At 41.5% G+C, this 67196-nt stretch overlaps 1 protein-coding gene across 1 annotated transcript; it reads right to left on the bottom strand.

Moving 5' to 3' along the window:
* Positions 1–7405: 7405 nt before the first annotated feature.
* On the bottom strand, positions 7406–53018 carry LOC142747421 (phospholipid-transporting ATPase IC-like). The gene is made up of 28 exons (XM_075854978.1): positions 52941–53018; positions 47595–47785; positions 39373–39470; positions 37855–37968; positions 36809–36907; positions 36471–36532; positions 35933–36005; positions 35771–35841; positions 34422–34504; positions 33408–33566; positions 33150–33238; positions 30623–30819; positions 26846–27054; positions 26423–26466; positions 24284–24440; positions 24012–24203; positions 23100–23212; positions 20720–20884; positions 20528–20639; positions 19798–19873; positions 18256–18388; positions 17286–17574; positions 16508–16731; positions 16091–16174; positions 15469–15714; positions 9729–9867; positions 8927–9057; positions 7406–8074 (listed from the first exon to the last, which is right to left on the bottom strand). The coding sequence occupies exons 2-28, from the start codon at positions 47767–47769 to the stop codon at positions 7844–7846; spliced, it is 3765 nt and encodes a 1254-aa protein (XP_075711093.1). The 5' UTR covers positions 47770–47785; positions 52941–53018; the 3' UTR covers positions 7406–7843.
* Positions 53019–67196: the final 14178 nt, after the last annotated feature.

The following is a 67196-nucleotide window of genomic DNA, read 5'->3' as shown; positions in this document are numbered from 1 at the left end:
ATGTATTTCTCCCTAGCCAAATTGAGGTATCAGTGGTATGCACACAGTCTGACAGACCCTCAGGCTTATTGGCCGTTAGGACTATGACTGTGGGCAAGGAAGGGGTTAACATGGGTACAGCAGGGCTAGGGGAAGTTTAGTTCCTCCCCCCTCCTTCTTATTGATGGCAGGGTAGCTTATAGGGCTATAAGGTCCCCTCCTATAGGGTGTCATTAGAGGGATCAAGGGTGGGTTTACCCCTCCTCCTTGCCTTGGGTTTATAAGGCAAGGGTGGGAGGGCATCTTCCTCTTTTGGCCGTTAATTGTCCCACCCTCCCTCCCTGTTGACTGTTTATATGTGTGTTTTCAAAAAATAAAAAAAATTAAATATATATATGGAAAGAACACAGATAAAAAAATAAATAAGAAAAGAAAATATAAACCGTATGTGTGGAGCTATCTTCGGGGGGTCTGTGCGGCTCTATCTATTACTGCAGTTTAAAGAGGGATTCTTTCATTGATGCCTATAATTGGTGTTTATAATGGTCTATTTTACTGCTGTACTTACAATATTATAGTATTTAAAACTAATTAAAAATAAGTTTTCTTATTTAGTCGCTATATTAGTGTTTACTGGTGGTATTACTTTTGGTCATCATATCGCCCACGGAGAGGAGAGGAGATTCTTAGCGCACATTTTGATCAAATTGTGTGAGTGCACCTGCCACGACAAGGCGTCCTCTATGAGGTTGGTCCCTACACTGCACATACACCCAGAACTGGGACTAAGCCTACATATACTTGGGGATGGTAGGCACAGCATTAAACTAATTAAAATCACGCAGAATGGGAGGAGTGTAAGATCAAAAATGGAGGCAGTCACAAAAGTTTGTACAGCACATTGCAATAAAAGGATACAAAACGTGTATACGGGTGCAACAACACCAGTGACTGCAAATTTATACAGTAAACAAGAAAATGGCGATAGCACACCACGAACACTTATACCACCTAAGCCGCTACATATAAATAAATATGCATTACTGCTAAATCTACTTACAATAGGGAGGTTCTTATCGCGTAGAGGTCATCTTGTTGGGGCAGGTGGGCTCACACAATTTGATCAAAATGTGTACTAAGAACCTCCCTATTGTAAGTAGATTTAGCAGTAATGCATATTTATTTATATTTAGCTGCTTAGGTGGCATTAATGTTCATGGTGTGCTGTCGCCATTTTCCTGTGTGCTGTATAAATTTGCAGTCCCTATATATATATATATATATTTATTTGAGCGAGGGGGGAACAAATTTGGTTGAGCTCTAGTTGTGTGTGTAAAGGGTAGGGGGGTGCCAATTAATCTTTGCCCCAGGTGGAGGAAAACCTAGCTACAGCGCAGACAATTTCTTGCTCTTCATAAAGTCGAAACGAGAATTACAAGAAACTGGAGTAAAGTAATAAAACTGGGTACATCGAGACAATAAACTAATAAAAAATGCCGTCAAATCCATTCACTTCTGTTTTTAGAAATTGCTTTTGTCCTTGATGGGAGTAGTCTGATAATAGAGGTATACTGTATTAGGAAATAGACATTTATGCAATTCTCTAACACAAATTGAGGCAGATTTACAAAGACTTAGGCAGAATAAACTAAGACCAGGCAGTCAGAAGATGCATTAAATCTATCACAGAGGTGCATGCTGCATGACACATTTGGTGTATATAGCTAGACCTGCTAGACACTCTTCTCCTCCTTATATTTGTGACAGAATTTTAAGCCAGATCTTTCGTGCATTTTTACGCATATTAAGCCATACCCACCCATTCCTGTAAGCCACACCCCTTTTCAGTTTATTTTGCGTTTAGAGAGGTGCAAACATCCGCTCTAAAATAAAATGCCAAATTGTATTGCATTTTCAACACATTCTAGGCGCAGAAACAGTAAATTTGCCCCGATGTTTAGGTGCACTTTTGCCTCCATAAGTTCAGCAGCACACCATATTACAGTCACCTATTATAGACAATGGCCACCAATGCGGACGCCCATAAAAAACAGAGGAGCCAACAGGAGACAAAGTAGCAAGTTGCTTTCCTAGCACTACTGCCAATTCGTTTCAGTGATCGGCGGTGATTACAGTGGTCGGACCCCAGACAAATGCCACCAATGTCCCTTTAATAGAGAAACCACAGTCTACGTCTATATCATTGTACACCTTTATTAACCATCAAGGCTTGTTTTCCTCTCCTGACAAGGTCTCCAATATGTTTTAGTGCGCCATCTGATTTATAGATAACAGTATAAAAATGAGAGCATATATACATTTATATATATGACTGTAGCAGAGCTTAATTTGTAATTTCTCTCTATGGGCTTTATTGTTTGAATGCTGTGAAATCTACTTGAGTTAAGATACTGGAGAAGGTTTACCTGCAGTGCTTTATAAAACCACAGATAACACCTCATGTAATTTTACCATGAGACGTGCCAAATAACAAACTCCGCTCTACTGCATCTGTAATACATATTGACATTTCTTCCTCAAAATAAAATATTAAGAACTCTCATTCATATACCTGTGATATGGTCACTGAACAAGATACGTCTGCCATAGGTCCCCACCACAATAAGGATCGAAGTCCAACAAGTCTTACCTTGAGTGTCTTCACCCATGCGAAGTCCTGGAATAAATAACACATAGGTCTATAGACACTGGAAGGTGTGTCCATGAAGTCCGATTGCTGGTTGTCAGAGATTGGATGGACGATAGTGGTTACACGGATACAAACAAGTTCTGCAGAGTCATTCCTTGTTCCTCGAGGTGAAGACAAGACGTCAACAGGTAGGAGACCATAAGATTATAAGAATTGGATTCTAGTAAAGCTAAATAGTCACACTTTCAGATAGGTGATATGAAAAAATGTCATAAGTGGTTTCCAATTTATTAAAAATACATTAAACGTCTGTTAATTTGGTCCTTAATGGTCCGTGACAGGGACGGAGAAGTGGTAATGTCTACATAGCCTGCAACCATAAAAGTTGTAAAATCCTATAATTTCATGACATCCAAAATCAATTACAGTAATCTAAAAACTTGTTAATCCGGCACTTTGCTGGTGTTCCGGATTGCTTTTTAAATTTGCAGTATTACATTACTTTAGGAATATTACAGAAGGTAGTAGTATAAGAATGGTTGAGGGTATGTTCACACGGAGTGTTTTCAGCCGTTTTTCGTGCTGTAAACGTCCCAAAAAAATGGCTGGAAAATCGGAAGCAGAACGCTTCCAAACATCTGCCCATTATTTTTAATGGGAAATACGGCGTTCTGCTCCGACGGGGCGTTTTTTTACTCCTCGTTTTCCAAAAACGGCACGTAAAACAACGGCCGCGAAAAAGAAGTGCCTGTCACATCAGCTGTTTTTCATTGACTCTATAGAAAAACAGCTCCAGAAATGGCCGTAAAAAATGCAGCGAAAATCGTGAGTGGCTTAAAAAACGTCTGAAAATCAGGTGCTGTTTTCCCTTGAAAACAGCTCCGTATTTTGAGGTGTTTTTTGCTAAGCGTGTGAACATTCCCTGAAGAGTATATACTACCATAAAAGTATAGTATTCTTATATAGTAAATTCCAGAGTAATGGTTATTTTTGCTTACTATAATAAACATATATACGTGAGCTGTAGACAATGCAGGGCTCGGAAATTCTCAGTGTTAAATATTTTCTTCGTAAAGAACAATTCAATATCAAAAGGCAGAGATGCAGGCAACAAGTGGAAGAACATGAATAAATGTTTAAAGAGACCCTATCAACAGTAATTAAGACGTATGGTAAATCATGTTTGTAGTATATATAAAAAAAAAAAGTTGTTGTGACATTGTAGTTTTCATATTGGCCTCCAGAGGTCACCACAACAGCTAGTATCAAGCATCTCAATTTACAACCTGCTGCGATTGCCATCACCACATTAAGACTAGTAGGTGGAGGGATATTTAACAGAATGACCGCTCTCGAGACACAATACCCTCTTACTATAGACGTAGAACATGTGACTACTATGAGGACCTTGGAGAGAGGGGGTGCAGCCCTGGTTGGGCCTAATCCCTTTGCTACTGGGTGGTGAGAACCTATGCAGGACTTCTTTATCCGGATTAACTACATTGTTAGCATACAAGGGGTCTGGGTAATTGGCCCAAGAATCATGAAAAGGTGGGTTTGAGAGGGCAACAAACACAAGGTCCTTCTATCCTGGGTGGCAAAACCTTGACCATAATTGGGGTCTCCTCTCTTCGATGTATGCTACTGTCCCTTATAGTTTCCTAGACAAGAAGATTATGAGCAAATGGAGTATGGCGGGCATTGGGAAAAACAGTGCAAACAATTCATCACTGATGCACCATTAATTTTGCCTGTATGCCATCTTACGGGCACCTGAAACAATAATTTATATGTCCATGGTAATAAAAGGATCTTTTTTGGAGCAATAGCTTTAGCAATATTAATAGTAACATAGAAAGAACAGTAGTCTGTGACACAGAAGGAGTGGTAGTAGTAATGCAGAAGTGCTGACGCAGGAGTAGTAGGAGATATAGTTAAATTAGTGGTGTAAAAAATGGTGATGCAGGATGAAAAAGGGGAAATTAAAAATAAAAAAATAAAAATCGATAGATGTCCTTCTATTTGGATTTTTAGACTTCTTAAAGGGGGTTTTCATTATTTTTTTTTATATCTAGCCCTCTTATTTATGAAGAATAAAAGGCTTTCCCATTGTAGCTTTAAAAAAATATATACTTCCTCCTTCCCTTCAGCACCTGCTGACCTGAACGCCCCTGCATGTAAGCATAGCAGCGGCGCTCAGGTCCGTACATTGCCCCACTCACTAACTTTCTGTGCAATGTACATTGAAAAGGTGTCCCTGCTGCACTACACTGTCAGTATGTAACCTGACTGCAGCAGGGACACAATGGGTATGCCCTCTTCATGAAAAGGGACAAAAACTGGAATACCCCTTCCGCATCTACTCATTTATGGATGAAGTGAAAAGTCTTGTGTCTATTATCCAAGTTTTTTTCACAAGTCAGGAAATATTATAAATTAGATTCTAATTTATAACATTTCCATGTGCTGGCCACTAGAGGGAGCAGTTCCCAAAATTGCAGCATGGTCAATGTGGTAAAGCAACCTCATTGCTTTATGCTGCAAATTTGGGGTAGACACACTCTCTCTAGTGTCCTCACACAATCCCCCCTCCCTTATTCTGGCTAGTGCCAGGAGAAGGAGGGGTTTGAATCTTCAAACCTCCTACACTGTGTGCTGCCATTTTCTGAGCGACTGCACAGTGTAGGAGGATTAGATACAGGGCTCAGCAGACGTACATAAATTACCTGCTCCTGCCGCCGCCTCCGCTCCTATTCCTTGCGCCTTCGCTTCCTTGAACATATGGCCGGAAGCCGCGGCCGTAAGTCGTCATCTTACTATCCGGCAGCGGCTTCCGGTCCACATGAAAATGGCGCCGGATTTTGCTCTGCGAACGAGCTTAGTTTTGGTCTGTGTGGGAGCGGCGCATGCGCCGTTCCCACACAGACGGCAGACGCTGCAGAGAATGGAATGGCTCCCGTTCGCATTCTCTATGGGGTTGTATGTGCCGTATTCCATCTCTGTATGTGTCGTTAATCGATACATACAGAGATGAAAAAAAATTGCAGCCCCCATAGAGAAGTAAAAGTAAGAACAAAGTAAAAAGTAGAACACGAGAACACATATAAATAAAATTTATGTTAATATCATACTAAAATCAATATGATAAAAAAAAAAATAATTCATGACACCTTCCCTTTAACATTATACCAATGGGATTCTCAGACGTCTTCACCAAAGCACAGCTTAAAATTGCCAACATTTTTACAGTCTTCATACTATTATCTGTCCTCCGCATTGACAATTCAGGTTTTGGTTGCATACTCTAATTTAAAGAGATTGTAATTTACATCCAATAATCTCCATCGCACTGGCCGGTAGCATACAGTATATAACAAACTCGGTGTTAACATCTAGGCGGCAGATGCAGCAGTCACATCCGAGCCCTGGTGCTTGAGGGGGCCCAAAGGCCTCATAACAAGACGCCTTTATTATAAATGGCACATGGAAGGTGGGGGCTCAGTTTCAGGTTTTTCATTGGGGCCCAGGAGCTTCAAGTTACATCTCTGTAAGTTTGTATTTAAAGCAAATTATTTAGATTTCACGTCAGGTTGAAGAGAACGTAACATTTATTTTAGATTAATCACATTTAAAAGGAGTAGTCTCATAAAAAATAAATTGTCTTCATAAGAATTGGGCACAATGATCAGCTGATCTGATCTCCATGGGTCCGGTTGTTCTACATCCCGGCGATGAGATTATATTGATGGGGAAGAAACCACAATTGCAGGGGAAATGCAGTGTTACATGGCACCATTTAAAATGTATTGCCGCATCGGGTCTGCCAGAGTGGGGGACCCTCTTTATGATGTCCATATGCCCCATGTTTAGCTAAGGTGAATGGTGGGCTCCAAATGACATAAGAGCATTTTGCAACATTTGCAGCAGAAAGGAAAGCAGAAAGGAAAGAAAGAACCGGCAGGATTGAAATTTCCTTCCTGCCATTGCTTTCCTTTCATTTAGAGTAAAATTAGTACATATTTAGAGCATCATCATGGCATCTGTAAGCCACATAACATTCCACTTGGGAATGTCCCCAAACTATTAGAACCGCCCCTATTAAATGCATATATTCTGCACAGTCCTGCGGAAAACGGGATTGTTGGCAGGTAGGACGGCGGCTGCTGCTTGTGAAATTGACAGTATTAAAGAATAACTCCACTGCGTATCCATATTTGAACTTCTTCTCGATAGCTGTGCAGAATTTGCTTTAATCTCTCGTTGACATGCCACCTTAGTTTATTCTGCAGGGTGTTGGCCGTCATAGCCTAGAAACTACTTGACTTCCTGTCTGGGTGACCACCATTTAAATACATGTATCTACTAGCATTGAAGTGGTCACAGGAAGTTCTATTCACTGAACAAAGCAAAATGTGCAATAACTGCACAAAAGTCTCAAAGTTTCAAGAATTAAAAAAAAAAAAAAAACAAGCCTGACCTAGGAAAAAATGTGCAGGAATTATAGATCTTAAAACATCCATAATGATAAAAATATACACCCCACCCTATTTTTTTAAAAAAACAGCTTGCTTGTCTATGGTGCAGCTCATCATTTACTTGAATGGTGATAAGCTGCAATACCAGACACAGCCATGGACAAGGGTGGCGCTGTTTCTGGAAAATTCTAATCCTGGACAACTCCTACCTTTTTTTTTTTATTCTTATTTTTTTTTTTAGTCAACATGAACACTGGTTTAAGTAAACAATTTATTAAAGACAAAAATAAAACTTTGACTACAATTTATTAACAATATTAAATAATGCAAAGGCTAAAACGTAAACAATATTTTCACAGATTTCTGTGCACATAGTAAAAGTGTCCCCTGGATAAGAGATACAAAGCTAGTCCGGTCCATATATGTGCAGTTAAGAGCTGCCATTTGTGCATGTTGTCTAATGGCCCACCGATTCTTCCACGCCCTCTATAAGAGAAAACGTGCTTTTCTGCAAGTCAATTATTGGCTATTCCTAAATGCCCATGGGGGCCGACTTAAGTGTAGAAAACGGACATCGAAAAACAATTGGTCTTGTTCACAAAGTGAATAGTCTCTAGGTTACATGTACAGTCTGTATTTAAAAAAAAAAAAAGTCCTGAGCGATGGGAACGTTTTATAAAAATATATACAAAACTTCCATGTGCAAGAGTCTGCAATAAAAAGCACCTTCAAGGATTTATCATATCGTTCCTGCCGACTGGATATTTTCTGCTGCATTGGCGCCAAATACGGCATCAAGTGGAGCCCGTTTTTTATGGATACTACGTCCTGTGGCAATAAGGTCTGCATAACCTCGCTGGTGAGAGAAAGCGTAAGCCGAGCGTCTACCAGATACACCACGTCTGATTGTGCTGACCCGCGGCCTCCACTGAGCTTCCTCAGTTTTATATTTCTTACGATTCTTTTGAATCTAAGTAAGGAAGAAAAAAAAAAAGTGGTTTTTTTTTGCAAGTTAAATTTATATAATTTGTCATTTTTCTATTAAATGCTTTAGACAGACTTCTTGATCTTTGGAACCTGCAGCAAGTAAGGACGTGTGGGCAGGTCACTTCCTCCCACAAGATCAATACCCTCCTCTTACGCTGATGTCTCCTAATGTCATCACTGCCACTAAGTTATGGGCCAAGGTTTTTCCATTTCCATCCACTTCATGACTCTTCCCTGTGATATGCAGCCTGGTCTATACTAGCTTAATGATAGGAGTAGACCGGTGACTGCATGCTACAAAATCAACACACTTCTGTCTTGTTGCGGTCGTCATCATTCATGTACTGTATCAATGGCTACAGGGTATCGCCACGCAATTTATTATACTGCCCCGATCATATAAAGCCCTATCCTCACTACAATCATCATGAGTGGACAAGTCACTGACTCCTGCCAGATCAGCCAAGTCAATTTCTTCTGGTGTAATTTTTATCTCAATATCTAGTGTTCTATCAATATCTACTTCATTACATTGCGACTATCAAATGCAGCCCTAACATAATTATGAGTGGACCGGTCAGTATCTCATACAAGATGAAGACATTCCTATCCTGCTGCGGTCATCATTCCCATGATCTGCTGGGCCAAGGAAATTTGGTCCCAACCACTTCATAAAACTTCCATGTGGCAGGCCTTATCCTTGCTAGCATTATTATATGACTGGACAAGTCACTGCCTCCTGCAAGGTCAGCCCACTCCTACCCATCTGTTGTCATTATTGCCCACTAAATTTAAGCATGTAATATCCCCACCCATTATGCATAAAAATACTTACTTTATCACTTTCTGAAGGCCACATGATCTTGCTTAAGAACCTTAATGCAACAACAGGAAGCAAGCATATTGCCACTGTAAGGATTATGGTCAGCCAAAGATATGGCTGTCTTAGAGCATTTGGTGCTGCTCCTGAAATGCAAGGACAAGAGTCAATAAAACACATTAAAATAATCCTCAGTAACCAGCACTACAGGAGGAGAAACCAGAATTCAGATGAATAATGAATATAGTGTTTAATAATGTATTATAACTGGACATTCTCGTGGAGTAGGAGCTAGAGATGCACCTACCATATAGGCAAGGCACATGACTACTATACGACCCAGCAAAGAACAGCTTTCCTGCGACACTCATAGCGGCTACCTGCACTAGCCACTAGGGGGAGAATACAGAATACCAATTTAAACAGCTCTTATTGAATGCAATATTAGCTGTATAAATCCATAAGTACTTGGCACCACCTAGTGGTGGCTGCATGTTGCCCAAAATTATTTTATTTATCATGTCAGAAAAACCCCAAAGCTCACCTATACAGATACATTATGAAATTAATCGGCACATAATTATGGACATTAGCTTTAATAAAGGCGTAGAACATTTGGCAGAACGTTCAGTGGGGGACCCTTCTGCCTTTTATTTTATACCACTTCCACAAAACTCAGGCTGTGGGGCCATCTACCAGTTATTTTCTAATATAGATTTCTATGTGACTATGAGCGCCGAACAGAGCAGAGCTCTACACATGAGAAGGGCTCCGTATTATGTGCATAAAGATGTATTATATAATGTGAGGTATTCACCTGTGAATATGAACTTGGATGGGAACAGAACATGGATTCCGGCACTGTGCAAGTCAAACATTATTCCAAAATAGATGGCAATGCTTCCAAACACGGAGAAGGCGTTCACAAAGGTCCAGTATGAGGTGTCCAGACCGATCTGTAAAAACAGAACATATATATACACACACAACAATGACGTTTTACTTACTATACAATGTGTACACAGTTATGACAGTGGAGTTCAATTTTAGGTTTTACCATATTTGCAGACTGAACTGACCTATTGGTTGCTCGTAGGAGGAACATTTACTTCAGACACTTCCTGTTTGTAGAATTCAAACAGCAGTCTGAAAAAGTTGATGGGAAAATTAAAAAAAAAGGTAAATAGGTCCGCACCCAGGGATGGGATCCGGCCAGTTCACCCCAGTTCTTCCAAACAGATTGTTAAAATCACAGCCAGTTGGCAGAACCGGGGTGAAGCGGGAAACCGGAACCGGTCCCCTGCACTCAATTGTATCCGCGTCCTTTGGATTATAATTTGGATACAATTGAGTTGCCTAGTGCTGCCCTGACGAGGCACAGGATGCCTCGCCATTCTGTGCTTTAGCGATGATGCAGCCGGCGCGATTACATCATCACGCCACTGCATTGTTCCGCTGGTGGAGGCCTGGTGTCGCTGGAGGACGGCACGGAAACAGGTAAACATATGTTTTCACTTATCCACATGAACGTGTTAAACATCCTTGTGACGGCCGTTTGAAAATAGGACATGTCCTATTTTTTCACTCATCACGCATCCCTCCATAGACTCTAGTCTATGGGGGATGCGTGATATTGCGTCCCGCAGCGCAAAGCACGGATGCGCAACGCCTGTCTGAGTCTAGCCTTACTGTGGGCACTACAGGGGGCTAAAGAGGTGCCCCTATCTGTAGGGAACGCCACGGGGAATGGTACAAGGGGCCCTAGCTACAGGGGACGGTACAAGGGGCCCTAGCTACAGGGGATGGTACAAGGGGTGCTACAGAGAGCTCGATGGGGAGCACTATCTACAGGGGGCTCTATGGGGAGCACTATCTACAGGGGGCTCTATGGGCAGCACTATCTACAGGGGGCTCTATGGGCAGCACTATCTACAGGGGGCTCTATAAGGGGCACTATCTACAGGGGGCACGGTGTGTGGTGCATTACTTTACAGTGTTTGACAATTTTATTCATGGGCACAGTGTATGTTATGATTATATTTAGAGGCACAGTGTAGGATACGATTATATTTAGGGGCATAGAGTGTGAGCATGAGAATTTTATCTTCGTTTATAGGTGCGGAAATGTTGGAAAAGTGAGCTGCCAAAGACATCTGAGCGGCAAACTCTGCAGAAATGGGTCATGGCCAGGAGGCGTCATCATATAGATCTGGACCAGATGGAAAGAGAAAAAGAACGACTCCAATCTGAGAAGACGTCCCCGGTGAGTCATTAAATGTAAATGTTTATTCTCCCTGTGACTGATCAGTACTGTAGTCACTGTATGATCTGCAGCGAGATGATGGGTTTATCGTTCTTTATTGTGAAACAGCAACTCCCAGCATATCCTTACTATCGTTCTGGCTATACTGGAAGCTTAAGTTTTATGCCGTACAAAGTTATATGGCAGGGGTTAAACTGAATTTGCAAATGATCTCTGTACCGAGCTGTATTTGTGCTCCATTTATGTACGGAGCTCGGTTCTGGTGCTGTATGTATGTACAAAGCTCGTTTCTGGAGTTATATAAATCATAACAACCAAGCTCAATACACGCACGCAGACGCGCAGACACACACGCAGACGCGCAGGCACACACGCAGACGCGCAGACACACACAAGCTCAAAACATATATACATGTACTGAGCTTTGTTTTGGTGCTGTATATATGTACCTAGATTGGTTCTGGTGCTGTATATACTAGTCCTTCTCAATGAATTAGAATATCAAAAAGTTACATTTATTTCAGTAATTCAATTAAAAAATTGAAACTCATATTATATAGATTCATTACACACAGTGACCTATTTCCAGCATTTTTTTCTTTTAATGTTGACGATTATGGGTAACCGTTAATGAAAACCAAAAATGTTGTGTCTCAGAAAGTTTGATTATTATATAAGCCCAACTTCAAAAATGATTTTTAATACCGAAATGTTGGCCTACTGAAAAGTATGTACAGTATATGCACTTAATACTTGGTCGGGGCTCCTTTTGCATGAATTACTGCATCAATGCGGCGTGGCATGGGGCGATCAGCCTGTGGCACTGCTGAGGTGTTATGGAAGCCCAGGTTGCTTTGTTAGCGGCCTTCAGCTCGTCTGCATTGTTGGGTCTGGGGTCTCATCTTCCTCTTGACAATACCGCATAGATTCTCTATGGGGTTTAGGTCAGGCGAGTTTCCTGGCCAATCAAGCACAGTGATACTGTGGTTATTAAACCAGGCATTGGTACTTTTGGCAGTAATTCATGCAAAAGGAGCCCCGACCAAGTATTGAGTGCAAATACTGTACACTCTTCAGTAGGCCAACATTTCAGTATTAAAAATCATTTTTGAAATTGGGCTCATATAATATTCTAATTTTCGGAGACACTAAATTTTGGGTTTTCATGAACGGTTAAAATAATCATCAAAATTAAAAGAAAAAAAATGCAGGAAATAGGTTACTCTGTGTGTAGTGAATACATATAAAATAGCAGTTTCATTTTTTGATTTGAATTACTGAAATAAAATTAACTTTTTGATGATATTCTAATTCATTGTACTGAACATGGTTCTGGTGCTGTATATATGTACGGAGATTTGTTCTGGTGCTGTATATATGCACCGAGCTTGGTTCTGGTGCAGTATATATGCACCGAGCTTGGTTCTGGTGCAGTATATATGCACCGAGCTTGGTTCTGGTGCAGTATATATGCACCGAGCTTGGTTCTGGTGCAGTATATATGCACCGAGCTTGGTTCTGGTGCAGTATATATGCACCGAGCTTGGTTCTGGTGCAGTATATATGCACCGAGCTTGGTTCTGGTGCAGTATATATGCACCGAGCTTGGTTCTGGTGCAGTATATATGCACCGAGCTTGGTTCTGGTGCAGTATATATGCACCGAGCTTGGTTCTGGTGCAGTATATATGCACCGAACTTGGTTCTGGTGCAGTATATATGCACCGAGCTTGGTTCTGGTGCAGTAGATATGCACGGAGCTTGGTTCTGGGGCAGTATATATGCACTGAGCTTGGTTCTGGTGCAGTATATATGCACCGAGCTTGGTTCTGGTGCAGTATATATGCACCAAGCTTGGTTCTGGTGCAGTATATATGCACCAAGCTTGGTTCTGGTGCAGTATATATGCACCAAGCTTGGTTCTGGTGCAGTATATATGCACCAAGCTTGGTTCTGGTGCAGTATATATGCACCAAGCTTGCTTCTGGTGCAGTATATATGCACCGAGCTTGGTTCTGGTGCAGTATATATGCACCGAGCTTGGTTCTGGTGCAGTATATATGCACCGAGCTTGGTTCTGGTGCAGTATATATGCACCGAGCTTGGTTCTGGTGCAGTATATATGCACCGAGCTTGGTTCTGGTACAGTATATATGCACCGAGCTTGGTTCTGGTGCAGTATATATGCACCGAGCTTGGTTCTGGTGCTGTATTTATGTACGGAACTTGGTTCTGGTGCTGTATATATGTACTGAGCTTTGTTCTGGTGCTGTATATATGTACTGAGCTTGGTTCTGGTGCTGTATATATGTACTGAGCTTTGTTCTGGTGCTGTATATATGTACTGAGCTTTGTTCTGGTGCTGTATATATGTACTGAGCTTTGTTCTGGTGCTGTATATATGTACTGAGCTTTGTTCTGGTGCTGTATATATGTACTGAGCTTTGTTCTGGTGCTGTATATATGTACTGAGCTTTGTTCTGGTGCTGTATATATGTACTGAGCTTTGTTCTGGTGCTGTATATATGTACTGAGCTTTGTACTGGTGCTGTATATATGTACGGAGCTTTGTACTGGTGCAGTATATATGTACGGAGCTTGGTTCTGGCGCAGTATCTGTGCATTAGCTGGTAGAGTTGACGAGGTTACTGCACACGCTGCACTGTCGTTCACCCTTCTCACAGTTCACAGCCTAACTAAACAGGCGGAGTACGCTTTGGATTTTTAACGTGCACATATAGGTCTATACGTAATGGGTGAGTTTAATATAATGCGTAGGCAAGTATGTACGCTTATGTAATTATATACATAGTGTGGAAATCCAGTTAAACATTCTGGACGGGGAATTACTTTAGAGTTGACTTTAATATAGGGTGTATTTGGGAAATCGTAACGGTTTTATTTTATTATTAGAATACATTTTCCATGGCGCAATACACCAAAACTCTGCGACACCCCCGGCACGTATGTATTTGTCCGCAAAACATGGAACCTGTTAAAAATTTGAACCCCACCCCTGGCAGCACCTACCATGTGCCATTTATAATACTGGTGTCTTCTTATTTAGCACGGAGCCATTTGGGCCCCCTAAGACAACCGGACCCAGGTATGACTGCTACCTCTGCACCCCCTTTAGCTATGCCCATGCACCCAATGCTCAAGAAGTATAAATGATAACGACCATTCTCCGAATAATACCTGATAAAGATACAACAATCCATTTCTTTAGTACACAACCCGCTTCACTCTCTCAATGCAAAATAGCTCTCCATCAGAAGGAAGAATGCAGTCCCTCTAGTGCCACCTATAGGTGACTACCCTAAGTCAATGTCAGACCCTTTATAGAACCTGGAAACAGGACTCAAACCAGAAACACTCATCTGTAGACAGAATTGTTTCGAAGTTGTTGCTCCTTGTTTATTCTGTACTGATGAGAAGCAACAACTCCGAAACAGTGATGTCTATAGACAGGTGTGTTGGGTGTTCCTGGGTCTTAACATGTTTTAAAGCACTATAAAAAGGTTTCCACATTGACTTACAGGGTAGTCACCTATAGGTGGCAGAAGACAGACCCTTTGCTTCCTTCTGGATGGGAGCTAATTTGCATACTTTTTCCCAGGGAGCATAAGACACCCTATCAGCTGGATCTCCACAAGGAGAATAATTTTCTTTTGAAATGTAATAACATGCACACTTAAACATCTCAGCACGCTTTTGCTACCACTAGGGGGCCATATTTATACAGCTGTAAATGAGTCCTATTTTCTTTAAGAGTCTCTTCACTTTCAAAAAGTTTTGAAAAGGTCATAGAGACATATCAGAAGTTTTGATTGGTGGAGTCCATGTACTGAGACCATTACTCAAACCAAGGTGCAGAAGAGCTCAACTGTTGGCACTCCATTTTAGTCTGTGATCGGCGCTCCTTGTAATGCTGAAGACGTTCTACGTGAGCCTGTTTTCAATCTAACAAAGAGCACCAATCACAGACGAAGGTGAAGGGCACCCAGCTAAGTGCTTCTGCGACGGTGGGGGTTTCAGCACTCAGACCCTCGCCGATAAAAACTCCTGATATGTATGGGAAATTTTTGGAAAGTGCAGATAATCTGTAAAAAAAAAAAAAAGGGCTATATACAGATCGCCCCCTAGTTGTGAAGATATGCAGTGCAGATTTTTACAAGCATGTGGGTGGGGAAAACAGACATATAGTCTTGTGTAGTACGGAAGTGAATGACAGACCATCATATACATCTGCGAATCTTTATTAGTTACAGTCTCTTTACACTGACTTGACTTACCTGAAAATTGACCGTGATGATAAGTGCAGTGGCCGTCGTGACAGCAAATGACTGGTAATCTGACGGAGCTTCCCCATCCTGCCCCATGGTTAACAAGAACGCTCCATACGGTATGAAGAAGATGATGAGTGAGGTCACTACACCATGGAACAGGCTCAGGAAGAATTTCTTGTAGTTAAACAACAGATCCTTTTGGCCGGGGATGTACAAACGTGGGAAGCGCAGACTCAGCTTGTCACTGACATCCTGCAAAAAAGAATGAATCTTTAAAACCAGAGAACCACATGCCTGGTAGCAGGTGATAAGAGGTTGCTGGGTACATCTGGCGCCACTTATCTTGTAGGAAATAACATGGACAGATGTGGATCAACGTTGGGTATTTAAGAAACCATAAGGTGTGAAAGATAGATCCAGCACTCAGCCCTCCCTACATTACTGACATGTCCTTATACCGGATTAGGAAATATAGACTGCTGTAGAGCGTCAATCAACTCCCGGCTGATGCTAATTTCCAGTATAACTCCTATCATTTCTTTGCTAAAAATGATAAAGGTCAGACTACTACATTAGGTTCTCTAGAATTAGATTATAAAAGGCAACAATATAAACCATTGTGACGTACCTGATCCATCAAGCCAACAAGGAGAACAGGGAGACTGGTGTACAGGACGTTGTAAAGTGCGATAAACCAATCTTCATACACGGTCTAAAGGAACAGAGCAATGATTACATGAGCAGCTTTATATTTTATTATGTGAGATGTGATAGATAACACCATTAAAGAGGACCTAAGAATAGAAAAACATGTCTGCTTTCTTCCAAAAATAGCACCACACAAGTCCACAGGTTGTGTGTGGTATTGCAGCTTAGCCTTATTAACTTCAAAATGAGCTGAGCCGCAATACCAGACAACCCATGGACAGGTTGTGGCCCTGTTTTGGGAAAAAGGCTGCCATGTTTTTTTAATCCTGGATAATCTCTTTAAATTCTACCAGTCCATCTAGCAATAGCTATGCACATAGAATTGAATTGAATTTACCTGAGCAGAAAATCCATTGAAGAAAGAGTACCAGAAATGTACTAATGTAAACGCAAAGTTTTTATAAAAGAAAAAGCCTAGAAACTTGCACATGCGGATGTACGACCAGCGACCATGAACCAGAATGAGTCTTTGGAGGTATCTGAACTGAGCAAAGGAGTAGTCACTGGACATCACCGCCTGCATTCCCTCCTGTCCACTTATACCAACTCCTATATGGGCAGCTGTGAGACACAAACACATATGGATTATGATGGGAAAGTCCAATTCTGTACAGATCAGCCATATATCCTGACTGGCCTCTCCGAGTAACCCTTAACAGCTCAATCCCAAATCTTCTCATGCACATAAGCATGACTTTTGTTTATAATACTATTAGATAATAGAAAATCCCCACCCCAAAAAGAAAAAGAACAAGCCCGATCCTAAACTTCCCCACAGCAACAATGGCCCGACATAGTCTACTCGCGTATATAGACATAATAATGTTGGCACATGTAACCAAAAACAGCGCTAAAATTCTGGCTGCCTGCAGCCACCACTAGGGGGAGATTTATGCATACAATATATACTGTACATTGATCTCAATAATAAAGCTATAAGCTCCCTCTAGTGGCGGCTGCAATCCTAAGATCTAAGCAGGGGAATTGAAGGTCTATGAAGATATCCTTCCCGATCATTGGAGGCGGTTATCATACATGTACCATTTGCATTACATGTAGCTGTTCACACAGTAAAATATCCCATAATCTTTTCACTACCTCCATACACATCTTACTTTTAATCATGTTGACATCGTTTGCACCGTCTCCAATAGCCAAGGTGATGGCCTTCTTGTACTTCTTCACCAAGTCAACAACCATGGCTTTTTGCTTCGGAGTCACTCTACAGCAGATGACAGAACTGCACTCGCAGGCTAGATCCACAAAGTTCTTCTGTCGCTGTTCCTTTAAGGCATAGGTTTTTCTTTTCTCCTGCAAATCCTTTTGTTTCTCTTCTGCGGTTCTGGGAAATTTGAGCTTTAGGCGTTTCTTCCTCTTTTTCTTCTTTTCTAGAAGAATTTCATTCTGTTTGAAAAAAGGGACTGTAATGTATTAATGTTCACATTTCAACATCTTGTTACATCTAGATATAATATACGTGTAAAGAGGAGTAGCTTTTTTTAATACTTCGCTTTACTGATCTTCAGTTACTATCAGAGCTTATGGCCCAATCACTGTCAATGATGCACTTGGGATTCTTCTGGTTGCTACTGGAAATCAGTCGACACTGTGCTGACAGACACGCCCCTATCAGCTTCGCTGAATTCCTTTAATGGGATGCTCTCTGCAGCATGCATTCTTTGAGCAGAGTACATTTCTGTCATGAACTCTAAAGAACTAGTCACTAACTTCAGGTAGACTAACAAAAACCAATGCCTTGATCCTAGTTGGCCGAAAAAACAGCGCCAAACCGGTCCATAGGTTGTGTCTGGTATTGCAGCTGCTCAGCTACATTCACTTTAATGGAACGGAGCAGCAATACCAGACTTATCCCCCTTACATATGTGATGCTTTTTTTGGAAGAAAGCAGCCATGTTTTTTTGGTCCTGGACAAACCATTCAATAGGTCATATAAACAGGGGTTGTTTTCACGAGATAACCCCTTTAACCAGCACCAGAAAGGGGCCCCTTTACCTCTATGTACACCAATCATTAGATTTCTATTTTAAGCTTTTCATAAACACATAGATGAATTAGACGACGTACCAGCCAAGAACCGGTTAGGATTAGGGAACGTTTCTCATCAGTTTGGAAGAAGGGATGGGGGTTATTCGCACATGTTTCGGGATTGCCTCCAGCTCGGTTCTTCTGATTTTCCATTCTTGTCTGCAGCAGAGCACTGGGGAGAAACATTTGTAGAAGGGAAATCATAATATGAACAGGAAGGAGTATAACCCCTACTATAACACATGGACGTGGGAATTCCTCGAGACTTTTCAACCCAATATCGGGATTTGTACTCCGTAGTATCATTTATTACAATATTGCACATTATTATGATTATATAAAAGATTTTCTTTAACTTTAGCAACCTGTTCATGGACCACGTCATTTATTAAAGGGGGACTCCAATAAAGACGCTAAAGGGCTTTATAGAGAGAGATCAAACCCCTTTGGCATGGCTCAGAACTTATGGTAATGGAAATCTGATATAATATTCGGAGTACAATTCAAATCCATTGCCCCTAGCCAGATTTCCAGTAGCAGAAGTCTCAGAACCGCACCAAAGGTGTCAGAGTTTGTCTGGAAATCACGTTGGTGAAGTCTATGACCCCTTGGACCACCACGGATCATCTTTATATTTCTTAAGTTTCTTTTAAATGTAATGGTTGGTCATTATTGACAATATTGCTCAAAATTCCTAAATACCCATGTAATAGTAATAATTTGAAATAATAATAAAAAACCACCAGTAAATAGAGAGGTGCCCAAAGACATCATAGCGTCCCATAGCAAAACTCAGGATGGGCCCCATTGGTACGGTCTAAAAAAAAAAAAATATGCATGCAACGATCTTCCTCTAGTGGCAGCGAAGGGAAATGCAAGGACTATGGGATAGCAGGTAGATAGGTGCGGAACCCTATAGCAGTTATGGGATTGGCCTCTATGGTAGATATGACAGTGAGTAAACATCAATTTTTGAGTCGTCCTCTTCTCTTTTATATCTCTATCTGGGAAAGCTGGGTGACAAGTAATATGAAAGAGTCCTCAACAGCAAATCTACATGAATGTTTCACTGTACAACTAACTGATTTGAAAGGTAAAATAGGGTTTTTCTTCTCAGCGCTACAGCGACGTAATACGTATAACAATTTACACATATTTGACATCGCTATGTGCAGGAGAATAAGAGGATACTTTTTTTGGGGGCAAAATATTATTCATTGAGCAAACGAAGAATTAAAAAAAAAAATACACGAGGAAACTTTCTGGTTTCTGTCCATTTTTCCCTTAAAAAAACAAAATAAAAAAAAACCTACAAAAATTAATTAATATACGCGCAAATTTTTAATAATAAGAAAGCCCTATGTGTCCCTCCAAAAAAAATATTTTTTTCTCTTGGCATGAAGGCCAAAAATACCCCAATTATTGAGGAGATGGCATTACCCCTTTAAAATGCAATCATTTGCTGCCATGGGGGTGCGCCATCTCCTGGGTAATTTAGGAATTTACCCTGGATTATGGACACAAGGAGATAGATCTAATCAATAAAGATCCTGTCATATAGAATTATATCACGTCACTTACTTAATGTCCTCTCCATAACAAATCTTTGTTTCATCTGTTAAAAGTTCACAGGCAAAGCCAATATTTTCTGCTGTTTCTGGAACAAAAAGGGAAAATAAAAATATATTACAATGTGCAGAGGTCCACGAAAAACCCCCCAAAAAAACAACGTGACCCCAGATCAGAGAGCTGCTATCAAAGAGCGTTTCTCTCTGTGGCGGAGTCGGTGAATCCTTCTTATGTGGTCGCCTATTCATTTGAATGGGGAGAATGTAATACTACATTTTTCCTCTAGTGGCCACTGCAGGGGGAATGTTGCTTCCCCACAGGTGGGTCTGGTTTCAGAATCCCCAGCAATCAGCAGATCACTGGAGCAGATTCAATTTAAAAAGACATCCCTTTAATATATCTTGAAGCCACTTTAACCCTCTCATGAAAGGTTACCTTTTGGAATGAGATGTAGACTGAGGGGTAAGGCTCTGTTCCCATAGTGAAGAATTGCTGCAGATTTTGATTGCATTTTAAGCCAAAACCAGAATTGGACCCAGAAGACACTTTAAGGCCTTCCTTTATATATTTCTGCTGTTTAGGTTCCGTTCCTTGTTTTGGCTTAAAAAATACATGTAAAAACTGCTGAAAACCTGAACAAGGCCTTAAAACCTCAATAAGGGGTGAGTTTGAAAAAAAGGGATGTCCACTTTAATAATTTAATACGTAAGCATGAATAGTCACATAATGTCTTGCTATTTACCTTTTTTATCCCCTGTAAGCACCCAAATCTTTATGTCTGCTTTGGCAAGTTTAGAGATTGTATGTGGCACGCCATCCTGCAACTTGTCTTCAATAGCGGTGGCTCCCAGTAGCTGTTACAATATGACAACAGGTCAACAAAGATAATAAAAGCAAAATAAAAGAATACAGAAGATGCATAGTGTGAACATACCACAAGGTTTGTCTCTATCTCTTCATAAACTTTGTCCAGAGCCTCATCCCGATCGACCATGGCCACACTGGCCTCATGGTATCTTTTATTCCATTTCTCAAACTCTTCATGGCTGATGTCCTTGTAGCAAAGACACAGGGTCCTCAGAGTCTCATTGGCAAACATCTGGGGGTAAAAATGGTACAAAAGATCTTATTTTTACTACGCCTCATAAGATATTTAGAGGGTTGTTTGGTGTAGAAAGCCCATTATCAAATACACTATTAATTTGAATTAACGGAGGTTGGGGGGGGGGGGGGGGGAAGAGTCACTTTCTCTGGAGGACCCGACAGGTTCTTGATCATTGATTTAAATGGGTAATACTTAATTTACCCTGTGGTGGTGCTGCAGGGGAATTGAACCCTTGCTGCCTGGTTTACCTACAGATTACAGCGGATTGTTGGGGGTACTTTCTGGAGACACTTTCAACAAACAGGCATTGCAAAAACGGACAAACCCATAAACTGGTTTTACCACAATAAGTATTAAAGGGGTTATCCAGGAGTTTTTACATTTTGCAGGAGGGCGGGGGAATAAAATAATAAGATAACGCCCTTTAAATGCACCCCCCCCCCCCCCGCTACAGCGCTGACACTTAATTCATCGTTGTTCCATTCCTGGAAGGTCCTGCAGCAGTCACGTGGAAGCATCACCGCTGAGGCGAGTAGTGGTATCCGCATGTCACTGATCGGCATGTTACCGCTGTAGGAGCTTACGAGACCGGAGAGGCGATGAATGGAGTGTTAATGCTGGAGCAGGGGGGGGGGGGGCGTTACAAAGGGAGTTAGTTTATGATTTTTTATCCTCCCCCGTCGTCCTGCAAAATTTGGAAACTACCGGATATCCACTTTATTTGTATAAAAACTAGAAACAACTAGCTGACCCATTAGTGTCTGATTCGTGGAGGTCTAACCACACCATTCACGTGAATGAGGCCGTTTTTCAATTCATGTCACAGTGCCGGGTTGGGAGTGTCACTTTTCCAGAAAATAGCTCTGCATTTATTGAGCGCCTTGGCCTATTTATTCCAGACACTGGGACCCCAGAGATTATACAGCAATTCAATAAATAGGCCATCATTTCTTATCATAGTAGAACCACTTTAAGGGGGTTGTACAGGATTAGAAAAACATGGCTGCTTACGGTACTATCAGAACAGCGCCACACATGTCCATGGGTTGTGTTTAGTATTGCAGGTCAGTAACATTGAAGTGCATGAGGCGGAGCTGCAATACCAAAAACAACCTGTAGACAGGTATGGCACGGTTTTTTGAAGAAAGCAGACAGATTTTATTAATTTTGTACAACCCCTGTAAAGGGGTTTTCTACATTCTGACAACTGATGACCCATCCACCAGATAAGTCATCAGTACATGATCTGTGGGGGTCCGAAAACCAGACCCAGCACAGATCGGCTGGTCCGGTGTCTCCGTGCACCGGACGTACATGCCGAAATCAGTTGGCTCCTGCCACGGAATAGCGGCAGAGCTGCAGCTCTGCTTCTGTTCAAGTGAATAGGAGTGGACCTGCAGTTCTGCAGCACGGCCGCTATGATGTGTATGAAGCCAACTGCTTCCGGGCTCCTTACATAGCACTAAGTGCCATATCAGGTGCCTGCTGGCCACCAGAGCGACTTAATGGTGCGGTGTCCGGGTGTCAGACATGCACCAATGATATACTGATGACCTATCCGGTGGATATGTCAGTTGTCAGACGGTGGAAAACCCCTTTAAAACAGACTTATAATTCCTTTAATCCAAATATATTAGGGTGGCTATATAAAGAGCTTAAAAAACATTTTTTATTATTATTCATCTAAAAAGGACATTGTCGTGTTTTCAGGGAAAATTTTGTAAAAATAAAAAAAAATGTATAAAGATAAATTCTAAAGCATAAAAATGTGGAGTTTACAAAGTTTTCTTTCACCAAAAGGATTTATAGAAGCCAAGGTTGGCTCTCTGTTAATGTGGCCCTGTTGCCAACCACCCCAGTCTTGTTAGGACTACCCCCCAATCTTGCATGGTGGCTGAACTGTGCATCCTGCTGGGGGAGGGGGTAACTTGGGAGACCGTGTGATTGGGACCAAAGTGGTGAGCATTGGATTCAGTTTTATACACACAGCCACGGCTTGACAACGGGGGGCCGCTTGAGTATTGTGGGCCTGAAAATGTGCCCAGGTGCGACAAGAGCAGTAGATGAATGTTCAATAACAGCGTCATCTGGGGGCCAGGGAGGAGAGGAGATATATTCCCTAATCCCCCTTTACCACATCTAATGATAACCTGTGTATGAGAATTAGATTATGTCCAGCATAATCTGCAATGGATCCTCCAGAACTCACATCTAGCGCCTCCTGGGTAGAATCTTTTATAGGGTTATTTGGATGTAGACGCTCATATATAACTGTATCAGCCCCTTTACAGTACAGTCGGATGTTTCCACTCGGTTCCCGCACTAGAAGAGAAATGGAAAAAGGGAGTAACATATTACGATTCAAAATCATCCTTAAAAGCAAACAATAAAAAGTAAAATCAGTAGCGTTATACGAATGCAATGAAATATATCAAAAGAACGATGGTTGTTACAAGCAAAATCTATTCAATTTTGTCAAAAAATTTTCCCCATTTAGCCGGTAAAATTTTGGATACTTTTGTACCTGGAGATTTACATTTAGCCATGGGCTGTGTCTGGTAATCATTTGAATGGGGCTGAGTTGTGATACCAGACACAGCCACTCAATTTAATTATTTATATTACACACAGTCTATATAGTGGTCGGAACTCCAAATCCATAGGCAAATTCTCTCACTGCAGCCGCCACTAGGGGGAGTTTACCGTATACGGTTTTATTATTGAGTTCAATGTATAAGCAGTATGCAGCAAGCTCCCCCTTGTGGTGGCTGTAGGTAACTAGAATATAATAATTTCACTCTAATGACTTTGCATGGGACTTGTAGCTCTGGATCAGAAAAACAAACAAACCTCTGACCGCTATATCCCTCCCTATGTAGATCCATCGATTCAAGAAATTAATCAGCACAGAACGTGGACCCTAAAAATGACTCAATTTTAGAAAGGTGAACAGTCACCAAGTATTTTACAGGTATCCAGATGGATCCTAACTTCTGACTTCATTTTATCTTATTCATAGAAGACAACATTTGGGACCAGTGCCATCAACACTAAACGAATACAAATTTTTCCAATTAAAATAACAAAGGACAATGTGAACAAAAAAACAACTGACGTTTACCTATTACAGACATGCGCTTTCGGTCGCTGTTAAAATCCAGAATACCAAGAACTTCATAGGTGACTTCTTTCTCCAGTTCACTAATAGTAATAGTACTCTGGGTTCTGGATAGAAACACAAAGCCGAAATTCCTGGCCGCTGTGACCAATGCCCCTTCATCTGGTGATGCCGCTTGGTAGATTAATTCACCAACTATAATCAAGATGGTACAATTCAATGCAACTGAAAGACTGTAATCACATAATTTACCACATACGAAGAGCTGAACGTACCATCTGTCTTCTCCACCATTACTGTATGGCACAAGGCGAGAAGCTTGAAAAACTGGCGAACGTCTGGATCTTTCCCTGACTGGATTTGTTCTATCAGATAATGGTCGCCAAATGTAAACTTTGGGTCCGCCAGAGGATTCCAGCCAAAATCTACTTGCTGCAGGTCAAGGATTATCAAATAATTAATATGTTCTCTAGTTCACAAAGATATAGCCAAGAGTGGAATTCTATCCCAGGTATTCTCATTGCCAAGTGTAGCCTCATAAAAGGTTATTACTGGTAAATTAAGTAATAATATAAAATTTTGCTGCCTTAAAAAGGGTATGAATACCTTTTGCAAGTATTGCTAAAATGCATTTAAAATGAAGAATGAAGCAACTTTGTAAATCCTCATGATTAAAAAGTCCTACTGTTGTGTGTATACAGCGTCTATGCAGACCTCTGTGTTTCTATGGTTACAGACTACAACCAAACCTATGTGTAGTCTGATCCTGCAGTCATGTGTTACCCCACCCCCTCTTCTTGCTAATCTACAGTCAATAAAAGAAAGCAGATGGAAGAGAGTAAAGGGGGTTTCATAGGACGCTCGTTGCCGATAATTGCCCTGTGTAAACAGGGCAGCGATCAGCAGATGAACGGGCAAACACTCGTTTATCTGCTGATCGTATAGATTTAAAAAATTGAAATATTATCGTTGTGTAAACAGGGAGACGCTTTGCCGACATCATAATAATTTATGGGGACGAGCGATCGCAGAAACGACTGCTCAACCCCATACATAGCTCCTTGCGACAAGAGCAAACGAGCGCCGATCAACGAGCTGTCTCGGTGTTCGTTGTACCGACCAAAATTGGCCGGTGTAATAGGGCCTTAAAGGCACCTTTACACGGGCCAATAATTGGGCAAATGAACGTTCATATTAACGCTACTTCCCGATCATTGCCCTGTGTAAACAAGGAAACAATCAGCTGATGAACGAGCAAAGACACGTTCATTGGCTGATCGTATCGTTTATGCAGCAGAAATTATCATCGTTGTCGGCAGTTCATTTCCCAGTAAACAGGGAGATGTGCCGCCGACATGATAATAATGTATGGGGACGAGCGATCATAGTAACATTTGCTCGTCTTAATATATTACTGATCAGAGATCCTTGTGAAAGGACCAAACGAGCGACGATCAACGAGCGGTCTCATTGATCGGCTTTCATTGGTACGCCCAAAATCGGCCAGTATAAAAAAAAACAAACAAAAAAAAAAACGTATGACTGCAGGATCTGATCACAAAGTGCATTTGTAGTCTGTAACCATGAAGACACATAGGTCTGCTTACACAAAACACGTGAAGTTTACTTTTTTAAATTAAGACTATTTGCTTCTACAATTTAGAAACGTTGAAAATAAATAAGTGTGTGTGCGCATGTGTGCGTGTACATATACACACATCCGTAAACTTCCTGATACTTTGTCCTTGCGTACGATCTTTTCATGGACCCCCACCAAATGTTATTCCCAATTTTAGGTGCCCACTATCCCCCAACATGCTAGATACCAATCTAAACTCCCTGTGGCTACCATGGAGACCCGCCCCTGAAAAGCAATCTGCAGGACAGCCATGGGGAATAGAACATCCCCAGTATACTATTGCTCCTTCACCCCTGCTCCTAAATGAATAAATCATTTATGACAATACATTTTTTGTCAATTTTCTAATATACTACTTAATGTAGTTCAATATTGATTTTAAGAAAAAGAGGGGGGACTCATTGAGCTGTACCTCTCAAATTCCCAAGAGTCATACTTTATTTTAAATTTTTTTTTTTAACTTTTAGAACGTATCCCCGATGAGCAGGCAGGAACTCAAATAATTGTGGATTGAGTCCAGAATATCATAGTACGTGGAACCCAGTAGGGCTGCCTCGGGGAAATACGGGCCAGTGGCTGGAGTACATGGCAATACTGCTCACTAAGTATAAATACTAAAAATGATTTTCCATTACGTCTGTTATCCTTGGAGTTTAGTACGATCTATTGCTACCTGCCATTTCAGACTGGGGATTGGCTGACTGTAGTGTTCTTCAATAAGTGACTGATAAAGTCTAGATAAATCTGGTTACATCAGACATTCGGAATGACCTACCTCACTAAAAGTAGACTTGTTTCCAGCTTCTTGTCTTTGTTCACCTAAAATTAATTATGCATGGTTATTTCCATAATAAGGTTAGAGCAAATGCACAGTTATTTCTATAAAGTCTCATGTGACAGAGCAACAGAGAGGAGGAGAAAGGAGAGTAGAGGAAGCAAGGGCTATGTATTTCTATGAAGCCTGGGTGACTATATAACTAAATGACCACTTCATAAGCTGCTAACAATGGCTGCTGTAATTGAGCTACTTCCAAGACCCAAGAGGTCATTAGCATAACTGACCAGGATAGTATAGAAGGATAACCTAAATATGAGGGCTTTCTTACTGTAAAGAGAATAGGAAATGAAAATTGCTGTTATTTGTGGAAATTTTAATATTTTTGTAGATTTGAAAAGATCCGCAGTCATAAGAACACACCATAGGTTTCTTCATTGATTGTGCATTTCTTGAAGGTCATGATATTCTGGGTCAGTGTGCCAGTTTTGTCAGAGAAAATATATTGAATTTGTCCCAGTTGCTCATTCAAGGTTGTGGTTCTAGCTTTGGCAGGTGTATCCTTCTCACAGTGGTACATCTGGAGATCCCAGTTTATAAAATAACTCTGTCCCAAACGAATCACTTCCACACTAGAAAAAAAAAGTGAAAAGTATATAATATCTAGATGTGCTAAAACGCAATTAGAAAAAAATTAAAAATAAATAAATTATATATAAAAATAAAAAACACAATAAATGCAAAAATAAAAAAAGAGCGGTTTGTTTTTGTAAGCTAGGAAACAAAAAAATATGGTTCTTAGACTATTTTAATTTACATTACTTTTTTAACATGACTGGTAGTGGTCAAAACAGTTGGGACAGCAATCAGAATAACTGGCCAGTCCCAAGAGGGATTTGGAGTTACAGAAACCCCTGAGTGAAAGCTCCATTACCACCAATTTACCATTCAAAATTAGAGGCCACCTCAACATAAAGGTTGAGATAAACTCTTTGTCAGAACTGGCAAGTGTCCCACATAGAGGGCCCTCCATCGAAGTGACTTTGATGACATATTGTAAAAGTCTTTTTGGGTCAACTTTGTGTGATTAAGTTCATGGTCAGCCTGAGGTACCTTGTGACCACCAGAGAAAATTATTTTGATACTCATTCTCCAAAAATACCAAACAAGTCTACTTTTAATTCTAAATTTAGCAAAAAAATTGAAAAAGTGAAATAACCCGAAAATAATACATAAATCCCAGGAACAAGTGACTCATACTACCATCAGTTTTGGATGGAAATGGACTCTCGTGTGAGCCGCTATCATCCTTTTAGAACCCAAATCTACTAGGAGACCACATAGTAAAGAGTTTCTTAACCCCAGTCTTGAAGTATCCCAAATAAGTCAATTATTTCAGGAATTCCCATCAGGAATTGCTCAAAAGTATTTTTTCTACGGGATATCCTGTTGGGGGTACTTAAAAGGGAATTTAGCATCAGAAAACAGCATAGTAATAAAATTGGGGTGTTATTCTAAACTTATAACTTTTTTAATTTGGTGTTTTTTTTTTTAAATTTGGCAGTTTTCACACTGGCTGCTAGGGCATACACAAGAGGCTAACACTTTCTGTTTTCTGTAGCTCACTTGTCAGCATTGCTGTATAGATTGGGACAGAAATAGCAGAGTCATCTTATTATCATTGGAGGCTTAGCGACTTATAGTCAGCTCTATTGTTTTACTGGAAGCCTAGATAAAGGCAGGATAGCAACACTATACACACAGCTGAGGCACTCTCCCCTGTTACTACCTGGACTTCGGGTATAGGGACTATACTCCATGTCTTTCTGGACATTTCTCTGTCAATTAAATCCCATTCATTTCAGTTGCCATAAAGCACACACATCCTGTTGTACTGACTATACAGAATTACAGGAAGGACGTGCCTCCCCGATACGGACACCCCGAGAAAGTTAAAAGAAAACAAACAGAACATTATTTCTTTTCTATAGACTTGCATCTAATTACTTAAACTAAAATCTAATCCATGACACATTCCCTTTAAGAACTGCAGTTGACATTGACCGAGTAGACCAAGTCCAACTCTTATGCACTCACACACGAAGTAAACTTTTTAGTAGGTTGCAGTAGTATAATAGTATAGCATATATTATTTACACTTCCCAGAGGACTAATCAAGGGTCCTTGGTAGTCTATATTATATGATCCCCCCCCCCATATGATAACCAAGCCAAATGGGGGAGATGGACGGAACGCGATTGACAAAATGTGTTCAATTCTGAAAATGAGATTTTTCCAACCTGCTGGAAACTCTGTGCTATGACCACGATCCTTCCTTTTCTCATATAATACATCTGCCACGGTATATGGCTGCCCTTCAAGGAAAATCTAAATCTGAATTAACCCCTAATTACACATATTACGTTACAGGGGAGGGCCTTAAACAAGCTCATATTACTACTCAGTGACTCAAGAAAAAGGGCGGCGTATGGACAACAGTAAAAAAAAAATTCAAGGAAAAGGGAGCAATTATGACACTTAATTTTGGAAACAGAACAGGTGTTGGAGCACGGTGAATCACATGATTTTAAGCTCTTTAATATTTTACTTCTATGCCAAGGTATGCTTGACAAATGCTATAGGTCCAAAGCCTGAGGCTGCACTACTGAGAGATTCTGAGGACATCACGACTTCTGATTACTGTGTTGAAGTTAGTCATTCAATTGAAAAGATTGTAAGCCCAAAAGTAAAGTTCCATAGGTATCCGATAGAATATATCAAATTCTATGAAGCATATGGTAAAGTAATTTATGTCAAGAAATACGATATTCGTCAAACTTTTCACTCCTTGGTCTTTCGTACCTCTAGAACTGGGGTGACAGCGATGCGGTTTTGTGTGGCCTCTGAGCTTCAGGACATAGACGTGCTTGTCTGTGCGGGCAATGTGTAGATGGCTCCATGTGGCTGACATGGTCATGGGGGGCAGTGTGTGGATGGCACGGTCCTGGGAGGCTCTGTGCGACTGGCACTACTTAGGGGGCGGTGGGGATTACGTATGTGACTGGCACTACATGGGAGTGGAACAATCTGACATTGGGGCCCTCAGTCCAGAAAAGGTTGTACACTACTGCTTGAGCATGTTTAGTAGTAAGAAGATAAGATTACTGCTCCTGAAGTTGATAGGAAGAATCGAGGTTGCCGATGTCTGTCAGGGGCAGTGTTTTCATGGAGACCTCGTAGAAATTGTGATCTCTTTTTTTATATCTTAAGTGCCCTGTAAAGTTACGGTTATGGGTGTATATTTGGGTCATGTAAGTATTCGGTGATTTGGATCTATACAAGGTCTCCAAGTCATTGTGTCATTGTCACGAATCAGAAGTGAAAAGTTGTTCCCACCCAGTAGTGCAGCCCCAGGCTTTGGGCCTGTAATGTCAAGTCATCATATCTCAGCATAGAAGATATTATTATTGTATTCCTTATGGTCTAATAGAATCGTTTTCTGGTAGGTCTCATTTAAAAGCGCAAAAAAAAGGTAAAGAATTAAAATACAAATACGGTATATTATTTGCGCTTCAACGCCCCACTATTTTCAACATGTTTGCTTGCTGTCAGTGATTGGGAATGTTTGCATTAAAAAGCCGAATGCCCTTTATGACCTAGTCCTGCTCACGTAGCGGAGAGTCCACCTACACCAGTAGGAGGTAGCCATCCTCTGTACGCTAAATAAAGAAACGGCACAAAATGTTTCCTGTGTGGACTCCAGGCAAATGTTTCTTAGGCTACGTTCACACTTGTGTTTTTGTTTCCAGTTATAACGGAAACCCTGACGCAGTGCCAAACTGGTCATATAAAGAAGACCACCGACACTTAACGGACTCCCATTGACTTATAATGGGATCCGTCTGTTTTCGTTGTAGTGTCCGTTGTTTTGACTGGAAAAGTAGCTCTATTCTTTCCTGTCAAATCTGATGAACAGAGCCTTACTTAGACCCATACATGGTAACAAACAGCTATAAGCAAGACTGTCAGGATTGTTTTTTATCCTTTAAAATGTAAAAAATAAATAAGCACATTCAGTGAAAGCAAACAAAGATCTTGGGAACAAAATAAGAATTGAAACACAAAAAGGTATAGTAGAAGAAAGTTGCATTCTTAAATGAATGATTAATCTACATTTATATAAAAGACTGGGAATCTCACCTGACGTAGAGAGAAATTGGTACCATGGTATTCAAAACAATGATGTAACCCCAAAAGGCCAGAAAGCCTCGATAAGATGGGGCGTAGTTATTCCCATCATACAGGTACCATGACACGTTAGCTTGACCTAGTTTTGCGTCCCAAAAGGTCTGCCCAATAGCAAGACCAGCTGATGCCAGGATCAGAAGAACGAATATCTAATGGAAAAAAATAACAATATTATTAGATTTACATCTTTCTATAAATCAATGAAATATCTTTACAAGGTTGGATTTATATTCTAGTGTGAATTCTGACCATCTAGTGACAATCACCACTAGAGGGAGCTTATTGAATATGGATTATGTTCAAAAGGACCTGTATAAAATCAGTCTTCAGTAAGCTCCCCCTAGTGGTGGCTGCTGGCAGCCAGAATGTTATTGTTAATCTATATGGCTATATGGTGTGAAATTCCTAGGCCCCAATGCAACATATGCCATGACCTATGGGTCAGCAGTGGTGGGCCGGTCTTGGTCTCGCATTCGTTGCCTTGATCTATAGGTGTATGTATACGTTCCATGTCAGTTTTATGTTTATACTATAGCATTTGCATTGTGCATGTATTAAATTACTGCTCACTATTATCCTGTGCATGTAAACTGTATACGTCCTGTTCAGTCTACTTATTATTATATTTGATGTAGGACCCTGACTCTGTGTAATCACCTGATCATCCACTGCTTCAGTGTTCTGACACCATTTCAAACCTGGGAGGGTTTTTGCATTCCTTGTTTTATTCATGTCTATTTTTACGGTACATTAATAAAGTATTTTTTTGTATTTTTTCAATACTTGGTCGTGATCTTTTCTGGGTTGGTTTACATGCCATGGCCTATATTTAAACCATCTCTTGCCATTTATAGCACCCATGTGGCAGGGAGGTGTTTGACCCCATTAGGTAACCAGAACCAAGGTGTGACTGCATCCTCTTCACCCGCTAAAGTTATGCCCCTGGTCTACGGGTGGAGTCGAGAGTAAGAAGTAACATGTATGAAGTCTTGATCTGCATATTTATATATGTGGACAGGCGCAGTCGGAGGTCGCAATAACGCCTCTAATGGCATCATTGATGCCTGTAAAAGCATTTCTATGCTTTAAATCAGCCTCATGCATATTCATTCTGTTTTGAGTGAAGCAACCCAGGATGAGCGGCGCAGCATTTCTGCTGCTCTCATTGGGATCACAATTGGAAATGCTTTGCAAATTCTGAGGGCTCTTTGTAGAACCGATTCTGGGATGTCCCAGTGAGCTGGGGCCCGGTGACCGGTGGACTCCGCTTTTAGGTGATCCCTGGTCTAAAGCAGGGAACCACTGAGCCTGGGACTGAGTTTCTGAAGTGAACAACCATCCTGGACGTCAAGGTACACAGTAACTTAAAAAATATTTTAACTTTTTGAGATACAGCTGCTTTGTGTCCTGTATACTGACAGGTTCAGTGTCAGCGGGTCCTGCGTGTCTCCGACACGCAGTATCCATCTGTTATCGATCACATCTAAGTTATGAACTTAGATGTGATTGGTAACAGCTCAATCCTACGTGTCAGAGACACGCAGGACCCGCTGTCACTGAACCAGTTGGTCCCGCTGACCTGACTGGTACAGGATTCTGCGCTAGATACAGCTGCTCTGCATACAGGATACAAAGCAGCTGTATCTCAAAAAGTAACAATAAATTTTAAATAAAAAAGTATTTAGAAAAGTTGCACCAACTTTAAAAAGAACCAACACGATTTCAAAGGTGTGCATAGCCTTTAATATAAATTTTTTTGTATTGCATATACAGCTAAAAACATTGCACTTGGTTATATAGCAATCCCTCAAAATATTTGAGTTGTACTCGGGCTGTCCCTGATGTTGCCCTTGCCAGGGTACAAGAGTTTTTTTCATGCCCAAAGTAGGGATCAAACTAGTAATCCGCTACTGGTGCCTAACTTTTTGAAAGTTTTTCTTGTATCGGTCAAAATAATTTTTTGACAGCCCACAAAAATTTACACGGGAGCAGTAAGCTTGACAGAACAAACCTGATGTCTGGTCACGAGAGTGGAGCAGTCTTGATGTCCAAACAATTGGGCTAGGGTGTGTGTGTGTGTGTGTGTGTGTGTGTGTGTGTGTGTGTGTGTGTGTGTGTGTGTGTGTGTGTGTGTGTGTGTGTGTGTGTGTGTGTGTGTGTGTTATTTTTTTGAATTTTTTTTTTGGTGTACATTATAAATGGGTATATAAAGAATGTCCAAAACTCCTTTTTTATGTTTTTATGCATGTTATCAGTTATAGTAATGTCTCGCTTCATAAATAAGGAGTTTATAACATCACATATACCTATTAAGCTGAACTCCCACAAATAATATACTCTTCCTTGGCTAAAAATACTTCTTAAAAATGCCAAAAGGACTATTTTTTACTCTGCTGGAGAATTTCTAGTGCGACCTCTGGGTGCAGCCATCTAGGACCTTATCGAAGTGGAATAGTTTTTCTCGTGCTTTTAAACTTACTGTGTAGACCATGTAATTCATCAGATAATCAATTTTTGTTCTTTTCAGTCTGGTTTTCCCACTATTCCTCATAATTTTTGTGTCAGCACCTAAAAGAAATTTAAAAAAAAAAAAAAAATCATGTAAAATAACCCAAAAATTACATTCATAAAATCTAAATTTGGGCAGGAGAGATGAACAGATGGTAATTCTTAAAATAAATAAAACCGTGAATTAGAATGATTTTGTGTCTTTGAGTGGTGTAGGTGGGCACTTTACCTGCAAATAGTACGAGGCCATGGCAGTACGTAGTATTGCGAATGGTACAACCTCTGAGGAGGATTTTATCTGCATCCAGAGCATAACTCATTCCTCTCCAGCAAAGTGTCCCAACAAACTTGTCCAGGCGATTATTGGGCTCTTCAGAAATAACCATCCCTGAAAAGGCCAAAAAAGGTCAGAAGAACTCACTGTCCAGACAGGATAAAGGAATATCCATTAACACTTGTCCCAGGTTAGTAGCTAGACCCGTTAAGAAAGTGACTACCAGCCCAAGGGGCAAAATTATTAGGGGTGTAGGTTGAAGTTGCACTAATTGGTACATAGTAATTAAGGAGCCCTGTTACAGATTTTGCATTGAAGCTTTAAGTTAAAAGAACCTGGATTGCATAAGTTAAGGGGAAAAAAAAAAAAGTCTGCTTTTCTTCAGAAAGAAACAGCGCTACTCTTGCCTATAGTCTGTATCAGGTATTGCAGCTTAACCCCATGCACTTAAATACTGCAATACCAATACAGCCTATATAATCCCATACAGCCCCTTCAAATTACTATATATTTTTTTGCTTTACGGTGTCAAACTGTGGTGAAGGGAGGGCGGCAGGATGATACCGGTGGAGGACCCTTCCTGGAGCGTTTAGAAGAAATAGAAAATCAGGTAACCTGTAGACACTCAGGCTCTTACTCAGTCTTTGTAGGTCCACTGGTTATGCCTGACTGGTACGGTTACAAGAATCACATGAAATAGCACAGACATCTAATGGATTGTCTAATGGATTGTCTTATGCTCAAGGTTGACGTCTTAGGCCAGGTTCAGACGTGGCAAATTTGCTGCAGAACTTGTTAGCAGAAAATGCGCAACGTATATAGTGACGGTGGAAAGTATAACTGAATTTATCTAGGATACATTTGTTAGGTTCATTGGATTGTCTGGAATAGACAAAGGAACCTGAAAATGTGAGAGGCATCCCGTGTACTGCATCTGGACCCTATCCCTATAATATTACACACACACACCATCAAAATCAGCCAGTGCCCCCTCCTCCTGCAGCAGCTTGTCCGTCACCTCTAGCGACATCTTAAACTTCAAGTTTGTTTCTCTGGAAAAAATAAAAAATAAAACTTTAGGTATCTTTACGGTATTAGGGGCACAGAGTTTATTGTACAAGTGCCAACATTTGAGGTTCAAGGAATTCTGAGTTTTTAGAGAGTCTAGCAGTGACCTTCGATACTACGAGCCACTATAGGATGATTATGGCCTGTTAAGTTTCTCCAGAATTGGCCTTTTTTCTTCATTTCTATTATGACACAGTGATCATCAGGGACTCTGCATTGTATATAAGAGCAGTTGGACATCCAACGACTGTCTAATCATAGGCTCAGGCTAATAGGCTGTCCCTCCCCTTGCTTTATACTGCAGCACTGTTTCTTCACAGTGGCTGCTGCGTACAAGTACAGCAGAAAGTTCAGCTTCTCACGCCTCCGACAAACGGCTGTTACCGGGGAAACTTCGTTTTACATGAGGCTGTTAAAAATGAATGGTTGCCCATGTAATACGTAGATGGCAATACCATGGAGGAGACAAATGTGTTGTAATATACAGGGGCACTGCTATGTGACCAGCATGGCTTTATGAGTCATTCAGTGTGGTGGGCACAATGCGAAGGGAATTTCTTTTCAGAGGTTATCACTGTGTTGTAGGTAGGTCTCCAGGTATTTTTGGGCCCTTGTGCAACAGAAATACATAGGGGGAAATTTATTAAACACTCTGCACTATTTTTTTTTGGGTAGAAGAGTCACAATTTTGCAACATTTCCATTTTTTACTCTGCCTCTGCCGCTCTAAAAAGTGTGTGGAGCTTAGCGGGAGGAGGGAGGGCCACCACGGCCCGAAAAATGTACTATAATTTACGCCAAAATCTGGCATGAATTGTAGTCCCAATATACACCTGCTCAGATTTAACTTTTATGGCACACCGTCGGTCAGAGATTCACCTAATTTATTAAGAGGCGTGCGCCTCTTCATAAATTAAGCACATCTTACAGACATGCAGGGAGGGCTGGTGACATGCAGGATGGCGCTGGACAGCGTTGCGGTGTGTGAGAAAGGAGAGGGAAGTAGGAAGTTGAAGGGGGCGAGTTAAATAACATGGTGGCGGATAAAACCATGAACACCCTGACAGAACTCCGACGGCACCCGTTAAAGTCAATAGGCTCCTTAGGGTACCAATATACAATGGTACCGGTGCATCCGATATTTTCATTGTTCTGCTCCTCTGACTGAGCAGAAAAATGTAAACACCAAAGCAGGTGGGAGCGGGGCCTTATAAGTGGCAGGTGTATCACTATCAGACTCCGGTATCTTACCCGTCAAGTTCTGCTGTTTCTACATAACATAAACTGTTCGGTTCAGAGCTGGATAGAACTAGCACATCTGCCTGAAAAAGGAAAATAAATATGCAATTAACACTATACAGATTCTTGTATATTAATAAATTATAAATCTCCTTCTGCCGTCCTGGCACTGACCGGAACAAAGTCATTCTTGTTAATTCTTATGATGTCCCCAACGTGGATGTTTTTCCATTTTGTTTTCTTAAATCTTAAAAAAAAAAAAAAAGAAGAGCAAAAAGTTCAGCATCATTATAAAGAATTCTCCCGATAGTGATTACAAATATATAACTAAATAGAAAAATTATTGTTATGACAAAAAGGTTACTAAGGGTGCTTATAAAACCCATTTTCATATACCCTATTAGAGAATTATGAGTAAATAGAGGGCCAGAGTAACAATTAGCTACAAAGAGTATCCATCTCTGTGGAGGACCCAGCATGTCCATACAGTCCATTTCAATATGAACGGTGTAATGCTTCATTTCACCTGTGGTGGCGCTGTAGGGAAAACCAATAATTACTGACTGGTTCCTCCACAGATTACAGCTGATCACTGGGGACTCCCAGCAGCAGGACTTCCTGTGACCAGCTGATCGTCAGAGGACCCTTCTAACAATAAGAACTGTCCAAAGTGAAGAACCCCTTATTTCTATTTGGAAATGTCTTTACTTGCCTCCCGTCTTCTATAACTTCACTGGGTCGGTTGTTAATCTCATTGTCCATTTTATGACGTGCCTTTGAAAGTAAACAGAGACAAGTTACTTATAAGGACTATAAATTTCCACTGCCTGCTGCCACCAGTAGGGGGTGATATTGTATACAGCTATATTGTAGCATACCATACAGTTCACCCCCTAGTGGCGAAAACATGCATCTAAGTATGTGCATGAGAACAGAGAAGTAGTGCAGTGTTCAAAGGAAAGAGAGAACCAAAGCCTTTTTATGTAGCTTATCAATAACCACGAACATCTTACCAGGGAACAATAAAAACGAATTGACGATTTTACTTACAATGTCGTCCACTAGATCTTTGATGGCAGTGATGCCCAGTACAAGCAGTAGAGGGATCAGAGTCGTCGACCAAGAGACGGTGGATATTTCAGGAATGGTCTGTAGCAAACGGGAACATAAAAGTTTGCTATAAACACCCACATAGATATATATATATCTCCATTTGCAGTGCACTCCACCTTGTGGTGGCTGCATGTAGCGATAATTGTATGATGTAACTATGTCAAATGATTTGGAGCCCTTAAAAAAACTGACCACAATACAGATACAGCATATTAGGAAGTTAATCGGCACAAAATTTTGTAACTAAAAATATAATAATGGACGGTAAAAGCGTTTTTTTCCTGAAAACATGACCTATTAGGGCATATGGACATCATGGAGGGGGTTCCCCTGTTGGGATTCGCTTCTATGAACCAAAACAGTTCCTTAAGAGTGGCTCCCATTCTGGCGGACTTAAGCCGTATGTATTACTACATATAATACTACAGATCCCCCGTAGGAGCCGCTAACCGATTGGTTAGAGAAGTTTTTTCCCCTGTTAGCCGGGGGTGTACCAGGAGCCGATCAGCATGGCAGCTAGAAGGAAAGGTGTGGTCTCAGGTGAGACAACCCTTTTATTAAAGGTGCAGTGTATTGTTTGTAGTGCTCAGTGGGGCCCTTTCGGAGTATCGCGATGTGGTAATAATTCTTGTGTATACTCTTGCTTGCGACTTTGCCTTTTAACAATAGGATAAATAGCCTTCCGAAGAAGTGTCCCAATAAAACATGGCACCTGTATGAGGAGTGACACATCCACAACAGGAAAAGCAGCAAATATTACATTGTTTCACAATGTCCCATCACATAGCAGGAATGTATAGTTGCCTCCACCCAGTTATATTGTATTATGGTGATGAGGATGATTCCTCCCTGTGTTATTTGCAGGTTGTGTTCACACTATCGATATGAGAAGTTTCTTGTACATCACCTTCCATGACAGCGGATGATGTGTCGTGTACAAATAAACACTGGTGTCAGAAGGGGTCACGTAAAGCCATCATTACCTGGAGGATGAGGAGGACTAGGAAGTAAGCATTGGCTGCTCTCTTGAATTGCTCAAACAGGTTCATTGGCAGGAAGGTGAGTGGGTTATATTTGTAGGTTTTTATGGCATTTCCCTATAAAAAAACAAAACACAAATACATTTTAAATATTTTGCATGAAATTTAAAATGTTATATGATTCCATTACAAACATTGATATATTATAACGATTATATACATTAAATAATAGTGCAACCTAACATAAAGGGGTTTAACTGGGGCTGGAAGAAAACGGCTGTCACGGGGCTGCATTACAATCAATGCATGTCTAGGGGGCTATTCACACGGCCGTTTTTTTAACGAACCATGTACACGGCCTGGGAAAAATAGGACATGTCCTATTTTTGCCCGTTTTCCTGGATTCCTCAATAGACTTACGCCTATGAGGGATCCGTGAGAACGGGTCCCGCACTGGTGCAAATCGGCTGTCTGACACAGACGATTTGACACTGGGTTGTGTAAATAAAGCCTTAGTGTCAGGGAAAGAGGACACCTGAGGCAAAGATCCCACCTCGCCGCATGGATGGTGCATAAGTCCACACACTGCAGACTGTTTCCAGTCTGGCAACTAATCCACGACAAAATTTTGCCGTGATTTTTTTACGCGGATTTTCGTGCAGATTTGACTTGATCATTGCAGAGGGTGAAATCCGTGCTGAAAATCTGTGGCAGAATTGACGTGCTGTGTATTTTCTATTAATGGCTCAAATTCTGCATAGATTTCCACTACATGTGGATGGGGTTTTTTAAAATTCCACCCCTGTGTATTGTACTTTAATGCAGCGCCCACATGTCGCCATTGAAATCCGACATGTATTTCCGCGGCAGAGATCCGAGGCTTACCTTACCTTGTGCCGCGGATTTGCTGCAGTTTGTTATTCAATGGGACTAACCCTCTGCATTTCCGTGCGGAATAAATATTATGCTCAGGAGGTGTAACTTGAAGCTTCCGGGTCCCGATGAGATTCTGTAATAGGGTTTCCAACTATCACACATCATTTATGGCACTGATCTGCTCATATGGGGCAGAGAGAACTTTGTGCCCCCTCAGGCTTCAGGGCATGGGTGGTACCGCAACCTCTGCGCCCCTTATAGGTTACGCCCCTGAGCATGCTACCATGTTTGTCGGGAAATTTTTTCCGCTGTACAGGCAAATTTCTGCACAGAAATTTTCCGTAGCAAGTGAATGGCATTGCGGAAACTTCATTGACATGCACGGTATGCCGATTGTCATCAAATTTGACGTGTGTGCTGACGAAGAACGAGGCCTAAATTGCCAAGGAAAATATGCATAGTGTCTGAATTCATCCTTCGACTGACAGTGGCTTTTACTTGTGATGGGATCTGGCAGCTGGGATCCCTACAGATCTTGACGAGATCTCGTTCTTCTCTTTCTCGATAGAGCAGGAGTTGCACCTGCAGCGCTTGGAAGTTCTTATGTCTTTTAACGGACATGAAGCCAAAATGTATGGTACATACCGAGTACTTGCTCTTCTTAAAACAAAGGTAGGACTTGATCTTGAATTCAGGTTGATCGTAAAAATTGCGGTCATTCGCTTTCACTTGCCAATTACATTCTGAAATCAAATAAAATCAAATAAAATTAGTCTCTAGAACTGAATGGATTAATTCTGTACTTAATACACCGACTCAAGCTTAACTGCATGATATCAAAGAGTCCGAGATAGTCTGAAGTCCACCTCCTGCTGCGCTGTTCCTCCCCCTTGCTTTACACTGAAGCGTGTGAACTGTGTATCACCACAAACTCACTACAAGCTTGGCAGGAAGTAAACGCATGGGGAGCGGATTTCCATTACAGTAAGGATAAAATAATTAAGTAATATACTATAAGCAACTAAACTGCTAATGAGAAACAAAAGATGATTAGACCGTAGACCGAGGGATTTGTACTCCAATAAGGACAGGGACTACAATGGGGGTCATGGGACCCCTGTCCATCCAATAGATGGGACCAATATCTATCAGACATTCTTCAGAATACCCCTTTATAAAAGCATGAAACTATCGGCAGCTTATAAAAGTGTACAAAAATTCCCAAGACTAGAGATGACGTAGTGATCATGCGAGTCTTCCCAATGAAGGACTCCATAGTCAGCCTATCTCCGACTGATAACAGGGAACAATAGACTGCATTCAAACATACAAAAAACATAGAGAAGATAGACTTTAGTACCTCCGCCTAACAATAACTGCATTGAGATTAGTGTTTATCTACCATGTGAGGACAATAAAATACTCGGTGCCAATCAAAATATGCGCAAGTCCAAGTATCAAGATTTTACCTGATTTACACGGCTAATAAGGACGTGTTGCACTCATTTAATAGCTCTTCAGTATTGCACAAGGTTTATAAAATATTACGTAATACCAGGTTGTCTAAAATCTGTAGGTTGAAAATCAGGAGCCAAGAAAACTGGGTGTTGTAGAGAACTTAAAAGAAGTTCTCCGTAGTTCGTATTCGCCTGCTTTTTTTTTTTTAATAATGCTTTAAGCCTATTTTAGTTTTTTCCTCCCCCAATTTCAAGAGCCATAACTTTTTTTTATTTTTCCATCGACATAGCTGTATGAGCTATTTGGCGGGATTATTTTTATTTTTTAATGTCACCATCTAATGTCCCGAGACACTTTTACAAATGATTATGTCAGGTGGAATGAAAAAAAAACCACAAAACATCTATTTCTCCATTTTTTTGTGTTTTGTTTTTACGCCATTCGCTGTGCGGTAAAAAGGACTAGTTGACTTTACTCTGCGGGACAAAACGATTACAGCGATACCAAACTTATTTTTGTGTCAAGTTTTGTGTCTCCATATCGGGAGAGCCAGAACGTTCAACTGTGGGATAAATAACTTTATATATTTTATTCTTTTACATCGTTATATATGTGGCAATACAAACTTTTTATTTTTTTTATGTAAAAAACAAAAAAAATTAAATTAAAAAAATGGGAAAAAGTTTTTATTTTTTATATATTGTTGAAAACTTAAAACGGGATCATATGATTGCTTGTACAATACTTATGTATTGCAGTGTATTGTCGCTTTAATGGTTTCCTGTTAAAGAGGCTGTCACCACATTATAAGTGCCCTATCTCCTACATAATCTGATCGGCGCTGTAATGTAGATAACAGTGGTTTTTATTTTGAAAAATGATAATTTTTTACAAAGTTATGAACAATATTAGATTTATGCTAATGAGTTTCTTAATAGACAACTGGGTGTGTTTTTACTTTTTACCAACTGGGCGTTGTACAGAGAAGTGTATGAGGCTGACCAATCAGTGACTAATCAGTGTCCTGCACTTCTCATTGTTCCAGTGTGATTGTGCAGTGAAAGAAGCTGGGCTGGAACAATGAGAAGTGTATGACGCTGATTAGTCACTGATTGGTCAGCGTCATACACTTCTCTTTACAACGCCCACTTGGTAAAAAGTAAAAACACAGCTTATAAAGTGGGCTCAGCTCCTCCCACCATGCCGATCCATTCTTCTTCCCTCCCGCCATGCCATACATTTACGGCATCGTGGGTTGAAGGGTTAAGGATAAACTTTGGTGGGAGACTAAAGACCACTGCCGATCCACCAGTAATACACAGGAATCCATCACCCAGTTCTGGTTCCTAGTGGCCATCTTCGACTCTCAGGCAGCAAGGATCAGTTACTGTTATAGGTGACTATAGATATGCAATAGTTGTCAAATGAATTATCTTGCAACGAAAATCATCAGTCCTTCCTAAATGGAGTCTGGCTTAGCTGAATGCACATGTATGTCTTTAAAAAAAGTGGAGTGCATTACACAGAGATTTGAGGAACATCAAAGGGAGACCCAGTATCATGCTCCACCCCCTCAGGCCCAGCATGGGATATCAGTTATGCCTGGAGGGTCGCTTTAAGCTATATTGCACACAAGACTTAAATAGGAGGATTGCATGTGTACAACTAGTATTGAACTCAATGGGAGCTATAAAAATCTGTATGCAGGAGTGTGTGACATTAAGCATGGGAAATTTTGTTTGGCCCCCTCTCACCACTGGCCCCATAGCAATATACAAGACAGGTACACTCCTGCCTCTAACATGCAGAAATATCACAAGAGGAGAAGTGAATATTTAAAAGGGCAGATATAAAAGGAGGAAGGTCTCCACGCCACTCAGAACAGCCCCCCCCCCCTTATTAGCCTCTGCAAAAAGTATCTCCTCGATTTGGCGGCCTCTGTGCATCCATGTATTGTCCTTCAGGAACTCTATGGGCCAACAGCTTCACCCAATGCTAACAGCTGATCACCAGGGATTTCTGCAGCCAGATACAGGTCGATCAATTGATCACCAAGGCAATATTAATATAAGAAGGAGTTATCCCACTTTTAAATGACATCCTGCCTCCTCATAGACATGAATGTTTGCACATATCTGAACTCACTGTCCTAGAACTAAACAAATCAACCTAGTCTCCATCTAATATTTGAACAGGGTGCGGTGCGGTCTTCTTATTTAAAGGACCAGTGTCCCGAAAAAAAAAATTTTTACATCAATTTGACTTTAGTGTGTTATTAAACATTTTTAAATTTGTGTGTTGGTGTTTTACTTTTTTTTATTTTTTCACTTTTTCTTCCCTATGGGGGCTGCCATTTTTTTTTCCATTTCTGCATGTGTCGATTAACGACACATACAGACATGGAATACGGCAGCTACAGTCCCATAGTGAATGCGAACGGGGCCCGTTCCATCCACTATGCTGTACGCCGTCTGTGTGGGAACGGCGCATGCGCCGCTCCCACACAGTCCAAGTTGAACTGTGCGACGTCCGGCGCCATTTTCCTGTGGACAGGAAGTCGCGGCTGGACAGTAAGATTACTACTTCCGGTCGCGGCTTCAGGACTTGTTCACTTGGAGCGGCGGTAGCGGACGGACCGGAGGGAGCGGCGGCGCCAGGTAAGTTATTTCTATGTATGTTCGTGTTTTAGTGTGTGTTTACTACTGTATGTTAACCTACTACATTGTGTGTTAGCTCAAAAAATGGCGACACACAGTGTAGGAGGTTTGACCGTTCAATCACCTCGTTTCTCCCGGCACTAGCCAGGATAAAGGAGGGGGGATTCTGAGAGCTCACTAGAGCGAGTGAGTTTTCCCAAATTTTGCAGCATAAAGCAATGTGGTTGCTTTACCACATGCAATGCTGCAATTTTGGGAATTGCTCCATCTAGTGACCAGCGCTGGGAAATATTATAAATTAGAATCTAATTTATAATATTTCCTGACTCGTGAAATAAATTAGAACAATGTCTAATCACCCATACACTAACTGTTTAACTAAAAAAAAAAAATAATGTTTTTCTAGCGACACATTCCCTTTAAGGAACAGACCAGGGAAATCTGGCAGCGGGAAGCGATTAGTGTGAATAATTCAGCATCGGCCTGTCAGCACGCAGTTTACAGATAACGGCTGGCACGTGTAAGCCCATGTATCCCATAACTAACCGAACAATCAGACATTGTCAGTGACCAAAGGCAAATAACAGAAGCTTCTTAATAGACATAATAAATGCTAATTAACAGAATGGCCGTCCCTTATAGGATATTTGGAAAGGACTTTTTCTAAACCAGATAACCTTTTAAATAGCAATTCATCCAATAAAAAGCCTTGAAACAATAAAATAGTTTTCATTTTATTCTACAGTCTGCTTGTAGATGACTCCTTATGGATATCCAGCTGGTAGAGGGAATGTGTCGCTTGAATTTTTTTTTTCTCTTTTAGTTAAACAAATATTATTTAAGTGATTACACATTGTTTTAATTTTTTCACAAGTAAGGAAATATAAATTAGATTCTAATTTATAAATTTATAACATTTCCATGTGCTGGTCACTAGAGGGAGCAGTTCCCAAAATTGCAGTATGGTCAATGTGGTAAAGCAACCTCATTGTTATATGCTGCAAATTTGGGGTAGACACACGCGCTCTAGTGTGCTCACAAAATCCCCCCTCCCTTATTCTGGATAGTGCCAGGAGAAGGAGGGGGTTGAATCTTCAAACCTCCTACACTGTGTGCCGCCATTTTCTGAGCGAATGCACAGTGTAGGAGGATTAGATACAGTGCTAAGCAGACAGTATAACATGAATATACACGAACATAATACACACATCACATACACGAACATAAATTACCTGCTCCTGCAACCGCTGCCGCCTCCGCTCCTATGCCTTGCGCCTTCGCATCCTTGAACATATGGCCGGAAGCCGCGGACGGAAGTCGTCATCTTACTGTCCGGCCACGGCTTCCGGTCCACATGAAAATGGCGCCGGGTTTCGCTCTGCTAACGAGCTTCGTTTTGGTCTGTGTGGGAGCGGCGCATGCGCCGTTCCCACGCAGACGGCGTACGCTGCAGTGAGTAGAACGGCTCCCGTTCGCATTCTCTATTGGGATGTATGTGCCGTATTCCATCTCTGTATGTGTCGTTAATCGACACATACAGAGATGGAAAAAAAATGGCAGCCCCCATAGAGAAGTAAAAGTTAGTGTGTTCTAACACAAATAAATAAATGTTATTTTTTTTATCATACTAAAAGCAATATGATAAAAATAAAAAATAAAAAATGTTGACACCTTCCCTTTAAAGAGGCTCAATCACCAGATTATCAAATCCCTATCTCCTATTGCATGTGATCGGCACTGCAATGTATGTCAGCATCATATGCCAGCATCATACACTTCTATACACAACGCCCAGCTAGTAAAACAAGTAAACACGCCCAGATGTTACCAACACAAGACACGCCCACTTGGAAATGAGAAAACACGCCCAGTTGTCCATTAGAAAGGCTCATTTGCATAAATATAAAATTGCTCATAACTTGGCCAAAAATGATTGTTTTTAAAAAAAAACAAAAAAAACACGTTACTGTTATCTACATTGCAGCGCCGATCACATGCAATAGGAGATAGGGATTTGATAATCTGGTGACAGAGCCTCTTTAAGGGCAGTGCTCCCTGGGAAAAAGTATTTAAAAAAGCTCTCCTCCAGAAGGAGGAGGTCCCTCTAGTGCCATCTATAGGTGAATGACTTGTATGTCAATGTCTGACCCTTTATAGAGCCTTGAAACATGTCTTGAGTTAATAGCCAAACCAGAGACACCCATCTGTAGACAGCACGGTTTCAGAACTGTTGGTCCTCATCAGTATAAAGTACGTTTCTGGTTAGCTTAGTGAGATGCATTTGAAGCAGCTCTTGGAAGGTACTAAATCTTCATGCGGAGATACAGCTGGTAGGGAGTTTTAGGGGCAATGCTCCTCAAATGATGCATCGTAATCTGTATTCATAATACCTTTAAGCCAGAAGGGCAATGCTCCCTGGGAAAAAGAATGCACAATAGCTCTCCACCAGAAGGAAGGAGACGGTCTCTCTAGTGCCACCTTACTCTGTACTAAAGAGGAGCAACAACTCCGAAACAGTGCTGTCTACAGATGTGTGTCTTTAGTTTGGCTATTACTCAAGTCAAGTTTCAAGGCTCTATAAAGAGTTGGACAAAGCCTTCTAAAGTAGTCAACTAAAGGTTGCACTATAGAGACAGTTTTCCTCCTTCATATGGAGAAAAAAAATCACCATGAACTAATTATTACCACTGGACACCAGACATAGGGCAATTTTGTTTGTGATGGGGGAATAGGAAAGCAGGAAACCATAGGAGTTGTAAAAATGGAGCATTGCCTTAAAGAGGCTCTGTCACCAGATTTTCAAACCCCTATCTCGTATTGCAGCAGATGCAATGTAGAGAACAGTAACGTTTTTTTTTTTTTCAAAAACGAGCCTTTTTGGCCAAGTTATGAGCATTTTTATATTTATGCAAATGAGCCTTTCTTAAAGAGGCTCTGTCACCAGATTTTGCAGCCCCTATCTGCTATTGCAGCAGATAGGCGCTGCAATGTAGATTACAGTAACGTTTTTATTTTTAAAAAACGAGCATTTTTGGCCAAGTTATGACCATTTTTGTAGTTATGCAAATGAGGCTTGCAAAAGTCCAAGTGGGTGTGTTTAAAAGTAAAAGTACAAGTGGGCGTGTATTAGGTGCGTACATCGGGGCGTGTTTACTACTTTTAATAGCTGGGCGCTCTGACGAGAAGTATCATCCACTTCTCTTCAGAACGCCCAACTTCTGGCAGTGCAGATCTGTGACGTCACTCACAGGTCCTGCATCGTGTCGGACACATCGGCACCAGAGGCTTCAGTTGATTCTGCAGCAGCATCGGCGTTAGCAGGTAAGTCGATGTAGCTACTTACCTGCAAACGCCGATGCTGCTGCAGAATCATCTGTAGCCTCTGGTGCCGATGTGTCCCCGCTCGTCTGACACGATGCAGGACCTGTGAGTGACGACACAGCGTGATCTTTCGAGAACACGCTGTGTCTGCACTGCCAGAAGCTGGGCGTTCTGAAGAGAAGTGGATGATACTTCTCATCAGAACGGCCAGCTAGTAAAAGTATTAAAAACGCCCCGATGTACGCACATAATACACGCCCACTTGGACTTTTACTTTTAAACACACCCACTTGGACTTTTGCAAGCCTCATTTGCATAATTACAAAAATGGTCATAACTTGGCCAAAAATGCTCGTTTTTTAAAAATAAAAACGTTACTGTAATCTACATTGCAGCGCCTATCTGCTGCAATAGCAGATAGGGGTTGCAAAATCTGGTGACAGAGCCTCTTTAAGTACAACTGGGCGTGTTTAAAGTGAAGTACAAGTGGGCGTGTATTGTTTGTGTACATCTGGGCGTTTTTACTTGTTTTACTAGCTGGGCGTTGTGAATGGAAGTGTATGATGCTGACGAATCAGCATCCTCCACTTCTCTTCGTCAACACCCAGCTTCTGGCAGTGCACAGACACACAGCGTGTTCGAGAGATCACGCTGTGACGTCACTTCCTGCCCCAGGTCCTGCATCGTGTCGGACGAGCGAGGACACATCGGCACCAGGCGACAGAGGCTACAGTTGATTCTGCAGCAGCATCGGCGTTTGCAGGTAAGTCGATGCAGCCTCTGTCGCCTGGTGCCGATGTGTCCTCGCTCGTCCGACACGATGCAGGACCTGGGGCAGGAAGTGACGTCACAGCGTGATCTCTCGAGAACACTCTGTGTGTCTGTGCACTGCCAGAAGCTGGGTGTTGACGAAGAGAAGTGGAGGATGCTGATTCGTCAGCATCATACACTTCCATTCACAACGCCCAGCTAGTAAAACAAGTAAAAACGCCCCGATGTACACACATAATACACGCCCAGTTGTACTTAACTTTAAACACGCCCAGTTGTACTTAAGAAAGGCTCATTTGCATAAATATAAAAATGCTCATAACTTGGCCAAAAAGGCTCGTTTTTGAAAAAAAAAAAACACGTTACTGTTATCTACATTGCAGCGCCGATCTGCTGCAATACGAGATAGGGGTTTGAAACTCTGGTGACAGAGCCTCTTTAAATGGATTGTCCAGGATTATAAAAAAAAAACAAAAAAAGGGAAAAAAAGAAGGTTCCAGAAACCACTTCACTCTTGTCTATGGGCGGTGTCTGGTATTGCAGTTCAAGTGAATTAACATGAGCTGAAATACCAGACAAAACCTATGGACATACAGTAGTCTTTAATAAAACCCGTATGGGGGGGGGGGGGGTGACAGGGGTACTTTGAGGTGCATTTACCTTTTGGGACATGCTCTCGGCTCAGTTCTGCTTGTTTGTTTATTCGGTTTTGCTCTGGTTCATGTGAGTCAGGACTTTCCAGTTCATCATCTGTTTCATCATCGCTATATGGAACTTCATCGTCATTTGGCATCTGCGAATCTTCCTCAAATGTTGTATCATAATCTGTATCCATGATCGGTTTGGGTTTTCTAAAAATAACATAATAAAATTTAAAAAATCATATAATCTTAATAAGCAGAGGAAGCTGGTTGACTAAACCTGGAAACTTGTGACATACAGAAAAATTTCTTTAATCGAGCATCTATGAGACAAATAGATGTCGGATTAGGAGATTCTAGATATTTTACATGGACAAGTAAATAAAAATGACAGCTCCGCCATGTACTTTAGAGATTATATTAGGAAACTTCATGAATAGCGATTCCCCTATTTTAGGATTAACGGATAATGGGTCAGATTAAGTAAACGTAAACACTGTGGATTTCTGTACTCCTCTCCCCGAGAAGAATAAAAAAAAGAGTGGGCAGGAGATATAGGACACGCCAGGCCCCCCTTTCTCTTTTCATCTGCCCCCCCCTGATGGCCATTGGTAGGTATGTTATGAAAAAAACAAAATCGGTGGGGCCCTTTTTATAACTAGGGCTAGGCGCACACCTTCCTAAACCCACCCCCCTGGCTGCATGTGGTTAGAGTGAGGCCAAATGTAGCGGCCGATCTAATGGCCGACTGGATGTGTTTTGAGCCGCTAAATTTTTTTGACCACTGCTACGTGTGGCCACACCTTAACCCAAAAGAACATACGACGCGATAATTGGTTCCAGTAATTAAGACTATTCACATCACATTTTGCCATAGTTTCTAATATTTACATGTACAGATATAGCCATCTTTAACTGGATTCTGATAACTTGCTGCAGCGTGATATCACACAACAAAAGCCATTAAAAAGTCATTGAAAAACTCAAGATGAGAGATCTAGCCACTGTTTATTTAATACGTTAAAAGTCCAGGTAAAGACGGCTAGATCTGTATACTGCATACCTACAAACCAACCCGGATTTAGTGGGACAGTACTGGATTCCAGGCGGTGTCCCGCTGTCCTGGGTGGCCAGTGGAATGTCCCGGTGTTTCAAGTATCGCAAAGAGGGATGCAGATACATTAAAGTTGGGAGGTACTACACAATACCCAAAGAATTCTATGGGTCAAGTTTATGTCTAGATAACTTTTTGACTGTATTGAATAGCAAGGGCTGCTATGCTTATTCAAAATCAACGTACATACATTCGCACAGTACCAATCCGTCTGAAAGAAAAAAAAGTTGTATATATTTTGCATTGATAACATGCTGGCCTCTGTGCTTTACAACGCTAGAGCTGATTTTAAGTCCCAGTCTGGCCCCGGTGGTTATGAATGGGGAACCCCATCTTTTAGCTAATAGTTTTATGAAAATGCGTTTTCTAAACGGTACAACCTCCACAGACAGACACATGTTACCTGATCACTTAGGCTAACATTTCATCTGCTAGTCCTCCGTTTTGGCTAAGTCTGGGCACACGCGTTTCAGCTGACTTGCAGGTTTTCAAATTGAGCCCACTAGCATGTTGGTGCAGTTTCGGCTCCATTATCAACATAGCCTAAGACCAACAGTGGCCAGATGTCTAGCTAAACATTCATCACTATAATGAACTACACTAATCTACAAAATAATGGACTACTGGCTAGAAAATTGAATTTTAGAATTTTTTCCAAATGTTTTTCAGCTTTTGCAAATATTTATAGTGGAAAAAGAACTCGGGTCAAATGGAACAATAGGCGAATACATGTTCTTCAGCCATTGTTCAAAAAGACTATTCAGAAGATGAATAGAGCAAAGCCTTATGTAAATAATTCAGCAGATTAAATATTAACTTCAGAGTCTTATTTTTTCCACAAAGTGTTTCCTTAATTGCCGGATTGAAGTGACCTGTACAATAGATTATAAAACCTTAAGGACGACACAATGATATGTACACAAAGGGCTTCATCTAGGCGCATTCAAAACCATTTTCTATGACACAAAAATAAAAATTTGACAAAAAAATAAAATCAAAAGGCCTATTCAGGAGACTGAGGGCTGTCAAAGCATCAACAACATTTCCATCCTTAAAGAAATGTAATTTAAGCCCCACTCCTCACAATGGAGATTACACCATATTCTAAGCAGCAACCCAGAGCCATCACAATTCTCCATGGATTATGTTGCAACCCGAAATCTCAGTATCTGCCACGTACTAGAGCAGAAAAAAATGGAATACAATGCTGGCAAGACATCACACGGCATTCAGACACAATGAATTTATCACACATTCATCAGTCAGGCCTGGGGCAGATTGTTGGATCACTTGAAAAAATAAAAAAAAGTTAGATACCTGTATATTCTTTCATACCCATATTTTATAAATACTGCTAACATAACCATAGACATTAGAATTTTGTTGGCAGATCCTACCAATTTTGCTCTGCCAACAATCTAAAACTACTTATTCCCTTTAGGCTGGATATGAATTAGGGATTTCAGACGGCCTTTTTTTGAATGCCTTGTCATTCACGGTTATTCTGTGAAGGCTGACGTCATGGATAACCACTTCATAGATTAAAACGACAAATCGCTGATCGATCTCTGCCTTGATCTGTGTCCTGGTCGTGGCTTCTATTGATGGGGATGCAGATCTGTAATTTGCCAAGGACTGCACCTGGCAAAGACCGGACAGATTCAACAAAGCAAATCAACTTTGCCACAGACATGTGCCTTCGGTTTGTTCTGACCAGTGGGTTGTGGACACACTGGGCAACTCCACCGGTTTGGTTTAGGACCACCTTTAAAGGGTGTTATCTAAATAGCCCCCTGATCTTCACCCTTTAACCCCATATGCGGATCTAGACTTTGCTGCGGGGAGGCTAGCAGGTTAATAACTTTTGAGGAGGGCCCGGTGAGAGTAGTGGCTGGCCTAGCGGTCCAGGCACTGGTGAATGGTATTATGGCAGATGGATGTGGATCAGACAACACAGTTCGTAATAGGCAGGAAGCTTCAGGCTCACAGATAGCTCGGTATCTGCTGGCAGTAGATAGTGGGCTGCAAATTCATGGTGGATAACTGGATATTAACTAGTAGCAGGCAGCGGGAGGCAGGCTGGCAGCGGGTCGCTGGGCACAGGCTGGCAGTGGCATCGCTGGGCACAGGCTGATAACAGATAGCTGGTGTGGACTGAAATCAGATGATGAACAGGATCCTTTGCAGGACACAACTAGGTTGCACCAAGGTTGCTCAGGCACCAGGTGAATAGTGGAGGTGCCTTAAATAGTCCAGAAGTTAACCGGGATTGGCAGAGGAGTTTTTGAAATGCACTAGGAACCATATGGCCGCAAGCAGGAGGGGACACTTGTAGTAGACACCAGCGGCCAGCAGGACCAAGTCGCCGGTGGGGAAAGTAGGAGACCCGATGGGGACTGCCGGCAGGACCAAGACCTGCAGCTAGCGTTACACAGTCGACGTTGTGTCAAAAAAAGGCGACGCCAGTCAGCAAATAAAGTCTAAAACGGCTGCCCAAATGGTTAGATTTAAATTTGTCTCGGCAAATCCCACCGTGTATTGCTTGAGTTTGAGACACCATGGGAGAAAGAAGGATGAACTTTGACCTGTCTGATCCTATGTTCCTCGTGGAGACGACCAGAGGCTTCACCCCGCCCTTCTCTTTTCTTATGAGATGAACATTCACGCTATGCCCTTCCATATGAGCATAGTTATGGGGAAGTCAAGCAACAAAGCTATTTCACTTGACAGCTATTGAATGTGTATGGGTAGCTATACGTCTATGGCCAGTCATTGAATTGTCTGCAGATGGCTCTGAAGAAATATATAAATACATAAATATATAAAGCTAACCAAAAACACAACACTAAAAGTTAACAATCTAACCAAAAAGTTAACATTCATCGTTCTGAGATTTAAAAAAAACCGATCACTTGGACTAGTGTGGCGCTATGTCTGGAATATAGTTTTTCTAACAATCTCCTGTAACCCCTATATTAGAGCCCTATAGCTAGGAAATCTGCTTTTTGGCATCTTACTGTATGGCTTGCTCAAGATGGGGAGCCCATTCCCTGCCCAATGATTTGTATTATGAGTCTTAGAAGGTGAAGCACCCAAACAGGTAAACTAGCTGATATTATGGTTTAAAAGAGAAAAGACATTTATAGTATATCCTATCAATCACCAGTATGGGGCACCTCGGTCCATCAAATGGATGTCTCATTCCTTCCTTCCATGTAATACAAGATCTATAGTTCGCATTACTAACCTTACAGGTTTTAGAACAAATCACATGACATCTGCCAGTGTCCCGACAAGAAACCCACATCACAAAAACACGGATTAACCATGGTTATCTATATAGATCAGTAGAAAATACCACACCTAAACGTGGAAAGTCTACTGTATATTAGATCATAGCAATAAATGAACATGAGGAAGGTGATCAATAGGAAATAACGACAACACTTTGACTACTGAAGGATATTTATCCCGTAAACCCAAACCAATGCTCACTTATTTACTAAAATATTATGTTAAATAGAGCAGCAGTCTGATAATCTGGCAAGTACTGGACCAGGCATGTAACAAATTACCAGAATTTCTAGACTTAAAGAGAACTTTTCACCTGCCCATACATGTGCAGCTGAGAGCAGCATGTAATGGGCAGTGCTGCACAAACCCTGGGGCACGCTCTCAGGGTATGTGCACACACACTAATTACGTCCGTAATTGACGGACGTATTTCGGCCGCAAGTACCGGACCGAACACAGTGCAATCCTTATGTACGATGCTAGGAGTCCCTGCCTCGCTGCAGGACAGCTGTCCCGTACTGAAAACATAATAATTACAGTACGGGACAGTTGTCCTGCAGCGAGGCAGGGACTCCTAGCATCGTACATAAGTATGATGCTAGGAGCCCGGCTCCCTGCACTGTGTTCGGTCCGGTACTTGCGGCCGAAATACGTCCGTCAATTACGGACGTAATTAGTGTGTGTGCACATACCCTCACTCTTCAGCTGTCGGCAGACAAGGACAAGACCGATCTCTCGTGAGAGATCACGGTCTTGTACTTGTCTGCCGAACTGGCAAGGGGGCGTGTAATGGCAAGGGGGCGTGTCACTGCTTCGGAAAATGCAAGAGCTGGAGAGAGGAGAGCGCCCATGCGAGCTCTCCACTTTAGCTCTTGCACTCTTGCGAGAAATCACAGTGTTTGTACTTGTCTGTCAAACTGGCAAGGGGGGCACGCACACACGCTCTCCAGCTCTTACAATGTCCATGTCGCGAGAGATCAGTCTTGTCCTTGTCTGCCGCACACAATCTTCTTGCTCTTGCTGTAACACTGTCCGTAGCGGATTGGACAGTGTCACGGCCATAGTAACACGCCCCCTTGCCATTACGCGCCCCATTGACAGTTCAGGGGGTAATTTAAATATTGGGCGCCAAATAGAACGGCACCGATATCTAAATAACGGAGGAGGGTAGAAAAAAAAAATGTAAAGTGCCCCAGGGTTTGTGCAGCTCTGCACATGTATAGGCAGGTGAAAGGTTCTTTTTAAGTCACAAAAAAGAAACGGCAACAGATCTGGCAGAGGGTCAAAGTTTCCAGACACTGAACCAGCAGGGAATACAGGGAAATTTCAGCTCTGGAGTATATGACAGGCTGTAACACAGGATCAGAAAAATATAAGAAATGTAATGCTGTATATTTACAAAGGGACAACTTTTTTTGCTCATTCTATATGAACTTTGCATGAATTTTTGTGATTTTATAAACGGATATTCATTAGCAGACGTTAAAAACAAAATGATCAATGAATGACTTTCAGTATGTAGTGTGCCATGTGCGGTTATGTATAGTTTTTATATAGTTACTCACATATTACATGATACAAGTGTGACAGCAGAAAAAACAAACAAACAAGATAAGGCCTCATGCACACGACCGTATTTTTTCCCACCCGTAAATACGGGTCCGGTGTCACACGTATTCGACCCGTTTTGCACCAGTATTTACGAACCCGTGCCCGTAAATATGGGTCCGGTGTCACCCGTATTCCACCCGTATTTACGGGCACGTTTTTGGCGGCAAAATAGAACTGCACTAATCGGCAGCCCCTTCTCTCTATCAGTGCAGGATAGAGAGAAGGGACAGCCCTTTCTGTAATTAAAGTTAAAGAAATTCATACTTACCCGGCCGTTGTCTTGGTGACGCGTCCCTCTCTTCACATCCAGCCCGACATCCCTGGATGACGCGGCAGTCCATGTAACCGCTGCTGCCTGTGATTGACCTGTGATTGGCTACAGCGGTCACATGGCCTGAAACGTCATCCAGGACGTCGGGCCGGATGTCGAGAGGGACGCGTCACCAAGGCAACGGGCGGGAGACCGGACTGGAGGAAGCAGGAAGCTCTCGGTAAGTATGAACGTCTTTTATTTTTATTTTTTACAGGTTTAGGCCTCATGCACACGACCGTATTTTTTCACACCCGTAAATACTGGCGTAAATACGGGTCCGGTGTCACACGTATTCCACCCGTTTTGCACCAGTATTTACGAACCCGTGCTCGTAAATATGGGTCCGGTGTCACACGTATTCCACCCGTATTTACGAGCACGTTTTTGGCAGCAAAATAGCACTGCACTAATCGGCAGCCCCTTCTCTCTATCAGTGCAGGATAGAGAGAAGGGACAGCCTTTTCTGTAATAAAAGTTAAAGAAATTCATACTTACCCGGCCGTTGTCTTGGTGACGCGTCCCTCTCTTCACATCCAGCCCGACATCCCTGGATGACGCGGCAGTCCATGTGACCGCTGCAGCCTGTGATTGACCTGTGATTGGCTGCAGCGGTCACATGGCCTGAAACGTCATCCAGGACGTCGGCCCGGATGTCGAGAGGGACGCGTCACCAAGGCAACGGGCGGGAGACCGGACTGGAGGAAGCAGGAAGTTGTCGGTAAGTATGAACGTCTTTTATTTTTATTTTTTACAGGATAGGGGATACATGTCTTGTTTATGGCAGAGCGGGGAGATACCTCCCCGCTCTGCCATAGTTTTCATTGTAGTCCCGGCGGTAGTTACGCCACTGGGCTGTGGCCTGCAGACCGGGTAGTCCCCTGACCTCGCCTCACCTCGCAACGCTCCCGTAATCACGGGTGAACACACGCAGCCACCCATGATTACGGGAGCCCCATAGACTTCTATGGGATGCCCGTGCCGTTATTACGGCATGAAATAGGGCATGTTCTATCTTTTTTAACGGCACGGGTACCTTCCCGTGAGCAAACGGGAAGGTACCCGTGGCTAACAGAAGCCTATGAGCCCGTTATTGCGGGTCGTAATAACGACCCGCAATAACGGGTGTTTTTACGGTCGTGTGCATGAGGCCTTATTCTGATCGGTAGTCACTGTCCAGGGTGCTGAAAGAGTTACTGCCGATCAGTTAACTCTTTCAGCTCCCTGGACAGTGACTATTTACTGACGTCGCTTAGCAACGCTGCCGTAATGACGGGTGCACACATGTAGCCACCCGTCATTACGAGAGCTCCATAGACTTCTATGGACTGTCTGTGCCGTTATTACGGCCTGAAATAGGACATGTTCTATCTTTTTCAACGGCACGGGCACCTTCCCGTGAGAAAACGGGAAGGCACCCGTCGCCAATAGAAGTCTATGAGTCCGTTATTACGGGTCGTAATTACGACCCGTAATAACGGGAGTTTTTACGGTCGTGTGCATGAGGCCTAAGTCAGGATTCACAAAGTATGACTACATCACAAAGAAGAACAAAACAAAAATAAATAAAAATAAAACAGCTCATACCCGTCTTGTACCAAGACAAAAAACAAAATCTTAACAAAAAATCTGATATTTTTTTGTTTCATTCACTATATTTTATATTGCTTTTTTTTAATTTAAATCCTACCTAACGAATAACTGGAGAAACGTTATATTCATAAAATGGGAAGTAGCGAATTCATGCTCCTCATGACAACGCAATGTAGTAATGCAATCATGAGGTTCAAGATAAAATTTCAGGAGGTCTATTATGACATAGACTTCAAAATACCGATAATTATCTAGTGGAAGCAACAACCAAAAAAAAAACACCAATGAATGGCAGAGACCAAGTGACATGTCAGAAGTTTTGATTGGTGGGGGTCCGAGCACAGAGACCTTGTGGGAGCGTTCAGCCGCTTCGTGTCTGTTCGGCTTTTTTCGAGAAATCAATGTACGGGCTCATAAAATCTATGAGCCCGTACTCCTATACATCAGCTTTCCGGAAAAAGCCAGAAACAGACATGTCACTGTGAGGTTTGTGAAACGTTTAGTTACCCTTTAAAGAGTTACTAAACTTTTAACATGCAATAGTGACATGTAAGAAGTTTTGAACGTTGAAGGTCGGAGCATTAAGACTCCCACCGATCGCTAAAGTGAAGCGACAGAAGCGCGCAGGCGAGCGCTGTGCTGCCCATATACTTGCAAAAATAACGACTTATCACTTTGGTTTGATAAGGGCCATTTACATATTCATATACAGATGGATTTACTCTCGAAAAGGCTGAGGGGTGATATATTTAGTTCTGAGATCTTCTACACCTCAAATTAATTTGGTTGCCCTTTTATGAATGTTTTTCATGTCTGATTTTTTTATTTTTATGAAATGGTGCCCAAAACTGGACTACATTGTAGTTGTGCCAGTGCTTTGTAACGTAGTAACATGTAATGTAGTATTTACCTTGTCCGCTGACACAATAGGGGAAGTTAATAAAATTCCTACATTTTCTGGCGTAGGAATGTAGCAACGGCCCAAATTGGCAAAAATTTCTACTTTTTGGGCGGTTTCCCCCACCTCACCTCTTTTAAATAGAACCGGCAGCACTTAGATGAAGGGGCATTGCCACCCACCGCATTTACTCTAATTTACTTTAGAAACTGGCATAAATTATATCGGACATCTACTCCAGCACAGCCAAAGATGTGACAAATGTATAGAGAGGAGTGCAAAAATGGTCCACTCACCATGCACGTCTCTGAACACCACGCTTTCATCCGGTCTGTGCTCGGATGAGCCTGCAGGTATTGCAGTAGAAAAATAGACAGATAATGTCCGGCACTCGATCCGAAATAAAACAAAAATATTTTTTATTTTATCAGATTTAAAAAAAAAAAAAAAACTTTCCTAGGAAGGACACTAGTTATCCATTATATCCGCATGCTGCGCTATTGTTTCCGGTAAAACCACAGACACCACAATGGAAAGGTGGGTTTCATCGGCCGCCGGTGGTGTCCATGTTGCAACGGAACCGTTGCGTCCGGCATTCCCTTGTTCTGCTCCTCTGATGGAGCAGAACAACGGAATGCCCCGACGCAGATGTGAATAGGGCCTTAGATCCTTATTTGCCCACTGGTATCAATGTTAACAAATACAAGTTCCATATGAATTTTCATTGGGTAGAACCAATTATTTTAGTACCATAGACATAAGAATATTCAAGGTTCGCCATTTATAGTGGGGTTGATAATAGTTATTAATACACCAAATTGTCAAAAAAGGGGGCCCACAAGCATTTAGTTGATAGAGATAAATTCTTCTCAAATACATTTTATTAATTCAGATCAAGAGAATAATGAATATACTGGTTATTTAAGGGGTTGTCCTGAACCCCCAGATCCACAGCACTACACACACACCGCAGTGAGAAGGAGCTGGAATAGAGTATGCGCAGATGGTTCCATTCAATGTCTATAGGACTAACGGAAACAGCCGATCACTGTACTTGGACGTTTCCAACAATCCCATAGACTCTGAATGTAGTCTAATATCCTACTTACTGAAGTCGAGCAGCGAGGAGGAACAGGGGGTACGGGACCCTGCTCTTGCGATTGGTAATGTCCCCAGCGATCAGACAGTTATCACCTATGGATAAGCTAGGTGTTATTTGTCGATTCTGTGAATACCACTTTAAGGGTCCCATGACTTCTAATGCCACCACACTCAGTCCACATCAAAGGCACAATAATTTGGAGGATCTATGGAATTTGGCTCAGTACTTGACCCAAAACAAAAAAGTTCAGATTCTGGGTTTTGTTTTTCTTTATAAACCCATGCCTTTATTGCATCCACTCACCCCATAATTACTTCTATGCCATTCAGTAATCTGGGGAAATTGTGTGTCAGTGCCAACGCCGCAAGACACCCGGGTCACATGCCCCTCTGAACCCTCCACCCTAGCTACTCCCCTGACCAAGGTTCCATACAAAACAATTATTATTTTATTTGAAGAGCAAGGTGCTTTATAAAGATTTGACATAGCGGTGAACTAAACGTAAATAATTGATAAACTACAGGAGATGAATTATTGACAAGTGCAGGTAAAGCCCAGAGGGTAACACATTGTTACAAGGATCTAATGAAACATTCACACAGACAGCGAGAGATACAGTAAATATTTTACACAGCTTTGCGATCACATATACACCCAGAGCAAACCACAGACCCCTTTCACACAATGTTATTTGATCACGATATTCTATTTGTCTTCATTCTCCAGGAAACAGATACAGTATAATAATCCTCTGCGAGCTAAACAGCTTGGACTCCAGAGTGATACATTTACCTGCACTGACACATTGTAGCAAACGGGAAAGATTTGTGCTGGTGATGTGTTTAGCTCACAGAGGATTGTCTAGATGAGATACAATTGGAGTAAACCCTCAGTTGGGAGAAGCATCTGGTCTCTACAGGTTTACAGCCTCTGCTTTCGGTTGGTGAATGGGAACATTCCTGTTTTATAGCCAGAGTTCTTGAAAATAATGAGGAATTGAAACACTATGGGGTAGATTTACTAAGGCCTTGTTCAGATCTAGGCTGGATGCTCCATTAGGAGTCTCCCTGCGCTATTGTCTTCGGTAAAATCATGGGCACCCCGACGGAACCCATTAAAATGAATAGGTTACGTTGGCCACCAGTGGTGTCCGTTGTGCAACCGAACAGTTGCTTCCGTTATTCCCTTGTTCTGCTCCTCTGACGGAGCAGAGCAATGGTAGACAGACGCAGGTGTGAACGAAGCCTAAGACTGGCGTCTCATACGCCAGTCTTAGTATGAAGTCAGCCAGGAGGAAGATGCGGCTAATTTATTAATGCATTTGACTATCTGTGTGCCACAAAGGGAAAATCTAGACTATAATTTACTACAGCTTCTGGTGTAAATTATAATAAATGCGCCGGCCATGGTTGACACCGCCCTTTTCATTAAGCTCCACCCAATTTAAATGCCGTGAGTGCCGTAGAAACGTTAATTAACCCCCCCCCCCCCCCCAACGTATATTAGAAGGTTGCAGAACCTTTCATTATACACCGATTGAGCTTTATTTATATAAATCCCCTTAGGTACATACAAATTCTGTTGCCCTCAATTTTAGAATCCCAGTAACTAAATTTGATTTAGAAAAATGTGATTAATAATACAGACTGAGATGAGGATGACGGGACTGCTCCAAAACCAACTTTTCCACTACTCTACAGTCCGCATGTTCATGGTGGAGTCGGGAGAAACAGCTGTTCGGCTGACAGCGATCTTCAATGTATGACCACCTTACTGTCCTAGTAATCAGATTTTATATAAAGGTTAGTGGAAAACGTCCAGAGAATGCACTCTAAAGGCCATTTTACACCGGTCGATGCAGCGAGCGCAGATCAACGAGACATCGACGCTCGTTTGCTCCTGTCACACGTAGATATGGATGGGGACGAGCAGTCGTTACTCCTATCGCTCGCACCCATACATTATTATCATGTCGACAGAGCATCTCACTGTTTACACAGGAGATGTGCTGCAGACAACAATAATATTTTACTTTTTTAAAACGATACGACCAGATGATGAGCGAGCGTTTGCTCGTTCATCTGCTGACCGTTCCCCTGTTTACGCAGGGCAATTATCGGCAACGAGCATTATATGAACGCTCGTCTGCCCGATAATCGTCATGTGGAAATCCTCCTTTAGGCTGCATTCACACAAGCATGACAGATTTATGCGCGTAAAAAAAACGCGTGTAACACCTGTCCGTGTGCGTTGTGTTTTGGATCAGTGTGCTTTGCGTGGGACATGTGTTTTTCACGCACTCGCAAGCACTTTTTTTTTTCAATGTAATTGATGCTTAAAACACGGAGAGCACACGGATGTGGTTTTCACGCAGCTAGCCGCTCATTGAAGTCCATGGGTGCGTGAAAACCACATCCATGCGCTCTCCGTGTTTTACGCATCAATTACAAGACATGAAGTGAGTTTCGCATAACAGACACTCGCTGCATGAAAACTCACGCATGTGTGAATGGCCCCATAGAAATCAATGAGGCCATATACTGTGCGTGGTTTCAGCGCACAGTGCACGGACGATATTCGCGCTCGTGTGAATGAGCCCTTAATGAACCAAGTGGATGGCTGACAAATAGTAATGAGGTTTACCACAGTAATACGGCTCATTACCTTTTCTCTTCCCCTCTGTGCCTGAGGAGAGATCAGCTTCACTAAACCAGCTCCACCATCCAGGCAGCACAAGATTGCATGCATAATATTGCTTGGGCGATTAGCTTGCTAAAAGACTAATGCCTAAAGCACACAACCGTTGTGTGCCGACCGGGTTCCGTCCGTGATCCGTGGGAAGATAGGACATGTCCTATCTTTCCACGAGTGGGAGAGTCGGGTCAGTTTTTACAGACTTGATTCACCCACTAAAGTGAATGGGTCCGTGAAAACTATCAGGTACCACACGGATGCCGTGAAAAATTGCCCAAGTGGCACTCGCTCGTGTGCAACTGCACGAAGTGGCTTGAGGAAGGATAAAAAACAAATATAATCTCATAGTATAAACTCTGCATCAGCCCAATGTCCAAATGACCGACATTGGTAATTCTTAAAATCAAGAGTGGCATCAAAGTCTTTGCCTTTTTGACACTTACTACAGGGACTCCTTGAATGCCCGGAGCGTTGATGTATATAGTTTCATCAGGTTTTCGGGGCGGTTGCTCCTCGGTTTGTACCAGGGAGACAATGGTGCCACACCTTGACTATTACTAACTGGTTATACATCCGGCCAATTTGAGTCAGATTTTAGTTTTTGTTGGCGAGGGGGGGGTTGAAGATGTGGGTGTGCGTTTTGATCTTTTTATCACTTTCAGAATTTAAAAAAAATAAAAAATGAAGTCATTGTAATTTTATATTCGGGCTTAAATTTACGGATTTCTGGATTATTGGGAGGACACGTGCCCTGGGTCCTTTAGCACTTTGAGGACCTATAGGACCTCAACCAGCACTACCCACACTCCCTGCCAAAGTTGTTTTTTTGGGATCAGTTTGTAAAACAATTCCTAGCATACCCTTGCCATTGTCCAGACCATATTGTGTGCTGTAGTTTCACATGGCATTTGAAAAGTTTGCCCCTGGGGCCCAGTATTTTCTAGTTATGCCCCTGCTAGTCACTTTATATGGGAAGTGTATGCACTGCTTACATCTGGCTCTCTGGCTCTCAGGAAACGGAGATCACCTGATGTCTCCATATAGCAATCAAAGACATACACATGTACAGATGTAGCCATCTTTATCTTGAACCTTAAAGAATTAAATACACTGACAAGAAACTTTAACTTTCGCTTTTTCAATTCCTTTTGTTGCGTGATATCACACTGCAGCAAGTTATCAGAGTCAAGATAAACGTGGCTACATCTGTACATTATGGCATAGCAGTCTGTGGTCACCATATTATGAATGTGCAGCACATGGATCCATTATTTGTCAATCTATATGAGGTCTATCTACATAAAAAGTTGGGTAACTTTACAAATAGTTTGCTTATTTTTACAGGTTTTTTTCTAGAAATGTCTTGTTTCCTCCACCTAAATCTGTTTAGTGGCCTTAAAAATTTAGCTGGTTGCCCATGGAAACAGACATTTTATCTCCACCCCTCCGCCGACGAGTCTATCGCTTTGACGTAAAAAGAGAACGCTGCATGCCGTACTATTTTTTCAGACAAAAGTGTCGGAATCTGGGATGGAGGCTCCTAATGATGTGTCTGACGCAGATGTTAACAGTCTAAGGGTATGTTCACACCCCCCTATTTACGGACATAATTCGGGCGTTTTTGCCCCGAATTACGTCCGAAAATAGCGCCTCAATAGCGCTGACAAACATCTGCCCATTGAAAGCAATGGGCAGACGTTTGTCTGTTCACACGAGGCGTAATTTACGCGCCGCTGTCAAATGACGGCGCGTAAATAGACGCCCGCGTCAAAGAAGTGACCTGTCACTTATTTGGCCGTAATTGGAGCCGTTATTCATGGACTTCAATGAATAGCAGCGCCAATTACGTCCGTAATTGACGCGGCGTTCAAGCGCCTGCACATGCCGTTACGGCTGAAATTACAGGGATGTTTTCAGGCTGAAACATCCCCTTAATTTCAGCCGTTACGGACGCCCTCGTGTGAACATACCCTAACTGTGTCACGGTCATCTGAGCTCCCACAATGCACTGCTCTTCGGTGACAGAGAATTCTGAATGCCGCTTCAGGCATAAAGGAAACATGTACTGATCTTGTTACAAGAGGAGTACAGCAAAGGCTTCACAAAAGGTACTGAACACTTCATGTAGATTTTAGCTGTAAAATGTGGTGTGTTTCAAAAGTGGAATTTTCCTTTAAGACATGGTTGGGTGCCCCGATATCTATTCTATTTCTCCAATTTTCACGTTTCATCTCAATGCATGAGACACTCCATTTAAAAGTCAGGAAACTAGTTCTAAATAGTTTCTGGTCATTTGGAATTAGGTTTTATTAAAAATTATGTCCCCTTTATTATTAATAATGCTCCTCTTGGCTGGCTGCATGTAAACGTTGCGGCCATGGCTCTGCTCATCTATTGCCGCCTCATGCATACATTGTATATAGAACACAAGGTCATGTGGCCACTAATAGTAATATATCTGGCACCGTAGAAATACAGTAGAATAGTTATTGGATGAAGTGGCCACAAGCCGAGGTCTAATTTCCACGGTATGGCGCAGTTCTCTGTACAATGCACGGGCTGAGCGGTCGCTACATGTGCACCCAGCCAGGAGGAGCATAATAAATAAAATAAAAAGTGATAGAATTTTTAATAAAACCAATAAATAAATCCCTTTATAGACCCACAATATAAAAAAAAACAATGCATCACCTATGCACAGGATAGGGGATAAATGTGTGGTTGTCGCGGGTCCGACTGCTGGGATCTCCTGTGGTCATGAGCATGAGGGTCTCATGTCCCCCCGTTTGAATGGAGCGGTGGACATGTGTGCGCACTACCACTCCATTCATTCTCTATGGGACTGACAGCCAATTGCTGTACTTGGCTATATCTCTCTCGGTCATTCCGATAGAGATATTCCTTGGAGAGATCATTAATTATTTTCGCGGGACAACTGCTTTAGGGTATGTGCACACGTGAACTGTCTTTTACGTCTGAAGAGACAGACTGTTTTCAGGAGAAAACAGCTGCCTCGTTTCAGACGTAAAAGCTCCTCCTCGCATTATGCGAGGCGTCTGTGACGCTCGTAAATCTTGAGCTGCTCTTCACTGACTTCAATGAAGAACGGCTCAAATTACGTTGCAAAGAAGTGCCGAGGCAGTCAATTTACGCGTCGTCGTTTAACAGCTGTCAAACGACGACGCGTAAATTACAGGTTGTCTGCACAGTACGTCGGCAAACCTATTCAAATGAACGGGCAGATGTTTGCCGACGTATTGTAGCCATATTTTCAGACGTAAAACGAGGCATAATACGCCTCGTTTACGTCTAAAAATAGGTCGTGTGAACCCAGCCTTAGGCCTCCTTCACACACAGAATTTTTCTGGCAATTTAAGATGAACCCAGAAACACTAGAGTTACTAAATTGTAATATGCATTTTTTTTAAAGAATTTTTGTGGCGTTTAGTGTCATTTAGTATATGCTTTTTTTATGTCATTTTTGAAGGCCTATGGGAAAAATCCTAAAAATTACACTATACCAAGAACATGCTGCATTTGTAAAGACAGGCCACTGACCAGAAAATTGCCTCAAAAACCAAAACGCAGTTGTACATAGTGCATTTGATCTCTCAATATAGACTTTAATGTAGCATCTGGCTGCACTAAAAAAAATAAAAAAAAATAACGCATTCAAAACAATGAAAAAACGCACAAACACACAGCAAAACCCAATGTGTGAACCCAGCCTTAAGGGGTAAAAGTAACATGAAATGGTTAAGCGTGCCACATCCCTGGATGCATTTAGAAAACAGGAACATGCACACAATAGATAAAGGTTTATGTTTCAGCTTGTGTTATTCCAAAACGAAAAAGCTTTATTTGGAGGCTGAAACACGCCAGAAACTGGCGTACAAATTATAGGAGAAATCTACGCCGGCTCGTGAGTGGCAGAAATTTTCCTTTCTGGCACAGGGACAGCAGAAGATGTGACAAATTTATTAAGAAGCGTGCACCCCTTAATAAATTAGCCATATCTTACAAAAGAGTAGTCATTCCTGGGGAAGAATATATATGTATATATATATATATCAATTTATCTTTTTTAAATCTTGGACAATCCCTTTAAGGCCACCCCCCTGGTCTACTGTATGAATATTCTACATAGTGTAATAGGGGCTGAGAATGGTTGCTTGTCTATTAGAAGAAAAGAAACAATGTAATTTCAGTTTCATCAATTGGATACAAGTCTATACAAGAGAAATGTGTTTGTTATATGATATTAAATGTTGCTGCTATTATTTATTTTTAAAACTTTCCTGGGAGCGGCCATATTCGAGAAGCACACTTCTTGTATAGACATTGCAGCAGGGTGTATGTGCTTTATGGCAGCTGAAATGAATGAGAATCAATTAACAGAGAAATTCCATAGATTTATTTTTTTTTTAATGGGAGTGACAGAGAATCTGAATAATGGGCCTTATCTGTGTGTGTGTAGTGTTACAATATTGGATTATCTAGACTTCGTATTTTCTGTAATTTACTTGTCAGCTTTGCTGTATAGACTGAAACCTGATGAGAAGAGTCATCTCCAGAAACACAAAGAGCTATTTTATTGTGTCTGCTCTAGTGGCCATAGTGAAAACTGCAATATATCCAGATTTTCTTTACATGGATAGTCCCATTTATAAAAACTAAATACGTGTATGATACAACCCTGATGAAAATGTTCAGTTATTTTCTTGTGATACAGTCTCTTCGATCATTGTATAATGAACAGCTCTGTGTTTCAATTTCTCATCATTCTTGAGATTTTTGCTCCGTGAGCTAGACTGGGTTTCTGTGCATTTTCCACTATATTCAGCATATATGTTGGTAAATTCTTACGACATACAATAAACTTCTACTACCCAACATATTCCAAAAGTGACTTCTTTGCCATACATTTGGTTGGTAGTGAAGTGGCAGATTATATATATATATATATATACACATATACACACACACACAGCTGTATAAGCCAGGGGCACATGTTTAGCGGCCCTTTCCGAACATTCCCACTGAATGCAATACTCAAATGCAGTGTGAACCACTGAACCAAGCTTTACCTGCACTGATACATTGAAACAAACTACCAGGACAGGAGAAAGATTTGTGATGCTGATGTATTTATCGCACAGAACATCGTACCAACCTGTTTGTATGTTTTGGTTGGCAGGAGGAAGCTGGTTTGAAGAAGAAAACTCTGCGACTATGAAGAAGACACATACGCCGCATGGCTACAATAAATAGGATTTATGGGGGCCCTGGTACCCCCCAACTACAACCTTTAAACTGGAACCACCATTCTTATGTCTATTTAAGAGACTTTGCATGACTCCTACAATGAACCAAAGAACAAATATTTCCCAGTTTATGTACCTTACCTTTCTCCCCTTTCCCTTGTAGAATGTAAAAAAAATGTGAGAAGTTTAATAAAAACATTTGGTAAGAAAAAAAATAATGTATATATATATATATATATATATATATATATATATATAGATTTTTTTTATGGGTGTCACAAGCCCTGGGTGCCAAGCCATTTGTGGGACCCCTTGTGCCATCAGTGACTGCACAGGTTGGATCCTAGTTTCCAACATTTGCGGCACATAAATACCCAGGAAGCACCCACTTTTATGAAAAGTTACACGGCGCCGCTAAGATGTCAGGTTGTACCTGGCATAGCTTGCCACCGCTTTTCTTCAACATGCGACTTTACTGCCACACCCCATTTTTCCACATACAAAATGACATAGGTTTCAGAAAAGGAGGGTCACAAATATTGTTTAGCGTAATAAGCACCATTCGTTTAATGCAATTATGCCAGAAAACTTGCAATTGCATCAATAAATTCTCCCCATTGTGTTCAGCCATTAATTGGCTAGAAATTAACAAACTTCCCCTGCCCTTCCCCCACAATATGGCTCCATTCATTCGAGATAGACTCCTGCTGAATGAGTCACACATGGCGAATTTATTATTTTTAACGTACAAACTTGTCCAACAAAAATGTAAGATTTTTTTTTCCTTTTTGTTTTGGTGTGCTCAGCCGTTTACTATGGGCTCCACAGGAATGAGGTTTACATCCGCCGAGAATTTGTAAACTACTTGCTTGCACATGTTGGGCTACGTCCTGGAGAAAAAAAAATATACCAGGAGTATTAGAGCTCATGTATACAGCAGATTCATGTGTATGGAAACTGTACAGCAACACACACAGTCCCTGCAAGTCTGTATTATGGAGCGGTGGGCACTCCGTGTGCTAAGGCTTGGTGCCACCACGTTCTGTCATGTAATAATTTTGTTTTCACAAGGACTGTATGCATATAGCAACATTTCACCCATAAGTCTCCCCCCCCCCCCCATCTAAAATAACATACCAACTGACACGTAATTCTCTTTTAAAGTGGGGTTGACCCGGGGGTCGGCCACAGCTTTATTAATATAATAACATGTAAATAACATATTTACAAAATATATCAACGCAATGACCTTAACATAGGTCAATAAACAACCTGTATGCCTGCCTAACCAAGGACATTTAGGTAAATTCCCTTCTACTACCGCCCGCTGTGACAAACTCCATAATACCAAATATCTCAACCAGACACCATCGACCAGAACCACCTCGCTGAACACCATGTGAAATATTACTTTGGTTTTTTTTTTTGTTTTTTTTTATTTATTCTTGTTTTGTTTTTTTCACATTTTCCATTTATTTTCAGTTACTTTGCTTTTTTTTTTTTGTAACTCCATCCAAATAACCGTATGTTTTGAGGCCTCTTTGTTGATTTCCATATTTTTTTTTTGTTTTTTTTTTTAACTTTTCTTTATTTATTCTTGGTTTTTTTTCTTTCACATTTTCCATTTATTTTCAGTTACTTCGCTTTTTTTTTTGTAACTCCATCCAAATAACCGTATGTTTTGTTGCCTCTTTGTTGATTTCCATGTTTTTTTTTTTTGTTTGTTTTTTATACATTCCAC

The sequence above is a fragment of the Rhinoderma darwinii genome, chromosome 1 (genome assembly GCF_050947455.1).
Source record: "Rhinoderma darwinii isolate aRhiDar2 chromosome 1, aRhiDar2.hap1, whole genome shotgun sequence".
Classification (NCBI taxonomy): Eukaryota; Metazoa; Chordata; class Amphibia; order Anura; family Rhinodermatidae; genus Rhinoderma; species Rhinoderma darwinii.
Note: the sequence above shows the minus strand (reverse complement) of the source record. Positions and strands in the feature narration are given on the sequence as shown.

Excerpts from the sequence above, each read along its gene's own strand:
- LOC142747421 (XM_075854978.1), bottom strand. The coding sequence starts at position 47,769 with ATGGATACAGATTATGATACAACATTTGAGGAAGATTCGCAGATGCCA. Across the intron at positions 27,055-30,622 it reads CCAATTTCTCTCTACGTCAG|TGTGGAAGTGATTCGTTTGG; the intron begins GTGAGATTCCCA and ends TTTTTTTTCTAG. Across the intron at positions 18,389-19,797 it reads TGTTATGGAGAGGACATTAA|TGCTCTGCTGCAGACAAGAA; the intron begins GTAAGTGACGTG and ends GTTTCTCCCCAG.